Source organism: Lolium perenne, chromosome 5 (assembly GCF_019359855.2).
Source record: "Lolium perenne isolate Kyuss_39 chromosome 5, Kyuss_2.0, whole genome shotgun sequence".
NCBI classification, from domain to species: Eukaryota; Viridiplantae; Streptophyta; class Magnoliopsida; order Poales; family Poaceae; genus Lolium; species Lolium perenne.
The window spans coordinates 243,115,336-243,187,424 of record NC_067248.2 but is presented as its reverse complement, the minus strand read 5'-3'; the positions used below and the strand labels follow the sequence as shown (position 1 = coordinate 243,187,424).

The following is a 72,089-nucleotide window of genomic DNA, read 5'->3' as shown; positions in this document are numbered from 1 at the left end:
ATCAGTAGCCCCCGAGTTTATAGGGAAGTTGAAGACTTGCGTAGAAACTCCAAGCATAACCATCTCCGAAGTCGAAAAAATACAAAGCGAGGTCCATGTCGTAGATCATGTGTGGCATAGACGATGTCGACGATTCTCGAAGTTATTTTTCTATCGGGTGCGCGACAGCGCTCCCGATGGGAGTAGCCCCCGAGTCTATGGGCAAGTGTTTGCACTTGGGCATAGACTCAAGTTGTACTACTCCATGAAGAACTTAACTATATTTCTGGAGGACTTGATTGTAATGTCCCAGGTTTAGAGACGATTGAGGGGTAGATTTTAGAAAGGGATGTGCATTGCATGGTAAATTACGGGGAAATTTCGCGTTTTTAAAACAAAACTGCATCGAAGAGGGACAGGTTTTTCTCTCGACATCCTACAGGGTTAGGGTTTCGAGAGTGCGATGAACTTGTTCCTACTTGTCTAAATTAGGGTTTTGAGAAGAGAGAAGTGGAATTGCATTGAAATTATAGTTGCATGATTGAATTATAAGTTAAGTTGTTTGAATGAATTCAAACCAAATTTGAATTTGAATTTCAAATTCAAACATCAAATGATTATCAAATAATTCAAATTTGAAGATAATTTAACACACAATTATCATTAAGCAAGAATATAAGTAATACAATAATTGCATTAAGCTCATTAAGGAAAACTTGAGCTTTATTGATAATCACACACATGATACATTGTCTTTACAATATTTAGAACAGAATTATGAATTACAACATATTACAAGAATGGACAAAATTAGAAAAAGAAAAGAAAAAGGAAATTACAATGCGGCGCGGGGGAGTGAGTAATTTCTCGCCGGAGCAGGATGGAGGAGGCAGCGGCGCACGACGGAGCTAGGGTTGCGAGTGAGGGGTTAACCCCTCACTCGCACCTGCGCCCAGTATAAGTAGGGGGCGGTGGGGCCGATTTCCTGGGCCCCGTATTCCGCCGAAACGGGGTGGCCCGAATACGGGGCCTGCTAGACGGCCCAAACCACGCCTACCCCGTATCTCGCCGGAATTTTACGGGGTGGGCGGGTTATAAGGGGCCTGTTAGACATGCTCTTAGAGCATCTCCACTCGCCATCCCCGAAGCGTACCCCAAAGCGATTTGGGACCCTGATACGTCCATTTTACATCACTATTTTATATCATAATTTGCTGTTATTCATTGATATATTTCATATTTGGAGATGATACTTATGTTATTTCATCTATTTTGCATGTTTCATGATTATTGGAGGATCGCGCACCGGAGCCAGGATTCTGCTGGAAAAAGCGTCGTCAGAAGGCAATATTTCGAAAGATCAACAATTGCCAGAAATTATCTGAAAACCCCTATTTTTCCAGAAGACGAAGGGAGCCAGAAGGGGGAGCCGAGGAGGGCTGCCATGGGCCCACCTCATAGGCTAGCGCGGCCCAAGGCCTGGCCGCGCCGCCCTGTGAGGAGGGGGGCCACAGCCCCCTCTGGCCCGCTCTCCTTCGCGTACATCTTCGTCCCGAAAACCTAAGACCTGGGGGATAGTCGCGAAGAGTCACAGCCGCCTCTGCGGGGCGGAAAAACACCAGAGAGAAAAGAGCTCTCCGGCAGGCTGAAATCTGCTGGGGAAATTCCCTCCCGGTGGGGGAAATCGACACCATCGTCACCGACATCGAGCTGGACATCATCTCCATCACCATCGTCATCATCTCCAACATCATCACCGCCATCTCCACCGCTGCACCTCGTCACCGCTGTAACAATTAGGGTTGAATCTTGATTGTTTGATAGGGGAAACTCTTCCGGTATTGATCTCTACTTGTTATTGATGCTATTGAGCGAAACCATTGAACCAAGGTTTATGTTCAGATTGTTATTCATCATCATATCACCTCTGATCATGTTCCATATGATGTCTTGTGAGTAGTTCGTTTAGTTCTTGAGGACATGGGTGAAGTCTAAATGTTAGTAGTGAATTATGGTTGAGTAATATTCAATGTTATGATATTTAAGTTGTGGTGTTATTCTTCTAGTGGTGTCATGTGAACGTCGACTACATGATACTTCACCTTTATGGGCCTAGGGGAATACATCTTGTACTCGTTTGCTAATTGCGGGGTTGCCGGAGTGACAGAAACCTAAACCCCCGTTGGTATATCGATGCAGGAGGGATAGCAGGATCTCAGAGTTTAAGGCTATGGTTAGATTTATCTTAATTACTTTCTTGTAGTTGCGGATGCTTGCAAGGGGTATAATCACAAGTATGTATTAGTCCTAGGAAGGGCGGTGCATTAGCATAGGTTCACCCACACAACACTTATCAAAACAATGAAGATTAATCAGCTATATGAAGCGAAAGCACTAGACTAAATCCCCGTGTATCCTCAAGAACGTTTGGTCATTATAAGTAAACAAACCGGCTTGTCCTTTGTGCTAAAAAGGACTGGGCCACTCGCTGCAATTATTACTCTCGCATTTTACTTACTCGTACTTTATTCAACTGCTGCATCAAAACCCCCTGAATACTTGTCTGTGAGCATCTACAGTGAATCCTTCACCGAAACTGCTTGTCAACACCTTCTGCTCCTCGTTGGGATCGACATTCTTACTTATCGAAAATACTACAATACACCCCCTATACTTGTGGGTCATCAAGACTATTTTCTGGCGCCGTTGCCGGGGAGTGAAGCGCTATTGGTAAGTGGAATTGGTAAGGGAAACTTTTACTGTTAGTGCTGATTTTATTTCTGCCTGCTGCTATAATTCATTATGGAGAGATCTTCTCTCGAATGCTTATTTGGAAAATCTACTACTACTGCAAAGGTAGTGGATGAGGCGCCAGGTGAGAAAGAGGTTCCATACAAAATACCAATGAAAATTATTGAACGTGTTGTGGATAACAGTTATACAGGGGATGGAACTGTCCATCCTGGAGAACATTTACTGTTCTTACATGAATTATGCGGTTTATTCAAGTGTGCAGGTATTGCTATGGATGAAGTGAGGAAGAAACTATTCTCTATATCGCTGTCTGGTAAAGCGGCGCATTGGTATAAATTACTGGATGATGGGGATTCTCTTGAATGGAATGATATTGTGCCCCGATTTTATTCTAAGTTCTATCCTCCAAGTGAAATTCACAAAGACCGGAACCGCATATATAATTTTTGGCCTCATGATGGAGAGAGTATTGCCCAAGCGTGGGGGAGATTGAAGTCTTTAATGCTCAAATGCCCCATTCATGAGCTTCCTGGTAATATTATTATTGATAATTTCTATGCAAGACTTTCTTTTCAAGACAAGACCTTGCTGGATACTTCTTGTTCTGGATCATTTACACGCAACAAAGAAGAGTTTAAAAGGGACCTTCTTAATCGGATCCAGGAGAATACTGAAGGATGGGAGAACGACAAGGATAGAGAATCAGCTATAAATTATGATTATAAATGCATTGAAGCTTTTATGGATACTGATAAATTTTGTAATATGAGTGCTACTTATGGTCTTGATTCTCAAGTTGCTGCAAATCTTTATAAAGCTTTTGCCTCTCATTATGAATTGCCTAAGAAGAATTTTGATAAGTTTCATGAACCGTATAAAGATAAAATTGATTCATCTATAAATAAATGTGTTGTAGTTGAAACTGTGGATCATGTTATTCCTGAAGCTTATATTGAAAAAACTCCTTTTCCTGCTAAAATGAAGGAGTACTCTGTTATAAATAGTGCGGTTAATAAAAGTGAAAAGAAAACTATAGAACCTGAAGAGCAAATAAAAGTTCAACCTGCTATTGCAATAGTTAAAGATCTTGTGACTGAAAATGTGGAAGATGGTCATATTATTTTCTGTGAAGATGCTTCTAATATTGTTTCACATCCTAAATAAGTCTAGGAAAGCTAGTGTTCCTATGCTATCAGCTAGAATTGGTGATCATTGTTATTATGGTTTATGCGATATTGGTGCAAGTATTAGTGCTATTCCTTATGAGCTTTACACGGAGATTATGCACGAAATTGGTTCTTGTGAACTTGAAGATATTGATGTGGTTATTCGGCTGGCTAATAGAGAAACTATCTCTCCAATTGGTATTGTTCGAGATGTGGAAGTTCTCTGTGGTAAGATTAAATATCCTGCTGACTTTTTGGTACTTGGTTCTGCTGCTAGTAAGTATTGTCCTATCATTTTTGGTAGACCTTTTCTAAATACTTGTGGAGCTGTTATAGATTGCAAGAAAGAGAAAATTTTGACTAAATTTGCTGGTGAATCTTATGAGTTTAATTTCTCTAAATTTGCCAAAACCCCTTATAAAGCTGATTCACCTAATAATGATTTTAGAGTTGAACAGTGTGCATCTATTGCTCTTGCTCCTAATAATCCTTTGCAGCAACATTTGGAGAATAGTGAGAGTGAAGTTTTTAGGGAAGAAAGAAATGAGCTTGATGAAATTTTCCTTCGTCAACCTATACTTAAACATGATTTACCGGTAGAAGATCTAGGTATAACATTGCCACCAAAAGTAGGTCCTGTTTTTGATTTAAAACCATTGCCTGATGATCTTAAATATGCTCATATTGATGATAAGAAAATATATCCTGTTATTATTAGTTCTAAACTTTCAGAGATTGAGGAAGAAAGGTTATTGGAAATATTGAAGAAACACCGAGGAGCTATTGGCTACACTCTTGATGACTTGAAGGGGATTTCTCCCTCTATTTGCCAACATGCTATTAATATGGAAGATGATGCAAAGCCTGTTGTTGAACATCAACGTCGTCTAATTCCTAAGATGAAGGATGTGGTAAGGAATGAGGTATTAAAACTTCTTGAAGCTGGTATTATATATCCTATTGCTGATAGTAGATGGGTAAGTCCTGTGCATTGCGTTCCTAAGAAAGGAGGAATGACTGTTGTGCCTAATGATAATGATGAGCTCATACCTCAAAGAGTAGTTGTAGGGTATAGAACGTGCATTGATTATCGAAAAGTTAATAAGGTTACTAAGAAAGATCATTACCCTTTACCTTTTATTGATCAAATGTTAGAAAGGTTGTCTAAAAATACTCATTTTTGCTTTCTTGATGGTTATTCTGGCTTTTCACAAATTGCTGTTAAAACTAAGGATCAAGAGAAAACCACTTTCACTTGTCCCTATGGAACTTATGCTTATAGACGTATGCCTTTTGGTTTATGTAATGCTCCTGCTACTTTTCAAAGATGCATGTCTGCTATTTTTCATGGTTTTTGCGAGAGTATTGTAGAGGTATTCATGGATGATTTCTCTGTCTATGGGAATTCTTTTGATAATTGCTTGCGGAACCTTGATAAAGTTTTGCGGAGATGTGAAGAAACTAACCTTGTTCTTAATTGGGAGAAATGCCACTTTATGGTTAATGAAGGAATTGTATTGGGACATAAAATTTCTGAGAGAGGTATTGAAGTTGATAGAGCTAAAGTTGAAACAATTGAGAAGATGCCCTATCCTAGGGATGTTAAAGGTATTCGTAGTGTTCTTGGTCATGTTGGATTGTATAGGAGATTTATTAAAGACTTCTCCAAGATTTCAAAACCTCTTACTAATCTTCTTCAAAAAGATGTACCTTTTGTTTTTGATGATGATTGTAAGGAGGCTTTTGAAACTCTAAAGAAAGCCTTAACAACTGCTCCTATAGTTGAACCTCCTGATTGGAACTTACCTTTTGAAATTATGTGTGATGCTAGTGATTTTGCTGTAGGTGCTGTTCTTGGACAGCGAGTAGATAAAAAATTGAATGTTATTCATTATGCTAGTAAAACTCTTGATGCTGCTCAAAGAAATTATGCTACAACTGAAAAAGAATTGTTAGCGGTAGTCTTTGCTTGTGACAAGTTTAGATCCTATATTGTTGATTCAAAAGTTACCATTCATACTGATCATGCTGCAATTAGATACCTAATGCAAAAGAAAGATGCTAAGCCAAGGCTTATTAGATGGGTGCTTCTGTTGCAAGAATTTGATTTGCATATTATAGATAGGAAAGGTGCTGATAATCCTGTTGCTGATAATTTATCTAGATTGGAAAATATTGCTTATGATCATGTTCCTGTTAATGATAGTTTTCCAAATGAACAATTGGCTGTAATAAAGGTGAGCTCGCGAGATAGCCCTTGGTATGCTGATTATGCTAACTTTATTGTTTCCAAGTACTTGCCTCCAACCTTTTCAGCTCAGCAAAGGAGGAAATTCTTTTATGATTTGAGGCATTATTTTTGGGATGACCCACACTTATATAAAGAAGGAGTGGATGGTATTCTGCGAAGATGTGTTCCCGAATATGAACAAAAAGAGATATTGAGTAAATGTCATGGTAGTGTTTATGGAGGACATCACGCCGGAGATAGAACCGCGCAAAAGGTTCTACAATCAGGTTTTTATTGGCCAACTCTCTTCAAAGATGCAAGGAAGTTTATTTTATCTTGTGATGAATGTCAAAGGGTTGGTAATATCTCCAGACGCAATGAAATGCCTATGAATTATACTCTTGTTATTGAACCATTCGATTGTTGGGGATTTGACTTCATGGGACCTTTCCCCTCTTCAGAAGGTAACACTCATATACTTGTTGCTGTTGATTATGTTACTAAATGGGTGGAAGCCATATCCACAAAAAGTGCTGATGGTGAGACTTCTTTAAGAATGCTTTTAGATATTATTTTTCCCAGATTTGGAGTTCCTAGATATCTTATGACTGATGGAGGTTCTCATTTTATTCATGGTGGTTTTAAAAAAACTCTTGCTAAATATGGTATTAATCATAGGATTGCTTCCGCTTATCATCCTCAAACTAGTGGGCAAGTAGAACTATCAAATAGAGAGATTAAATCTATCTTGCAAAAGACTGTTAATAAATCTAGAAAGAATTGGGCTAGTAAATTGAAGGAAGCATTGTGGGCTTATAGAACTGCTTATAAAAATCCCATGGGTATGTCACCGTATAAAATGGTCTATGGGAAAGCTTGTCATTTACCTTTAGAACTAGAGCACAAAGCTTATTGGGCGGTAAGAGAACTAAATAAAGATCCTAAACTTGCCGGTAATAAGAGATTGCTACAACTGAGTTCTTGATACGTCTCAAACGTATCTATAATTTCTTATGTTCCATGCTACTTTTATGATGATACTCACATGTTTTATACACATTATATGTCATTATTATGCATTTTCCGGCACTAACCTATTAACGAGATGCCGAAGAGCCAGTTGCTGTTTTCTACTGTTTTTGGTTTCAGAAATCCTAGTAAGGAAATATTCTCGGAATTGGACGAAATCAACGCCCACGGTCCTATTTTTGCACGAAGCTTCCAGAAGACCGAGGGGGAAAGGAAGTGGGGCCACGAGGTGGCCACACACTAGGGCGGCGCGGCCCAGGCCCTGGCCGCGCCGGCCTGTGGTGTGGGCCCCTCGTGACGCCCTTTGACCTGCCCTTCCGCCTACAAATAGCCTTCGTCGCGAAACCCCCAGTACCGAGAGCCACGATACGAGAAAACATACTGAGACGCCGCCGCCGCCAATCCCATCTCGAGGGATTCAAGAGACCACCTCCGGCACCCTGCCGGAGAGGGGAATCATCTCCTGGAGAACTCTACACCGCCATGGTCGCCTCCGGATTGATGTGTGAGTAGTTCACCCCTGGACTATGGGTCCATAGCAGTAGCTAGATGGTTGTCTTCTCCCCATTGTGCTATCATTGTCTGATCTTGTGAGCTGCCTATCATGATCAAGATCATCTATCTGTAATGCTACATGTGTGTTTGTTGGGATCCGATGAATAGAGAATACTATGTTATGTTGATTATCAATCTATGTGTTGTTTATGATCTTGCATGCTCTCCGTTACTAGTAGATGCTTTGGCCAAGTTGATGCTTGTAACTCCAAGAGGGAGTATTTATGCTCGATAGTGGGTTCATGTCTCCGTGAATCTGGAGGAGTGACAAGAACCTCTAAGGTTATGGATGTGCTGTTGCCACTAGAGATAAAACATTGATGCTATGTCCGAGGATGTAGTTATTGATTACATTACGCACCATACTTAATGCAACTGTCTGTTGCTTGCAGCTTAATACCGGAAGGGGTTCGGATGATAACCTGAAAGTGGACTTTTTAGGCATAGATGCATGCTGGATAGCGGTCTATGTACTTTGTCGTAATGCCCAATTAAATCTCACAATACTCATCATGTCATGTATGTGCATTGTCATGCCCTCTCTATTTGTCAATTGCCCAACTGTAATTTGTTTACCCAATATGCTATTTCTTATGGGAGAGACACCTCTAGTGAACTGTGGACCCCGGTCCATTCTTTTACATTGAATACAATCTACTGCAATATTGTTTCTACTGTTTTCTGCAAACAATCATCATCCACACTATACATTTAATCCTTTGTTACAGCAAGCCGGTGAGATTGACAACCTCACTGTTTCGTTGGGGCAAAGTACTTTGGTTGTGTTGTGCAGGTTCCACGTTGGCGCCGGAATCCCTGGTGTTGCGCCGCACTACATCTCGCCGCCATCAACCTTCAACGTGCTTCTTGGCTCCTACTGGTTCGATAAACCTTGGTTTCATACTGAGGGAAACTTGCTGCTGTACGCATCACACCTTCCACTTGGGGTTCCCAACGGACGCGTGTTGTACGCGTATCAAGCTAAATTTCTGGCGCCGTTGCCGGGGAGATCAAGACACGCTGCAAGGGGAGTCTTCACAATCCAATCTCTTTACTTTGTTTTTGTCTTGCTTTATTTTATTTACTACTTTGTTTGCTGCATTATATCAAAATACAAAAAAAAATAGTTGCTAGTTTTACTTTATTTACTGTCTTGCACTCTATATCAAAAACACAAAAAAAATTAGTTACTTGCACTTACTTTACTTATTTCATCATGTTTCCTTTTAATTTTACCGTTAAAGACATGCCGGTAGGGCGCAGGTCTATAATTGGGAGAAATAATATAGAAGAATTTTTCAACCATGTTAGTACCGTTGATGATTTTGAAGATAGACACTTGGTAGACCTTGCTCCTACTTATGAAATTGCCGCTGCTGCTTTAGTTCGTATGATGGAAACTAAATTTGTTAATCTCAATCCTATAATCCAACACATGTTTCTTACACTCGGTGATATGGAAGAAGGGGAAAAGAAAGATTTTGTTTTAGAAACCCTTCTTAGAGAATTTGGTGGTATAGCAAGAGAGGCTAGAAAGGTCTTTGCTAAATATGATATGCTTGGTTCTTATACCAATTTTGTTAGTCTCCTTGAAAAAATGGATATGGATAGAATAAGGTATACTAATAATATTAATGATGGTGGGGAGATCAAAGCACCAATACCATGTAAGCTCCTAGCAATGCATGAAGCACTAGAAAATAACTATGCTTGGCTTGTTCCTGAAAATTTGTTCGATGAGAGTAGTAAGCCCAAGACTAATGAAAAGGGAGACGCTAAAACTTATGTATCCAATATACTATGCATGGTTGAGAAAACTCCGCATCCCGCTGTAGATGCACCATCCTTCGATAATACTTGATACACACTTTCTGCGCCTAGCTGAAAGGCGTTAAAGAAAAGCGCTTATGGGAGACAACCCATGTTTTTACTACAGTAATTTTGTTTTATATTTGAGTCTTGGAAGTTGTTTACTACTGTAGCAACCTCTCCTTATCTTAGTTTTATTGCATTGTTGTGCCAAGTAAAGTCTCTAATAAAAGTATGTTACTAGATTTGGATTACTGCGCAGAAACAGTTTTCTTTGCTGTTACGAATTTGGGTCTAATTCTCTGTAGGTAACTCAGAAAATTATGCCAATTTACGTGAGTGATCCTCAGATATGTTCTCAACTTTCATTAGTTTTAAGTTTTTTCATCTGAGCAAATCTGGTGCCTGTTAAAAATTCGTCTTTACGAACTGTTCTGTTTTGACAGATTCTGCCTTTTATTTTGCATTGCCTGTTTTGCTATGTTAGATGGATTTGTTTGTTCCATTGACTTTCAGTAGCTTTGTGCAATGTCCAGAAGTATAAAGAATGATTGTGTCACCTCTGAATATGTGAATTTTAATTGTGCGCTAACCCTCTAATGAGTTGCTTTGAGTTTGGTGTGGAGGAAGTTTTCAAGGATCAAGAGAGGAGGATGATATACACTATGATCAAGGAGAGTGAAAGCTCTAAGCTTGGGGATGCCCCGGTGGTTCACCCCTGCATATATCAAGAAGACTCAAGCGTCTAAGCTTGGGGATGCCCAAGGCATCCCCTTCTTCATCGACAACATTATCAGGTTCCTCCCCTGAAACTATATTTTTATTCCATCACATCTTATGTACTTTACTTGGAGCGTATGTTTGTTTTCGTTTTTGTTTTGTTTGAATAAAATGGATCCTAGCATTAATTGTATGGGAGAGAGACACGCTCCGCTGTTGCATATGGACAAATATGTCCTTAGGCTTTACTCATAGTATTCATGGCGAAAGTTTCTTCTTCGTTAAATTGTTATATGGTTGGAATTGGAAAATGATATATGTGGTAATTGGTATAACATCTTGGATAATGTGATACTTGGCAATTGTTGTGCTCATGTTTAAGCTCGTGCATCATATACTTTGCACCTATTAATGAAGAAATACATAGAGCATGATAAAATCTGATTTGCATGTTTGGTCTCTCTAAGGTCTAGATAATTTCTAGTATTGAGTTTGAACAACAAGGAAGACGGTATAGAGTCTTATAATGTTTACAATATGTCTTTTATGTGAGTTTTGTTGTACCGCTTCATCCTTGTGTTTGTTTCAAATAAACCTTGCTAGCCTAAACCTTGTATCGAGAGGGAATACTTCTCATGCATCCAAAATCCTTGAGCCAACCACTATGCCATTTGTGTCCACCATACCTACCTACCACATGGTATTTCTCCGCCATTCCAAAGTAAATTGCTTGAGTGCTACCTTTAAAATTTCCATTCTTTACCTTTACAATATATAGCTCATGGGACAAATAGCTTAAAAACTATTGTGGTATTGAATATGTACTTGTGCACTTTATCTCTTATTAAGTTGCTTGTTGTGCGATAACCATGTTTCTGGGGACGCCATCAACTACTCTTTTGTTGAATATCATGTGGGTTGCTATGCATGTCCGTCTTGTCTGAAGTAAGAGAGATCTACCACTTTTATGGTTAGAGCATGCATATTGTTAGAGAAGAACATTGGGCCGCTAACTAAAGCCATGAATCATGGTGGAAGTTTCAGTTTTGGACATATATCCTCAATCTCATATGAGAACACTAATTGTTGCTACATGCTTATGCATTTAAGAGGAGTCCATTATCTGTTGTCCATGTTGTCCCGGTATGAATGTCTAAGTTGAGAATAATCAAAAGCGAGAAATCCAAAATGCGAGCTTTCTCCTTAGACCTTTGTACAGGCAGCATGGAGGTACCCCATTGTGACACTTGGTTAAAACATATGTATTGCGATGATCCGGTAGTCCAAGCTAATTAGGACAAGGTGCGGGCACTATTAGTATACTATGCATGAGGCTTGCAACTTGTAAGATATAATTTACATAACTCATATGCTTTATTACTACTGTTGACAAAATTGTTTCTTGTTTTCAAAATAAAAGCTCTAGCACAAATATAGCAATCGATGCTTTCCTCTTTGAAGGACCATTCTTTTACTTTTATGTTGAGTTAGTTCACCTATTTCTCTCTACCTTAAGAAGCAAACACTTGTGTGAACTGTGCATTGATTCTTACATACTTGCATATTGCACTTGTCATATTACTCTATGTTGACAATATCCATGAGATATACATGTTACAAGTTGAAAGCAACCGCTGAAACTTCATCTTCCTTTGTGTTGCTTCAATACCTTTACTTTGAATTATTGCTTTATGAGTTAACTCTTATGCAAGACTTATTGATGCTTGTCTTTAAGTACTATTCATGAAAAGTCTTTGCTTTATGATTCAGTTGTTTACTCATGTCATTACCATTGTTTTGATCGCTGCATTCATTACATGTGCTTACAATAGTATGATCAAGATTATGTTGGTAGCATTGTCACTTAAGAAATTATCTTTGTTATCGTTTACCTACTCGGGACGAGTAGGAACTAAGCTTGGGGATGCTTGATACATCTCAAACGTATCTATAATTTCTTATGTTCCATGCTACTTTTATGATGATACTCACATGTTTTATACACATTATATGTCATTATTATGCATTTTCCGGCACTAACCTATTAACGAGATGCCGAAGAGCCAGTTTCTGTTTTCTGCTGTTTTTGGTTTCAGAAATCCTAGTAAGGAAATATTCTCGGCGCCCAGGGTCCTATTTTTGCACGAAGCTTCCAGAAGACCGAGGGGGAAAGGAAGTGGGGCCACGAGGTGGCCACACACCAGGGCGGCGCGGCCCAGGCCCTGGCCGTGCCGGCCTGTGGTGTGGGCCCCTCGTGACGCCCTTTGACCCGCCCTTCCGCCTACAAATAGCCTCCGTCGCGAAACCCCCAGTACCGAGAGCCACGATACGAGAAAACATACTGAGACGCCGCCGCCGCCAATCCCATCTCGGGGGATTCTGGAGATCACCTTCGGCACCCTGCCGGAGAGGGGATTCATCTCCCGGAGGACTCTACACCGCCATGGTCGCCTCCGGATTGATGTGTGAGTAGTTCACCCCTGGACTATGGGTCCATAGCAGTAGCTAGATGGTTGTCTTCTCCCCATTGTGCTATCATTGTCTGATCTTGTGAGCTGCCTATCATGATCAAGATCATCTATCTGTAATGCTACATGTGTGTTTGTTGGGATCCGATGAATAGAGAATACTATGTTATGTTGATTATCAATCTATGTGTTGTTTATGATCTTGCATGCTCTCCGTTACTAGTAGATGCTTTGGCCAAGTTGATGCTTGTAACTCCAAGAGGGAATATTTATGCTCGATAGTGGGTTCATGTCTCCGTGAATCTGGAGGAGTGACAAGAACCTCTAAGGTTATGGATGTGCTGTTGCCACTAGGGATAAAACATTGATGCTATGTCCGAGCATGTAGTTATTGATTACATTACGCACCATACTTCATGCAATTGTCTGTTGCTTGCAACTTAATACCGGAAGGGGATCGGATGATAACCTGAAAGTGGCCTTTTTAGGCATAGATGCATGCTGGATAGCGGTCTATGTACTTTGTCGTAATGCCCAATTAAATCTCACAATACTCATCATGTCATGTATGTGCATTGTCATGCCCTCTCTATTTGTCAATTGCCCAACTGTAATTTGTTTACCCAATATGCTATTTCTTATGGGAGAGACACCTCTAGTGAACTGTGGACCCCGGTCCATTCTTTTACATTGAATACAATCTACTGCAATACTGTTTCTACTGTTTTCTGCAAACAATCATCATCCACACTATACATTTAATCCTTTGTTATAGCAAGCCGGTGAGATTGACAACCTCACTGTTTCGTTGGGGCAAAGTACTTTGGTTGTGTTGTGCAGGTTCCACGTTGGCGCCGGAATCCCTGGTGTTGCGCCGCACTACATCTCGCCGCCATCAACCTTCAACGTGCTTCTTGGCTCCTACTGGTTCGATAAACCTTGGTTTCATACTGAGGGAAACTTGCTGCTGTACGCATCACACCTTCCACTTGGGGTTCCCAACGGACGCGTGTTGTACGCGTATCGGTTCTCTAGATGAATGGAGAAGTGAAGCTTATGAGAATGCTAAACTCTTTAAAGAGAAAGTTAAGAAATGGCATGATAGAAGAATTATCAAAAGAGAACTTAATATTGGGGATAAAGTCCTATTGTATCGGTCTCGTCTCAGATTCTTTGCAGGAAAGTTACTCTCAAAATGGGAAGGACCATATGTGGTTGAAGAGGTGTATCGATCAGGAGCAATTAAAATTAGCTCTCTCCAAGGCAATGCCACACAAGTAGTGAATGGACAAAGACTCAAGCATTATATCTCAGGTGATTCTTATAACGAAGATGTTGATGTTATTCGAGTGGTAACTCCGGAAGCATCAAAGGTCAAATTGACAGTTCTGCAGAGTTCGACTTTGAATAGGTAACAGTACTGGTAATAAAAAGTCCGCGTTTTACTTTCCGAACAATGTTTTTGCTGTTTTTGGTAAATATGAGAAATTACGAGATCGAAACGGAGTGGAGGAGACGCACGAGGAGGTGCCCCCATAGGCCGGCGCGGGCCCCAGCCTGGCCACGCCGCCCTATGAGGAGGCCACCTCGTCGCCCCTCTCCGACTCTGGTTCGACCTGGTACTTTCCTTTTGTTGTAAAAATTCCTGCTATATAATTCCCCGGACCCCTGGAGGTCCGTATATCGTTTTCTCGACGTGTTTTGTTTCTAGCTGTTTCTGCCAGGATATTCTTCGGATCTAGAGCCATCATGTCTTCGTCGGGAACTCCCAAGGACAGCTTCTTTGAGGACGTCTTCAACCCGTACATGAACGAGTTGAAGATGCACCCCAAGGAACTGCTGCTCGTTGATGGAGAGTTGCAGGTCAAAGATGTCCGGGGTCCTAAAGGAGAATGAAGCCTTGAAGACAGGATGGAGAAGCTAGAACAAGAGGTCTTCAACTACAAGAAGATGGCTGAGCGTGAAGTGGACATCTTCCACAAGATTGTGTCTGAACTTATTGATGGGCACAAGAAGGAGACTGCAAGGCTGTGGGACGACATTCTTTCGCTTCACGACACCACCAACCAACTCCAAGCTCAGCTCTATGACGTTCGGAATCAAAACTGTGAGTATGAAAACAGGTTTGAACGCATAAGCTATGCTGCTAGTTTCAGGATTCCGGAGACCAAGATGTCGTTTGTTGATGGAGAACCTCTTCCTTGGAAGTCTGATGAGGGGAAGAATTCATCACCACCGCCGAAGGAGTAATTCATCATCGGTATTGGCATCCCCTTGGTTTGTTCCAAGCTTGGGGGAGTGCCGCGGTATCACATCATCACTATCTTTTACTTTTTACTATCAAGTAGTGTCATATCATGAGTAGGGAAGTTATCATATAAGATGGGTTGCAGTGTGGAAGTATCTCTCTAGTTGGTTGTCTATGTATCCCTTGGTGTGAGTTATCGTTATGGAATATTAATGAGAAGTCTTATCATTTACATATTGCACATCTTATTTTAGTTCGCAATCTTTATTATATGATTGATTTTGTTATTAGTATTGGTATCACTTTGGGAGCATTGAGTTAATCTATTTGGTTTTGGCAAACTTAGCATTGCTCAATAGCAACAACACTTTGAGATTTTAGTAGAAAAGAGAAATACATGTAGATATGTTGTTTCATTGTCTTTCTTTCTTGTTAGCTCCTTAGCTTATTATTCTGAAGTTAAAATTGTTTGTGCTTACAAGGAAGATGCATGATTGTTTCTATCACATGTATATTTGTTTGTTTCCCTCAACTCTTATGCTTGCTAATTAACCTTGCTAGCCAAAAACCTGTACCGAGAGGAAATGCTTCTCGTGCATCCAAACTTTAACCCAAACCTATGCCATTTGTGTCCACCATAACTACCTACTACATGGTATTTCCTGCCATTCCAAGTAAATACTTCATGTGCTACCTTTAAACAATTCAAAATTTACTATCTCTTATTTGTGTCAATGTTTTATAGCTCATGAGGAAGTATGTGGTGTTTTATCTTTCAATCTTGTTGGGCAACTTTCACTAATGGACTAGTGGCTTCATCCACTTATCCAATAATTTTGCACAAAGAGCTGGCAATGGGATTCCCAGTCCCAAGTTAATTAACTTTCATAATTTTACAAATAGACACTCCTCCATGGTATGTGATTGTTGGAAGGCACCCGAGGATTCGGTTAGCCATGGCTTGAGAAAGCAAAGGTGGGGAGGAGTGTTAACTAAATAAAACTAAGATAAAAAGGAACTCCTTCATGGTATGAGATTGTTGGCAGGCACCCGAGGATTCGGTTAGCCATGGCTTGTGTAAGCAAAGGTTGGAAGGAGTGCCGACCAAAAATAAAACTTTATGGGAGCCGCTCTTCGAGAGTTTGTCTGGCAAGGGGGTTAGAGAACCCGCTACCATTCGTTGACAATAACAAACACCTCTCAAAACTGTACTTTTATACTCTCTATATGATTTCAAAAACTGAAAAAGCTCTAGCACATGATTTAATCCCTGCTTCCCTCTGCGAAGGGCTTGTCTTTTACTTTATGTTGAGTCGGTAAACCTATTTCCCTCCATCTTAAGCAAGCATTTGAGTTGTTGTGATCAAACCATCTATATTGTGATTTACTTCATCATGTCTTTTATTCTTCCTTGTTTAGTACAAGTTTTATCTGAATGAATATAGCTTTAAAGTTAGCAATGATTATGAGGAGATTATTATGATTGAGTATGCAAGTTGTGCCATATAAGCTTTAACATAAGAGCGCTGCTCGATGGATAAGTACAATCTGTTAATTGTTCTCTGACCAGGAACGAAGTTTGCCATCACCAATTATGATTTCTTATGCACCTTTATTTGTGATTACCCTCTACTGGTTTCAAGTTTAATTATATGAGGAAGTTGTTCACTAGAATGTCTTGTGTGAATCAATATGATGCTTCTTGTCCGTATTTTACTTATTGACTCTTCACTCCATAAACATGTGGTCCTGTTTACTGAGTTCAGTTTCGCTTGGGGACAAGCGAAGTCTAAGCTTGGGGGGAGTTGATACGTCCATTTTGCATCACTATTTTATATCATAATTTGCTGTTATTCATTGATATATTTCATATTTGGAGATGATACTTATGTTATTTCATCTATTTTGTATGTTTCATGATTATTGGAGGATCGCGCACCGGAGCTAGGATTCTGCTGGAAAAAGCGTCGCCAGAAGGCAATATTTCGGAAGATCAACAATTGCCAGAAATTATCTGAAAAACCCTATTTTTCCAGAAGACGAAGGGAGCCAGAAGGGGGAGCCGAGGAGGGCCGCCATGGGCCCACCTCATAGGCTAGCGCGGCCCAAGGCCTGGCTGCGCCGCCCTGTGAGGAGGGGGGCCACAACCCCCTCTGGCCCCCTCTCCTTCGCGTACATCTTCGTCCCAAAAACCTAAGACCTGGGGGATAGTCGCGAAGAGTCACAGCCGCCTCTGCGGGGCGGAAAAACACCAGAGAGAAAAGAGCTCTCCGGCAGGCTGAAATCTGCCGGGGAAATTCCCTCCCGGAGGGGGAAATCGACGCCATCGTCACCGACATCGAGCTGGACATCATCTCCATCACCATCGTCATCATCTCCATCATCATCACCGCCATCTCCACCGCTGCACCTCATCACCGCTGTAACAATTAGGGTTGAATCTTGATTGTTTGATAGGGGAAACTCTTCCGGTATTGATCTCTACTTGTTATTGATGCTATTGAGCGAAACCTAAACCCCCGTTGGTATATCGATGCAGGAGGGATAGCAGGATCTCAGAGTTTAAGGCTATGGTTAGATTTATCTTAATTACTTTCTTGTAGTTGCGGATGCTTGCAAGGGGTATAATCACAAGTATGTATTAGTCCTAGGAAGGGCGGTGCATTAGCATAGGTTCACCCACACAACACTTATCAAAACAATGAAGATTAATCAGCTATATGAAGCGAAAGCACTAGACTAAATCCCCGTGTGTCCTCAAGAACGTTTGGTCATTATAAGTAAACAAACCGGCTTGTCCTTTGTGCTAAAAAGGATTGGGCCACTCGCTGCAATTATTACTCTCGCATTTTACTTACTCGTAATTTATTCAACTGCTGCATCAAAACCCCCTGAATACTTGTCTGTGAGCATCTACAGTGAATCTTTCACCGAAACTGCTTGTCAACACCTTCTGCTCCTCGTTGGGATCGACATTCTTACTTATCAAAAATACTACGATACACCACCTATACTTGTGGGTCATCAGACCCGTCGAAAAAAATGTTCCCAGCTGCATCCCCTAAAGCCGTTTTTTGTCCGGCGCGCTCCGATACGGTATCCGGCGTCCCGAGCGTATCCTCGTCCCACAGGGGACGCACCGAGGACGCCGGACGCACCGAAAAGCGAGGCGGGGAGTGGTGGGGCCGACCCGTCAGCGGCACAATTGAATTTTAGCCTAACCAGCGCCTACCTCGCGATGGAAGTTATTGGCGCGCAGCGACGGTGCAATTCTCGTAGAAGTGCAGCGAAGCGTCTCGTCGCCGCCTAGCTCTGCGTGCCAGCGTTAATGAGCGCCATCACTCCCCCGCCTCCCTCCGGTCTTGTTGACTGTCAAAACCCACCGGCGGGCAGCGACGGTCAACACGGTAGAGCCGGGAAGAGCCTAGAGCTGCGGCTGGCTGAGACCCCTCCGAGCGACGGCCCGCAATGCTCTTCTGGTCACACGTCCGATGCGAAGTGCAAGGGCGTGCCACCTGACCTATACCTGGTCAGGAAGGTGATGGGGATGCCTCGCTTAGTTTCCTGCATGGCATACACGTAAACATTAAATACGAGCCTCGATCGGCTCTCAGGTTATCCTGTGAATCGGCTCAAAGAGCCGATTCACCCATGATTCGTACGGGGTGCACGAATATATGGTGATCCTGCTTGATCAAGATAAAGCTAATGAGATCTACGACGATTTAGGGTTTTCACCGCATAATCGGATCATCCTACTCCAGGTTGGGCCTCGCGGCCACGCACGGTGATCGTAAGCCGACCCTAAACAAGGCCTAAAAACCAACATGAAGTTGATCCTCGGAACATCCTGTTTAGGACTTGCGAACGCCACCCTACGTGCCGCTGGATCCTCCACCCCTTTGTAAGGCCTAACTATTGCAGATGTTAAACTAATCCTTGCAGAACAAGGTGCAATCGTAACGGATCAGATCTACTAAATAAAGACCAAGCAGGGTGCCGCCCCCACACCTGAGATAGATGTGAGGGCGGCTAGACATGCAAGGGTTGCACTACGTAAGCATATTATACGAAGAACTATGCTAACCCTAACACATCTATGATAACTACGTTGCTCGCCATCAAAGACGCTTCAGTACGAGCAACGCATGAACAACGTGGGGCTTGTGCTGCCTAGATCGCAAGATGCGATCTAGGCAGCATGTCGCTTACCTGGTAGAAACCCTCGAGACGAAGGAGTTGGCGATGCGCCGAGATTGGTTTGTTTTGGGTTGAACGTGAGTTGTTGTCTATTCCATAAACCCTAGATACATATTTATAGTCCGTAGACTTTCTAACGTGGGAATAGTCCCAACCGGGCACGGGCCCAACTCTAACTAACCGACACGTATCCTACTATGTTACAGATACACGGGCAAACTAGCCCAAACTTGATACACAAGGCCGATTCACGTATATTCTTCAATGTATAATCTTCAAGCCCATCTTGATCGCGGCCCACCTTCCGACTTGGTCAAATTCTGGTGATAACACATGCCCCCCTGGTTTTGGAATTGATAATTCCAAAATCACTCTGTCCTTCCTTCTTCGGGTCATGTCGTAGCAGAGCAGAACCATCGCAGTATCCTTCATCATGATGCCTTGCCTCTCACCTTCTCCGTGTGACTTGGCAGTTTTATTTTTCTTTGGATACTATCTCCTCGGGAACTGCTGTGGCATTGAATCTCTACCATATCCCCTTTACTTAACCGCACTGAGAGAATCATCTCAAATGCCATGGGTCCTAGCTTAGGAATGATCTGTTGACCTGCTCAATGAGCCGATGATAACGCACCGGTCGCTCACAATCCATCCTTCATCCTCCCAACTGACGACTTTGAGATCTGATGTACAAAGGGTCAATGATGATGGATCCCCTTTTAGGTTCCTTCCAGCAGCTCTGATGGTCTTCTCCTGTAACAATCCGCCGCCTTTGAAGAAGGTTATGATGCCGGGCCAGCCGATGACCTTCCAATTGGCTTCCAAAACAGAGTGTCTACCAGATTAGCTGCCCCCCGAGCCTCAGTCAAGGCGAGGATAAAGATAAAGACGTTCAGATCGTCCACCATGCCGAGCCAGCTAAACTTGCCCCCATCGATCGTCTCTTCTTCCGTCAAAAGCCGATGTCATAGACGAATAACTGACGGCTTGATGAGCAAAGACCAACAGGCTTCTGACAGTACTGCTGGACTGGCGACCTTGCCAAAGGGTGTCGGAAATCCTCGAAGAGAAGGTTTGGGCACCAAGATCGGCTCATCGAAGAGATGGAAGCAGAAGGCCTTGAAGCTGAACTGAAGACCCAGGTAGACCCTGCTGTGTAATCTGTGCTAGAGTCGATGACTGTGCATCGGCTGTGTATCATGAATTTTTTTTTATGGGCCGATTTTCTATCGGCCCCCAATATGTTACTGCGCATGTATCGCACATGTTCATCTGATTAGGTGCCCCCCGAGCCGAATCTGCCAGGTTACTGCGGATATCGGCTCTGTAGTTAGCCAAGGCACTGTCTTTGAACGTCGGCTCCATTAGGACTAAAGTTTACTCTCATCAGCCGACGTAAACCGCTGCCCATTAGATCAATGTTGACCACATGCCGAACGTATGTTGAGGATAATTTTGGCCGATTGCTGGAATCGGCCTCCACGTTGATTGAAGCGCTCAATGAAGGCTTGCAATGTTCCTCCATAGCTCCTTGGGGCCGATCCCAAAAATCGGCCTCGCCACGTTTATTCATAGGCTTGCTCTTGCTATACCGTCAGGCCGGTGGCTAAAACCAGCCTAACCCCGTCCTTCGTGACGTCGATGCGCACGCAGTCGTGTTGAAGCAATTCAGTTAACAACTGAGCGATAAAAGAACTTTCACGAACACATTTGCTCATATGATGTATATATTCTCATGCTATGGCTAATACTTAGGCAGTTCATAATGAGATGCATGCAAATAAGATCATCTAACAGCTATGTCAATCATGGAGAGGTACCAACAATCAATAATAAGCATCATGAATCATGTATATAAGCAGGATTGCAATGTTCATCAGAGAGTATGATAAAGTGGTATCTCGCTTGCCCGTATTTGAATAGCAAAACATAAATGCTCAGGCACCTCTGAGGTTCATAGAAAGACTAGAAATAGAGATTGACAAAGATAAAAGCATCAAAGTTATACCACAATCAATAATATTTTGAGACAAGCATATTATACTAAGAAAGACAGTTGTGCTCTCAAGAAAGTGCTCAAAGAAAGGATGGAGACACAACATAAAAATAAAAGATTGACCCTTCGCAGAGGGAAGTTGGATTAACATGCGCTAGAGCTTTTCATTTTTTTTAAACAAGAGTAAAATTATTTTGAGAGGTGTTTGTTGTTGTCGACGAATGGTAATGGGTACACTAACTACCTCGCCAACCGGACTCCCAAGAGCGGCTCCCATGAATTATTTGCATATTTATGTGGCACTCCTTCCAGCCTTTCTTACACAAACCATGGCTAACCGAATCCTCGGGTGCCTGCCAACAATCACATACCATGAAGGAGTGCCTTTTATTTTAGTTTTATTATGATGATGACACTCCCCCCAACCTTTGCTTACACAATCCATGGCTAACCGAATCCTTCGGGTGCCGTCCATCAATCACAAACCATGGAGGAGTGTCTATTTAAGTTAATTAATTCGGGACTGGGAATCCCATTGCCAGCTCTTTTTGCAAAATTATTGGATAAGCGGATGTGCCACTAGTCCATATGAGAGTCCGTCAAAAGTAAATGACAAGGTTGGAAGCTAAACACCACATACTTCCTCGTGAGCTATGAAACATAAACACAAATTGAGAAGCATTTTGAAGGTTTTAAAGGTAGCGCATGAGAATTTACTTGAAATGGTTTGAAATGCCATGCATAGGTATTTATGGTGGACACTTTTGGAACAACTTGGTTTTCAGGTATTTGGAAGCACGAGCAGCGTTCCCGCTCAGTACAAGTGAAGGCTAGCAATAGACTGGGGAGCGACAAATCAAGAGAGCAGTAACTGTCATAATCATGCTTGCGGCAAAATAAATTAACGGAGGCATAAAAGTGATACAAGAACTCTGAAGTAAATTAAATCATCGAGGTTTAGTTGACTTTTGTTCAGTCACATGCATGCGTGAGCATGTGCCAAGTCGATATAAATGAATTATTCAGAGGAGGATACCACAATGCCATACCTACTTATGAATTAAACAATGCAAGCAAACATCCATGACATGCTACTCATATTAATAGATTGGAGCTAAACATGAGAGATCATGAACTACTAGACTTTCTTTAAATGACATATACCTCACATGAACCAACTAAGCATGCTCACATGGATGAGTATATGTACAAAAATGAAAACAAATAGAGTTCATACCAGCCTCTCACCACAGTCGAATTGTCGAATCGTCCCACCGGGCGTGCCAGAATGTGTTGACTGTCAAAACCCACCGGCGGGCAGCGACGGTCAACACGGTAGAGCCGGGAAGAGCCTAGAGCTGCGGCTGGCTGAGACCCCTCCGAGCGACGGCCCGCAATGCTCTTCTGGTCACACGTCCGATGCGAAGTGCAAGGGCGTGCCACCTGACCTATACCTGGTCAGGAAGGTGATGGGGATGCCTCGCTTAGTTTCCTGCATGGCATACACGTAAACATTAAATACGAGCCTCGATCGGCTCTCAGGTTATCCTGTGAATCGGCTCAAAGAGCCGATTCACCCATGATTCGTACGGGGTGCACGAATATATGGTGATCCTGCTTGATCAAGATAAAGCTAATGAGATCTACGACGATTTAGGGTTTTCACCGCATAATCGGATCATCCTACTCCAGGTTGGGCCTCGCGGCCACGCACGGTGATCGTAAGCCGACCCTAAACAAGGCCTAAAAACCAACATGAAGTTGATCCTCGGAACATCCTATTTAGGACTTGCGAACGCCACCCTACGTGCCGCTGGATCCTCCACCCCTTTGTAAGGCCTAACTATTGCGGATGTTAAACTAATCCTTGCAGAACAAGGAGCAATCGTAACGGATCAGATCTACTAAATAAAGACCAAGCAGGGTGCCGCCCCCACACCTGAGACAGATGTGAGGGCGGCTAGACATGCAAGGGTTGCACTACGTAAGCATATTATACGAAGAACTATGCTAACCCTAACACATCTATGATAACTACGTTGCTCGCCATCAAAGACGCTTCAGTACGAGCAACGCATGAACAACGTGGGGCTTGTGCTGCCTAGATCGCAAGATGCGATCTAGGCAGCATGTCGCTTACCTGGTAGAAACCCTCGAGACGAAGGAGTTGGCGATGCGCCGAGATTGGTTTGTTTTGGGTTGAACGTGAGTTGTTGTCTATTCCATAAACCCTAGATACATATTTATAGTCCGTAGACTTTCTAACGTGGGAATAGTCCCAACCGGGCACGGGCCCAACTCTAACTAACCGACACGTATCCTACTATGTTACAGATACACGGGCAAACTAGCCCAAACTTGATACACAAGGCCGATTCACGTATATTCTTCAATGTATAATCTTCAAGCCCATCTTGATCGCGGCCCACCTTCCGACTTGGTCAAATTCTGGTGATAACAGGTCTATAAAAAGGGCCGCCTCTCATCGTCCGTCTCACACACAAACCCTAGCGTCTCTCTCCCCAACCCTAGCCACCACCATCTCAAGAGTTGACGCCATGGCTGGTAGAGACGGAGGCCGAGCTCGCGGCCGTGGTCGTGGTCGTGGCAGCGGACGCGGCAGAGCTGCACGCTCGCCGCCGCCTGCGACATCGTCGTCGTCCTCATCGTCGGACATGCAGGACGAGGAAGGGCCCGTGCTGTTCGAGTTCATCGTCCTCATCAAGTGCGACCCACACGGCATCCAGAGGCTGCCGGATGACTTCGTCGCCGACGAGCGTCCGGGCTCGCTGCATCTACGCGAGGATGGCTGCCACTGCTGCCGGTGGATCGTCGTCGTGATCTACGACGCGTGCGGCAAGATGTACCTCCACATCGGCTGGGAGAAGTTCGCGCACTACCACCGCCTCGAAGCCGGCTTCATGCTCGTGTTCTCCTACTTCGGCGACACAGACGTGAGCTTCAAGGTGTTCGACGAGACGCGTTGCCGCCGGAAGTACCACGGCGATAGCGCCGAGGAGGACGACGACTGAAGAGTGTTGTTTCTTCGCAGCAAAAAAATGGATGAAGGTTTCTGGTTTGTTCTTCTCGGTAGAACCAACAGGGGCACCCTCACCGAGCTGGATTTTCCAGTTTCGGTGACTGGGTGTGCCCTCGAGTGTTCTTTCTTGGCAGCGAACACACGAAACCTTCGATGTCCGGCCTAGTTAGGTTTAGTTTTTTTGCAATCTTTTATATTTGTGTCGACCACGGTTCAAACTATGTATTAGTTTATGGAAAACCATGTTCCAAACTATATCTTCATGTAAAACGCGTTCCAAATTATGTATTAGTTTGTGAAATATTTCTTCTCTTTATTGAAATAAAAATATAAAAACATAAAAAAAGTATTTTAATGTTTGGAGACGGCGTTTGGGGGACGCGGCTTGGGGACGAGTCGGTCATCGGTCGCCGTGGTGGGTCGGCACCAGATCGCCGGAAGTGCAAGCTGAGGCAGCGAATGGAGGGCTACTGTATGCTCTACGTCGACTACTTCGCCGATGATCCATTGCACGGTGAGACTGTTTTTAGACGTCGTTTCAGGATGAGCCGGAAGTGTAGGACTGCTCTACGATAAGGTGTCTTGCGTGTGGAGCTCATCCGGATGTATAACACGACTATCTGCGATCCGTCGTGAAACATGTTGCGGCATAAAAACCACAGCCGGCCAAGTCGGCGGTCACTGGTTGGTGTTGTGAAGTGTATATGTGGATTGCCTAGCCCTTTCCATCAGTTCGGACTTTTGGTTCAAGTGGCTAGTGCATGAAGCTTAACATGGTATCAGAGTCCCAGGTCTCGAGTTCAAATCCTGGTTTTCACATGGTTTTCGCAATTAAGCCTAAAAATTGCTGTTGTTCATGGTTTTCGCAATTAAGCCTAAAAATTGTTGTTGCCCCCCTCTTTAGCCACCGCTGTTTCGGTGTGCTCTTCTTCTTTCACGTGTTGACTTTCTCTTCTCCCGTCACACGCGAGTGAGGGTGTTGTGAAGTGTATATGTGGATTGCCTAGCCCTTTCCATCAGTTCCCTTTCCATCAGTTCGGACTTTTGGTTCAAGTGGCTAGTGCATGAAGCTTAACATGGTATCAACAACCGATGCTCTCTAACTCCTTGCCCCGATAGACTGGGTACGAGGGCCAGACTGGTCGGCTTCTGAGCTTGGCCAGCCCGACTTCAAGTCCGACATATAACAATTGCTTCTGCTAAGAACATGTTCCATCTAGCCACTGCCTGAGACTTTCGGTTGTTCGTGGCTAGAGTGTATGCCCGGTTGGGCCGGAAAGTACCATGTGCACATGAGCATAAGTGTTCCTTGGACTTTTGGATTTTTTAATTTTTTTAAAATCTCGCACTTTTATGTTTTCAAAAATTATGACATTAAATATGTAGATAGATTTAGACACGAGGAGTGTAGTCAAAAAAGTCCCATTAAAAAATACTTTGTATTTTGGAAAATACAAAAAAGACAAATTTCTGACAGTACACTGACAAAATATACGTACTATTCTTCAAAAATATAACGTATTTTTTGACGAGATTTTTTTGATTCCAGTCCTTGTATACACATCTATCTACATATTTAATGTCATAATTCTTGAAAGCAGAGAAATATGAGAATCTGAAATTTTCAAAAATCCAAAAGTGAAGGGAGCACTGACTCCCATGTGCACAAAATCCTTGTCCTAAAACTATACACTATTATCTGGTGAGTAATTGCTTATGTTCTCAATAGCCCGGACCAGTCTGGGGAAGCCAGATTGTCTGACGATCCATCGCGCCGCCGCAACGTCCTTCCTACTCGTCGACAAGTCGTTGTTCTTGCATGTCGCTGCTCACCGGTGGCAACTACCGCTCGTTGTGCCTCGTGGCTGGCACACCACCGCGTTGCCGTGCCTACCGCCCGCCGGCCATGAACGCTATCGCCTGGAAAAGCCTTCGTCCATGAGGCGACAACATTTTCATGATTTGCTATGTATGTAACACACACGTACAATTTAGTTGGGCCATACAGGTTTTATACAAGGCTTCGTATATTCGTTTTGTTTTAATGACGAAGAGGTATCAAGTGATCTCGACCGTCCTTGTGTTTAGAGGTGGTTGTACTAGAGCAAGCGCCTTTGAACTACTACAGTTGTTGGGTGAGCCACTGCTACGTCAACCACGAATGCGGTGAATCCACACTCGGACCTTGTTTAATTTCTCGTATTTTTACTCCCAAATGAACTGGGATGGGAGACCCAATTCCATCCCATCCCCTCAAATACTCTTTTAGAAAATACACTAGTTTTACAAAGAGTTTTTAATCTAGGGATTCGTGGGGATATATCGATATTATCTCGTTCCAACCCAAATGAGCAAATTTTTCGTGATTCAAGATAATCTTCTTCGATCCACTGCGTGTGTTTGGTTGGTGACTCAAAGAGGGATGGGATGGGATAGTCCCTCTTTTGCTAATGTTTGGTTGTAACTGATATGGATGGTACCATCCAATGGTAGGGAATATTCCCTTTAAAAGGTGGATCAACTGATCCGGCAAAATCGGCCGAACCTCCTCATCCACGTTTTGCTATTCCATGGACCACCGACTAATCTTCCCTGTCACCGGCACCACCACATCTTCCCGCCGACCACCGGCCCCAGCATCTGCGCTCCCCTCCTCAAGCTTCCCATCCGCGCTCGCCTTGATCCCGGCCGGCGGCTCGAGTAAGTCGAGAGCAGCGAGCTCACTCGCCGGATTCCCCATGGCCACGCGGACATGTGCTTTCTCCAAGACCCGCGGCAACCACCAGTCCAAGATCTCGTCGGGCCCTTGGTCATCATGGCTGCATCCGACGGGAGTGGAGTGCGGGGCGCAGATGCCGGCGCAGCCAAGGCCTGCGTCATGCTAGCCAGGGTTCGCGTCCTCGTGATGCCGCGGGCTCTTCCCAGCGGCACCTGCCCCCAACGCTCTGTTAATTGTTGTTTTTTCTTACTTAATCAATTACCATTAAAGATTATATGTTAAACACATCCCATCACATCCCTCGGATTCTACCAACCAAGCAAAATGTGGGATCAGCATAATGTGAGCCATCCCATCCACAAAATGTAGACCATCCCATCCCATCCACGTTAGTCCATCAACCAAACGCATGCTTAAATACACTAGTGGCCAAGTGCGAGAAATGAAAGGGTATAAGCTCTAAAGGTATAACTGAGTAAATAAGTTTATCAAAGCTCACTCATTGCAGCCAGCGTGACAGGCAGCAAAGAGAGAGAAAAAAACATTACATCTAGGCGTAGCATCTTGCCCTCTTGGCCATAGGATTGAGGAAGGGATCCGGCAAAGAGCGACACACATCAGCATCAGATCGCCGTGTTAGCTCGCGTGGCTACAAGGACTTTGAGGAAAACCGGGAGAAGACCCTGGATGGGTTCTTCTAGGCCACACCATCTGGATTAGCGTACTTGGACCACCTCTCTCTGATTACCCAGCTTAATTGATCTTCCTAGTAAGAGCATTCCAGCCGTCTTCCCGACGAGGCATCTAAGACGTCTTTTTTTCATCCGGATGGACGAATGCTCAGTCGCGCCTCCAGTTTCTCGTTTTCGTCCAGATTTAGGCCTAAATTCGTCCGGACTCCCCAGGCCACGTGCTTTGGCCCGCGTGTCAGTGAAGATTCCACGGTCTGATCCGCGCAAATTTCCGGAACGGCTGGAAAATCATTGCTCCCCATACCAAAAATAGATCCAATCCGGAGCGAATTTTCATCCGGTTTGTGCACCTGGGACCTCCAACGGTTGGAGATGCTCTAAGAGCATCTCTAACAGAGCCCGTAAATCCCGCCGGAACTGAACTTTTCCGACGGATTTACGGGTTCGGACCGAAACGCGCGCAGATCAGCGCCCGAATACATGGGCCGGCCCGTAAACGAAGTTCAGGGGCCCGAGAAATCGAGCGGACGCCCCGTATTAAAAGAGTTCGCGGAGGGGAGTTCGGTTCGCAAACCCTACTCCCCTCCTCCGTTCCTCTCCCTCCGCCGCCGCTAGTCGCCAGCTCCGACGAGCAATCCACATACAACGAGCAACCGACCCGAAGCCCGCCGCCCCGCGATGGCTTCCCGTGGAGGATCCGGCGGCCGTGCCGCGGGATTGGGCGGCGGCGACTCACCGCCGCATCCGCCTGTCTCCCGCATCGACGCGGAGCGGCGGAAGTGGAACAAGAGCGAGGGTGCTCGGAAGAGGAGCGCTCGCCGGTGGACGAACTGGGGGATCACGCCCCCAGGGAAGCTCGCTCGCTACGGCCCGCCGGCGAGGGCTCCTCCTCCGGCCAGTCGAGCCGCGCACCGCGGCTGCCCGTGGCGGAGAGCGAGGAGGAGGATGACCTCGTCCCCGCGCGCTCGCCGACCATCTCCGCCGGGGACTACGTCCACGGCAGCGACGAGGAGGAGTCTGTCCTCGCTCAGGCGAAGGCGATCAGCGATGCGGAGGCTCGACAGCGCTTCCGCCGGGAGGAAGCCGGCGCCGTCCGCCAGGTCAGGGAGTACGAGGCGGCCCGCCGGGAAGCCCACGTCCGCCGCGTCAAGCTCGAAATAGTCGAGCTTGACAAGGACGACGCGTGAAGATCTTCCACGCCGCCGACCATCTCCGCCAGCACCGGCACCGCCGCGCGCCATAGGTCATATAGGCCGCATTTTGCTTAGCTAGGTTGCGCTTGCCGGTGTACCAGTAATTACGTTTTCAATTTCAAGAACTATGTACGTATGTATGCTCAATCGAAGCATCTATGTCATCTAGAACTATGATCATCGCTAAATTTTACCCGCGCCATTTCGAATTCCTAAGTTCAATTCCATTATACGGTTTTCTATTCTGCGCCACTGCGAATTTCGACAGAACTCGTGTTTTTGGTGCACTGAACTCGGTGTTTTCAGTTTGCGTTTTTTCGGACTCTGTTAGAGATGCTCTATGGTTACCGGTTATAGTCACCACACATGAAGTTTTAGTATCCTTCTCTGGAAGGTAGTCCCTTCTTGCAGTCTTTCTGAACAATGACACCGTTGACCTTCAGACAACACTCAGCAGCAGCGATGCTTTTCATGCATGTTTTGTTTATTCCTCTTCCTTTTTCAAAAATGGGCACTTTATTACTTGCACAATAGACCTGGCCTCTGCATAACTAAGATGCACATAGCCGCTCACAAATTTGTTACAAAACCACAAGGTGTTCAAAGAAAAAACTAAGTGCGAAAGCAGGACAAAGTCTAGCTAGGAGGATCCAGCCGAAGGTCACGCTGCCACCCATGTTGGGAGAAAATATCCCTCGCCGTATCTTCCAACCGTAAAGACACCTCCGTAAATAGGTCCCGGTGCTTCACGCGCTGCAACGGTATCCATGAACGAAGCAAAGCTGTGCACCGGTATATGACCTGCAAAAAGGAAGAAGAAATATTATTAAAAATCTTGTCATTTCTACATAGCCACAGCGACCAAATAATTACAATCGCTGCCATCCTAATAAGATGTTTATTCCTCTTCCTACCACTGGCATATACGGATTAGAACCGAATTTAGCCTGAAATCATGAAATGTCCGTAGGATTTTGTGAGTTTAATCAAATGGGTTTCTCAGATTTTAATTTGCTGACCGGGAGCAGGTTTAATTCGTTCCAGACATACTATTGTGTCAAAACGGGGTCGGGTGTTTCAGTTTCAGCTCCAGAGCGCGGCGCAATCAGCTCCGCCATTCCAACACGCCTCGGTGGATTCGCGCGGCGGCGGTGGCTCGAGGAGCATCCCCTCCGCGAAGTCGCCGTAGTACGAGCCCAGGTCCATCTCCCCGGACATGTCGAGCTTGAAGTCGTACATGTCGCTGCCCAGTACAGCAGCCGCCGACAGCTCGAACAGTTCATCCTGTGCAGAAGGCACGGACGTCGCCGACGAGCCGGCGCTGTCAGCAGACGACGGCGCGGACGCGCTGCAGGTGTCAATCTCGTCCACGGCGTAATAGGCAGCCTCCCGGCGCTGGAAGTCCGCGACAGCGTTGAGCGCCGCGACCCGGACAACCACGAGGTCGGCGAGCCCAGCCAGCACGGCGAGAAGACGGGCGGAGTCGGCGAAGTTGAGACCTCTAGGGTTCCAGATTAGAGCTAGTACTATTTTTAAAGATCAATTTCCTTCTCCCCTTTTTTCTACTATGGACTAATGTCCAAGGCTCATCATCATCAGGCACATCACTAATGTGATCCTCCTGATCAGATAGAACCTCTTCCCTAACCTCCATATATACTCTAAATTCCTCCATAGATAGACTAATGTCACTAGGAAGAAAACTAGCACAGTTGGACTTACGAAAATCAACAAGCCTTTTTAATTCAGCTTTATGCCCCAGGCTAATGCCAGCATGTTTTGCATTATCAAGTAAAATAGAATTCTCAAGGGGAGCAAAAGAGTTTGAGAAACCATGGATCTTATTACCTTTAGGTACTTTCAGGTTTTTTGTCTTCTTAAGCTCTTGAGCTTTCTTAATAGCAGTCTTGCCATCCCTTGGAATTCTGGAGCTCATTCTAGTAGCTTGCACATGACCCCATTGCTTCTTCTCCTTCCATCCCATGGAAGGCATGGCAGGAGCAGGCTTGTTAGACAGTAGCTCATCATCTCTCTGTGCAAGATCTTCAGCTTCTTCCTCACTTTCAGCATCGAAGTGTTGAAGGAGATTCTTTCCAATATTATCTTCAGCACTCCTTAGGACTAGAGCATTGTTAACATGGGCACATGGCTCCTTGCCAAACACTTTTTCCTGGACACTTGTCTCTAGATTTTGCTGAGCAACAGACTTACAGAGCCACTTCTTCCACCGGGAGGGATGGAAGGATGTGTTTCCATTTTACTGTTGTTCCCACCAGGCTTGCCCTTGTCCAAGGTCTTTAAGTCCTCCCCAAGTTTAGTGCCGTCATCAATAGCATCCCCTTCATTACCTTGTCCAGGATCCTCATCATCATCTTCATCAACATCAATGGCTTCACCTTCACTTTCCACAAGGATATCAATAAGGAAGAAGCATTGTTCCATTTCAAAGAGTTTGTTTGATGGGATCTTTGATTTATCCCTCACAGCCACTTTAACCCTGACTTCCTTGTAGAAACTCCTGAAAATGCCTTGCCAGTCAATGTTGACAAGTACACCAAGGGTAGTTGAGACTTGGCAGATAGTTTTTCAAGTCAACCACTTGGCAGGGATACCAAAGATTTTAACCCAAACTTCCTGGAATTCCTCAAAAGGCTCTGCCTCACCCTCCTAGTTCACAAAGTAGATGACCACTCCATCCTTCTTTGGATTAATGGAGGGGTACTCCACTAACTCTTTGATTCTTTTGCTAGGAGGGAACCTTACCAAGAATTTCTTAGGAGTAATCTGTCTGATCTGCCAGAACCAATTCACCTTCCAAATGTCATTGAAGCACTTTTCAAGCTCATCAGCAGAGATATCTCCTTCTTTAACCACCACTACACCTACATTGTCCATATTCAACCATTGCACTGCCTCTGGCCCCTCCACCTCAACATGAAAAAACCCCAAACCAGGATTGGCACTTCCCCAGTATTGGGCAGTTGGCAGGAGAGAATACCACATAAGGCAGTTATCCATGTGGTGTCCAGTTTTACTACATATGAAGCACCTTTTGATCCTAGTGCAGAGACCAACATAGTGTCCCAATTCCCAACAATTATAGCAGGTCACATTTCTGAATTTTGGATCCAAGACAGGTCTAGGCCCACTAGCCACTGATAATTGCAGATTAGCTCCAACCCTGTCACCACTGTTCGTTGACCCATCAGAAAACGACCCTTTTTTATTTTTCTTCTTCTTCCTAGCACTAGAGACCTGCTGTTGCTGTGAAGGAACCAAGCTAGCACTACTACCTTGAATGTTGGATTGAGGAAGGCTAGGAGGAATCCCCTGAGGTAGCATCATCAAAGGATTGAAACCAGGGGGGAATCTGCTGATTGCCGAAGAATTGAGACCACTGATTCATCGACATGTTCCACATATTTGGTTGTAGCATTGGGAACATACCTCGCCCAGACCCCATCCGCTGCATCATTTGTTGGGGAAACTCGGACTTGACAGCCGGATCAGGAGCAGCACCAAGCGAGGTTGCCGCCGAAGTAGCTGCAGCTGCCCCTGATGGAGCACGGCCGCCACCAGGACCACGGCCGCCCCTAGTGCCACCAAATCTGCCAGCACCACGGCCCCCTCCCGCCATCTTGATGACCTCAACAAAAGATTTCTTCCCCTTTTCAACACCCCACAGATCTGAGAACTTAATCACTACAGGCTTGGGAAGAAAACCATGTCTAGCAGGAAAGCAATCAGCAGGAGTGAAGGATCTAGCCTTGACCAAATCTCTCCTGATCCAGACCAGTGTCAGAGACCCAGGCGTAACCCTAGATCCGACCAGGGGTTTGTTCACGGAAACAAACGGCGCAGCCCCAGATATATCCAAAGCTGACGACGTATTCTGGAAAGCCGCTACCCCTGAGATCTCACGGATGGCCCGATTACGACCAGGGGGATCTAATCGACGGCCACCCACAGCCGCCACCAGCGAGCAACTGCGTAGTGGGGCCTGCCCCTGGCACTCCCAGATTTTCCCCATCCTCTATGGCGAGGAGCTCCTCGTCGGGGATGGGTTCCCCTTCCTGATCCTCTCCATCCGCCGCCGATCTGCAGAGCTTCGCGGACCAGAAGAGCCCTCAGACCGCAAACCCTCACCGCCAACCAGCAGCGGAGAAGGTCTCAACGGCGAGGCCCGATACAAGGTCTTCATGGCGTCCATTTTTCCAAGTCCACCAGCCGTTGCTCCGCCATTAGCCTCATCGGGTCCTCGGGATCCTTTAATTTGATCATCGCCAGCGCCGCCGCCACCTACTCCTCGAGCCCTTGCCCTGAGATATGCGGCCGCCACCCCTTCGCCATCTGCTCGATCGCCCACTCCGATGCTAGGCTGATCTGAAGGATTAGTAATTTCCGCCGCAACAGCGCCTGCTTCCTCTCCTCCGCCATCGCCGCTTCCTTCTCCCTCTGCGCCCTCTCCTCTCCCAACCTCCTTTCCTCGGCAAACGACGGGAAACCCGCCATCCACTTTGGAATGGACATGATATTCCGCGCGCACCGGCGAATACCAGCGACGGCGATCTGTTGGGGTGGGGAGGGAAACAGCGGCGGCGACGCGAGATCGCCAGAGAATCAACAGATTCGCCGGAGCGTGGGTGAACGTGGGTGTACTTCAATTATTAAGGCACTCCATGAACCCAAATAAAAAAAAATTCAAGGCACGGAAGCGACAAACACGTCACTGTTGGATGGCACCTTGTGTACTCCAAGTGACTTTGACGCCTTGCATTATTTTATCCTTTTTTGCTATGTCTTAGTCAGAATATTTTATGTCCCAGTTATACCTAAAAGGAGTGCAACTCATTTTCATTTGCTACTTTCTGCCACAATAGTGTGACCCCATTTTTCTTTAAACTATGGTTGTACTTTTTCAGGCGACCAAGACTTAAGAACACATTAGTTAAATATTTTAAAAATTGTGTACCACTTACAAATGGGGAAGAAATATAGCATCTGAACACTCAAATCAACAGCGTAAATTATTCATTTTAGAATAGGCTGGAAATTTGGGCGATGGAGGATAACCACATCTTTAAAAAAACATCTCTCATTTGTCCATCTCCTAAATTGTTGAAGTTCGATTTCCATTCACAATAAGATTTCATCAATTACTTACTAAAAATGTCAGTTTGAACACAAATATAGGAGTGAAATGGGACCGCACTAATCCAAATTACCAAAATCATCAAATTCAAATTATCCTAAAATCCTTAAGAGAGATGTTGCATGATGTGTTATTTCTCATTTCTGTTATTCAAGCATCACATATTTCCTTAAAAAAGGCGATTTGGAAGATAAAAATGGAGCACATGTAAATATAACAAAAATTAAACAATTGTATGTACAAGGAAGACCCAAATAACATCACTACATAGCAGGTTACACACAATCATCAAAGTACACGTATCAACCATCAATTCCATCGAAGCATGTCTACATAAATTAGATAATCAATATAAGCACATATACTAGCATGCTCTTAATACATGTTTTAATCATCAATCCATCTAAGAAAAAATAGCAAAAAATATATAGAAAGAATGAAGGATACGCAGACTGCATCCGAAAAATGTCCGCATCGGAAGGATGACAAAACCATCGACTACTTCTCAAACTTTAGCAGGCTCCAATACGATCATGCGTGGAAAGTATCCGTGTTCTTCCAATAGGGAAGAAAGAGAGCAAGCATAAGGGATTTTGGGTAAAGATAATACTTCCTCTGTTTCAATGAATAAGTCTTATATTATTTAAAAAAATCAAATCATTAAATACCAAATCAATAACATCATCAAATATATTTTCATACGATCTCTATAGAATATCATATTTTTGATGAGTTTGTCTATAAGTTCAGTTCAACTTTGCTTGGCTTGACTTTTTTTTTAAAAAAAAATATAAGCCTTATTTATTGAAACAGAGATAGTATTGGAGTATTGCTTGGAGTATTCGTACAGTACTTGACTGCGCTGAGAATGACATCCGAAACACGAACGTCACTGTTGGTTGAGAACCTGTGAAAATGATAGGTTTGGACGGCTTGCAAATAAGTGATAACAAATCCGTTATTAAGACAGAAAGTGTCATGGAAGACCAACAGCTGGCGCAAGATCATTAGCCCAAAGAACATCTAGGCTTGCCCTGTTGGCCATAGAAATAGGAATATAGGTTTCAGGAAGGAGCCACCAAAGAGCGAGACACCAAACACGTCAGAGTCAGATCGCCTCGTCAGCTCGCGTGGCTACAAGGACTTCGATGAGGAAACCGGGAAAAGACTCCAGGATTCGGTAGCTTCAACCGGCTGGCCTGGATGGGTTCTTCTAGGCCACATCTTGTTGATTAGCGTGCTTGGACCACATCTGTCTGATTATATCCAGCTTAATTGATCTTCCTCGTCCGGTTACCAGTTATAGTCACCACACATGAACTGTTTAGTACCCTTTTCTGGAAGTAGTCTTTTCGCAATCTGTCTGAACTCTGAAACCGTTGACCTTCAGCCAACAGCCAGCACTCAACAGCAGTGTCTTTTCACTCGTGTTTCTTTTCCTTTTCGCAGTCTGCACCACGCATGTTTCTTTACCTTGTTCCTCTTGCTATCAGTGGAGTTCGCCTGATGTGTCCGTAGGATTTTGTGAGTTTCTCAGATTTTAATTTTCTGACCTGGAGCAGGTTCAATTCGTTCCAGAGATACTATTGTGTCAAAACGGGGTCGGGCGTTTCAGTTTCAGTAGTGGCTCCAGAGCGCGGCGTAATCAGCTCCGCCATCCGAGCAAGCCTCGGTGGATTCGTGCGGCGGCGGATCAAGTAGCATCCCCTCCGCGAAGTCCGCGTAGTAGGATCCCAGGTCCATCTCCCCGGACATGTCCAGCTCGAAGTCGTACATGTCGCTGCCCAGCACTGCCGCCGCCGGCAGCTCGAACAGTTCATCCAGCGCAGAAGGCAGCGACGTCGCCGACGAGCCGGCGTTGTCCGCAGACGACGGCGCGGACGCGCTGGAGGTGTCGATCTCGTCCGCGGCGCAATAGGCGGCCTCCCGGCGCTGGAAGTCCGCGACGGCCGCGAGCGCCGCGCGCCGGACGGCCGCGAGGTCAGCGAGCCCGGACGGGACGGCGAGAAGCCGCGCGGAGTCGGCGAAGTTGAGGCACAGGGCGGAGCGTCCTCCCAGCGCGAGCATGGCGGCGTCGTGCCCGCGCGCAGCGGCCTCGGCGGTGACGTAGGTCCCGAGCCAGAGCCGCTCGCCGCGCTTGCCGGGGACGCGCACCTCGCAGACCCACCGGCCGGCGCTGCCCCTGCGCCGCACGCCGCGGTACACCGGGTGCCGCGTCTCCTTGAACTTGGTGCGCCCTGCTGGGCGCTTCCGCTGCGAAGACGGGGAGGAAGGGGAGCTCCATTGCTCGGCGCCGCCCATGCTATCCATTGCTGGCTTATGGCTTGCTGCTGGACTGTCGACTTGATGGATCAGGGTGTGGTGGCACCGTGGCAGGCTGGATTGTCGAGCTTGAGCTCGAGCTCAGAGTGGCGGGTAACTCAACGTGCTGTGTGGAGGGCAGTCTTATATAGTTTTTGCGTGACGCGTTGAAAATATGCGTGGGGGCGGGTGCCGACTGCCACGTTGGAACGGAACAGCCGGTGCCAAGCCGACGCGTGGCGTTCAAAAAGGCAGCTTCGTGAGTTAACGAGTGGTGGTGATCGACTAATCGGGCTCCACGCAGCCCATTGGTGGCCCAAATAGTTGGATATATTATGTATCTTCACCGCGTCATTGCTCTGTAAAATATATTTGGAGGGCTCGCTGCTCCAGTCGTCTGGTTTCATTAGTCAGCAAAACAGCTAGCAAAACCACCATCGGTAGCCAGAGGGGTAATGTGTATCCCATACTTAGGGGGTTAAGTGCTTCAATCCAAACTTAGGGGGGTCTATTGCAGTATTGCCCCAAACACAATACTTGGGGGGGGGGGGGGGGGGGGTGATGTGGACTTCTTTCAGTTTTAATTTGTACTTCTGCGAGCTAGAGACAGAATGGTGGAGCTCATGCGACACGCCCGCGCATCCCCGCACGCCTCTGCGTCCTCGGCCCAGGTAGGCTCGGCCTCGTCCTCCTCCTCGTTGCATCTCCCCCAGGCTTCGACTCCCCGACAGGTTTCCCGGAGGATTTCTGGTTCGGGAGCCTCCAGATCTCCGCGACGAGGCGCCCTTCCACGTCCTCGTCCTCATCAATGGTTCCGGAAACGCCGGATCTGCAGCGCCCTAATGGCTCTGTGGCGCCATCATCTCACCCTGACATGGGCATTCAAGACGGAGCTCTTCATGACGATGGGGTGGCGCTGCCCTCCTCCTCCTCGCGTGGAGATCCCACTACAAGAAAAACCTTCCATAGAGACATTTTACTAGAGACACTTCCTACTTTGCCTCATTAAAAATCACATTAAGACATATTGCATATTGTAGTGGCACTTTTTGAGACACTTCAGAAATAGTCTCAAATGTAGGGACATTAGTTGAGACATTTCTGTAAGGTACTGCAATTTTCATTCTATAGACAACTTATGAGACACTCCAAAAGTGTCACAGATAAGTTATCAAGAGGCAATCCATGAGACACTTGATTGTATGTCTTTACTTTTCCTCTAGAGGCAATGTTTGAGGCATTTTGCTTGTTTACTAGAGACATTTGTTATATGTTTGGGCCATGGTGGGCAATACTAATTAGAAATTTGTTCCAAGTATCAACATATACTTGTGAAAGGGTGAGATGGTTAATGGATTAAGTCTTAATCATTAAGGTCATGAGTTCGAGTATTGCTTTTCACATGGTTTCTTCACATTTAATTACACTAGAGACACAATATAATGCCTATTTTATGTCTTCTAAAATGTAAAGACATTATTACTATTGTCCCTAGCACGTAGAGACACCGCCCGTAGTGACACTTTTGAGACAATATGTAAAGTGCCTCTATAACTACGTAAGAGCAATTTAAGTGTCTCTATTGGACCAAAATAGTGTCTCTACATGCCAATTCTCTTGTAGTGTCCTTTCCAGCTGGATCCCATCCGCGGCCACGGTTGACCAGCAACCTCACTTGCCTCTTGAGATCTCTTTTCCTCTTCCTTTATGCTTTAGTTTCTCCATCCAGAACTTTCCCAGAGCGGTTGCATTTGAAAGTATACCTAGTCACTTTATTATTCTTTCTGCAATGATAGTTTCCTGCTATTTTAGCTGAAAACCCAATTATCTCTGAATAAGTGTTGTAGAACTCAAAAGCAGGCTCATGTGTATCAAAAACCTGATCAATATGTGGTACATGGTGACTACGCACCTCCTGACTGCATGTTTGAGCGGTCTTTAGACTTTCATTCTCAAGATATATTTTGATATCTTGGTGAGACAATTCTTGTACAATATCTTCTTCCATTGACCTTACTTCTCCATCACTTTCTTCTCCTGCTAAATCAACTGTGCTAGCAACATTTGGATCCTCGCGATTATCAGGAATGTCAGGTTGAGAGCATTCTTGTTCCGCACCATCACTGTTGTCCGAATTCTGTCCTGACTGCGGGGGATTAACCCATGTATCATTGTATTTGTATGCGCTATCTCCATGAGCATCTAAATACTCATCTGGTTGGGAATTTCTCCCGCATGTGTCACTCAAACTGCAGGCATTATCTCCATGAGCATAATCTTCATCACTATTATTCTGCCAGTTATCATGAACATTTGGTTCTGGAATTTCACAATTAAGTACAATTAGAGAAATATAATATGTGTTAAACATGAAGCATTTTTGTAGGTGTTGTCGAAATTTTTAGACATTTTATTACATCATTACCCATTGGTCCAGTACGAAAATCCAGGAAACTTCCTTCACCTTGGTAAAAAAAAAACATTAGTTCAATCCCTTTTTGCATTATTTTTTTCAACAATGGTAGAACATTTAAAACTTTTGTTGTGCATTAACCTGAGAAAATTGTATCGATTCCATGCTCTGCATCATTTGAGAGTATGTCAAGCCACTCCCTTGTGATAGGTTCAGCTGCATTTTTCAGGTTACAATCAGATATATACATTCAGAGCTGTACTATTTTCATTTCTTTAAAATTTAGGTTCTATACTCACTACAATTTCTTGCATGTCTATGCTTGCAGGCTGTAGGTCTAAGTGAGAGGGCGGAGGAACCTGTACAAAGGAAAAACATTCGACATTCAAAATGTCAACTATAGCAAAAGAAGATAAGTTAATTGTTTTCTACTTACTATGGTCATATAAAGTGAAAGTTTATTCATTACTGCTTGTTGTTCACCATTTAAGTGGAAATCATGTTTGTTTTCCTTTTGTGTTTATAGTGCATATACCTGTGTACACTCTATGTGTTGTGGATCTTCAAAGAATTCAACCTGAATAAACGAAAAACATATTGTAATGTTAATGAATTTTTCAACATGTAGTACTGATAAGGTAAGAGATTCAGAAAAATAGATTCAAGATTGTACAAGTGTGACTGAAATCAAAATATTTGTTTTCTCCAGTCAGCAATACATGCTTATAATGGTGCGGAACTTCTGAGTACAACAAGAATCGACTTATCTTGTTACCTGTGAACCAGATAAAGATGATATAATCGGATAGCTAAAGACAAGGTGCTCTGAATATCTTGATGATTTTTCAAAATTTCGAGGTTGCCCATGCACAGGTGTGTAAGATGAAACCTGCATTTTGTTGATCATTTTACTTGTCAATTTGTTTCTACTGAATGTTTATAGCCAAATGCAAGTTCTGCCTTATGTCAACAAAGGATCACCTGAGTTTTTCCCCTAAGGAATGAACCATATGATGCATATATACTTGCCTCTTCAAGTGATGTTGCATTTCCTACGAATTTTGTCACAATTTGTTATTTTTTCGTGTTGAATATAGTCATGAACTACAACTGAACTGGAAGCAACTTAACACAGGAATCATCAATTGAGAAGAGGACATGATGCTCAACAAACTACTTTCTGACGCACAAGATATACTACGGAACTGGGAGAAGCTTTTCAACACAAATTGAGAAGACAAATTTTCCAAGATTGAGGATTTGTTTGGATTATGGCCAGCGGTTACCCTACCAATATTTTGGCGTTGACCATTACCATGGGCTGGCGTTTGGATTGGAGCCCAGCGAAGCGAGCCAAACCAAAATATTGGTCGCTATGTCTGATTTTACGCCCATGCGCTGGCGTAACATGGGCGAGCGATTCCTCAGCCAAAATATTGGCGCACCCTTGTTTTTGCATGGCAAGAGTGGGCATGAACCAAACGGCCCCCGAGAGCAGATCATACCACGGTAAGATCCTGATCCATGCTCCATGGATTTTTCGTGGTGCAGAACAGAGCTTATCTACTTCAGATCCTTTTCCGCCTTGAGGTTTTGGGGTGAATTTTGTTAGAGTTTAGTCTGATCTCTTCTCCCCATGACCGCCAAGGTGCGGACGGGAGTTGGAGACGATGGGCAGTTTTTTTACTAATACGAATTATTTATTTAATTCTAGGAATAGCACGCGATTTCAAATTTTTTGAAAAGTGTGACCTGGTCGGATAGCATTCGACCGACCGGACAGCTGCGGGCCGATCGGCCAACTACCGTCCGACTGCAGGCTTTGGCGGAGGTTGGGTCAGGCGCCAGACCCTGTCGGCCAGCTACTGATCGATCGGTCGGCTAGGGCCCGACCGTGCACGTCATCTTCTGGCGCTCCCCGCCGCTGCGCTTTCTTTCTCTTCCTCCTTTCTTCTTCCTTTCTCTAGCCTTGTTCGTCGGCTCCACGAAGAACAGCTCGAAAAACTCTCCGTTTTTCGCAGATCCCCACTGATTTAGCCAATAAAACTTCACTAGTTTGCTGGTATTAGTTGAGGGAAGCCCGATCTACAGATGGGTTAGGGTTTGGAGGCGTTTGGTGGTGTTGTTTAGTAGCAATGGTGATGAAGTGGTGGAGGTTGGTGGTGTAAGGGGCTGAGCTGCTGCTGTGGATTGGTGCTGGTGCTGAGCTGCTGCGTGATGTTCGTGCTGTTGCAGTTCGAGAGGCTGCTCATGCTACAAGGGTAAACCCTAATCTTTGCATATTAGTGTTAATTGTGTAGGTTTATGTGGGCTGGTGTTCGTGTTAGTGTATTTATGTGATGTGTAGTAGTTATGTTTGTTGACGCTAACATAATTTTTTAGGTGAGTAAAGATAGATGTAGTGAAGATAGTATTTTACTATGGTATGGGTAGTGTCCGATCAAATGAAATGGGAGTTGATCTGAGTGAGTTCAAATCTGTAGAGATGAATTTGACTGCTCCTAGAACCTAGACAATTGAGCAGGTGAAGGACTGGTTGACATAATGTTTTGGGCTTAATCCTGAAGTGCACACAGTGGGTGTGCATGCATTATGGACTAAGTCGTTATCAAACATTGTGTGGTATCTGAGGCCTGTAGATGATACCTCTAAGTGGGTGAGCTGGTTAAAAGGGTTTGAAAGGAGAGGAACTAACCCTGTGGCATTAGTTCTTCCGGTGGAGAAAGAGGTACCGCCTCCTGAAGACGGTTACAGTGGAGGAGGTGGTTAGGAATCAGGCCAGAGCAGTCAAGCACCCAGCGGTGGCGGTGGTTACGAGCCTGGACAGAGCAGCCATACGGAAGATGTTTATAGTGGTCAGAGTGATGGTTACACAGGAGAAGACGGTGAGGTTGATGTGACGAAGAAAATGGATACATGCAGAATCAGATAGAAGAGGAAGATACAGAAGGTGAAAGTGATGCTGATGATTTCAATGAGTCTGATGATGGGGAGGAGGTGCCTATTCCTGGAAGATGAAATCAGAACCTTTTGTCTGCAATGACAATCAACGATGGCCTTAATTCTAACTGGGAGTATCACCATAACAATGTCGCGGTAGGGGCCATGTTTCCGTCGAAGCGACATATGCAGGATGCAATAATTAAGTGGGCAATGGCGACCCAGAGGCAGCTCAGAACAAGCGTGTCATCTAGAAAATACCTGACGATGGAATGCCTGGACATCAATTGTCCCAGAAGGGTGCATGGGTATGGTCCTAAGTATGACACAACATGGCGTGTGAGCGACTTTGTTGTGCACACTTGTGAGCTTGCAAGTATCCGCAATGATCATTGCAACCTATCGTCTAATCTCATAGCTCGGCTGCATGTTGTTGTACACTGAAATAGTGGAAGGGCAAGCCATGAGAGTAAACGCCATACAGAAGAATGTTAAGAAGCATCATTTGTACACCATTTCTTATGGCAAGGCTTGGAGGGCTAAGCAGAGGGTGCTGGAGATGAGGTTTGGTTCGTTTCGAGACGCATACGACGATGTATTTCGTTTGCTGCAGACGATGTAGGCGGGGAATCCAGACATATACGTAAACATCCAGCACTTGTTTTCGCCCGGAGTTCCCATCTTACAGGGTTCTGCATAGAGTGTATTTCTCGTTCGGTGTATGCATCGAATTTTTCAGAAACTGTCGACCCGTGTTATGTGTGGATGACACGTTTCTCACCGGTCAGTACAAGGGTCAAATCTTGACCGCCATTGGAATGGACAGAATCAATCAAATCGTGCCACTCACTTTTGCTTTTCGTGGAGAGTGAGAACACCGAAAGCTAGTTATGGTTTTTTACGCAGGTGAAGATTTCAATTGTAAAGGACAATCCGAATGTTTGCATCCTTCATGACATGCATGCAGGTATACTGAAAGCTATTAAGACACTCAAAGAGCCTGGGCAAGAAATGCCATCGATTGACATTCAGAGCCGTTGGTGCATGCGCCACCTTTGGGCCAATTTTTACACGCAATTCAGGAACAAGAACCTTATGAATATCTTCAAGAAGCTATGCATCTAGAACCAGCAATGGAAGTATACTTTTTTGTGTACCAAACTGCAGTAGCTCATGAAGCAACAAGTTGTGTAGAGGAAAGCAGCTCGAGATGCAAACATAGCAGCACATATGCAGGCAGTTGCAGCACAAACAGCAGCGGTAGAAGCACCAGTTTACGAGGCACCCCAAGGTCTGTGCGACCTGCCCGGATTTGACCCGCCCGGAACAAGGAGAAGGCAGGTTAAAAACTTTGAGCAGTGGATAGAGCATGAGCCTACGGAGAGATGGTCCTTGTTGCACGACACACATGAAGCTAGATACGGCGTCATAACAACCAACCTCGCAGAGTCGTATAACTTTGTGCTGAGAGGCAACACGATTTGCCACTTACAACTATAGTAGATAGTATTTTCATGGGCACAGTTAAATATTACAGAGAGAGACGTGAGAAGGCTCAGATGCATATGGTGACAACCCAACCACACCATATTGTTCGAAGATTATGGAGTACATGCATAAGAAGAAGGAGAAAGCTAGGCATCTCGTTGTTGTTCAAATTGGGAATGTGGAAAGAAGGTTCGAAGTCCGCTTACCTACAGATAGGTTCGGGTGTGGGAATCCGCAGAGGACGCATGATGTGAAAATTGGCAATAAAGAATGGCCAACTTGCGAGTGCACATGCAACAAACCAAATTTGCTTCATCTTCCTTGCTCACATGTGTTAGCTGTTTGTGGTGTCCTTGGGATGTCGGAAATCTCGTTCATCTCTCTGTATTACCTTAAGGACGCCGTGCTCAACACCTGGACTGGTGAGCTGGAAGGATTTCGGTCAATGGGAAATTTCAACACTGTAAACCCTGGTGAAAGGCGATATATCCCAGACCCGACGCTACTGAGGACAGGCATCGGTAGACGGCCATCGCAACGCATCTAGAATGATATGGATGAATCTGGAGCTCGAGGGCCAACGAGACAATGTTTCCTATGCAATCAATTTGGCCATTGGGACACTAATTGTCCAACCTTCGGCACTGGCCCAGCAGGAAGGGGGCAGCGAGGCACAAGGGGACATCGCAGGAGGGGAAGAAACTAGGCGGCGAGGCGCCACTTCAGAACTTCTTTGCAATTTTATGTACTGAACAACGGATTTGTAATAAGTACGGAACTACTTTGCAATTTCAAATGTGAAACTATGTTACTGTAATTTTATGTAGTGAACAATGAATTAGTAATAAGTATGAAACTACTTTGAATTTTATTGTGGTCATCTATGTTACTTAAATTTATATTCGTATTATGTCCTATCAATTTTGCAAATATGTTTTGTTGTTTACAGAAATGGCAGGAAGATCGTTGCTCAGTAGGGACCTTGAGAAGGCGCACCGCGCGGCGAAGCTAGAGGCAAGCCCTAATAGCCTCCCCACACTAGTGACAGGCGGGGCTAATCAGAATTGGCAGATACACCTTGGTTGGGTTGAGAAGTATGTGGGATTTATTTGATATATTCAATTTGAATTACTGGCACATACTAATTGGATTCTTATATGAATTTGTAGGTTGAAGTGGGCTGGACTTCTACCTTTCGCTCGGTTGCTTGAGGCCACTATGTCGGAGGTCATCGGTTAGTGAGTAGGCACGCCGATCAAGCGCCTTCAGTACGACCACTCCCTGCTGACCAGCCTGGTGGATCGGTGGAGGCCCGAGACACACACGTTCCACTTTCATTGGGGAGAGATGGCCCCTACTCTCCAGGACGTTTCTTACTTACTGGGCCTACCATTGGCGGGTCGAGCCATTGGCCCGCTGGCACAGTGGAGTGAGATGAACAAATGCCTGCATGTTTTCAGGGAAATCATGTGGGTCAGCCTGATTTTCCTTGTGAGGACCATGGTCCAAAGTGTGACTGGTTACTCAACTTCGAGGTAAGCATTGTTATAACAAATTTATTTATTGTTAATGCGTTGTTATAGCCAATCCGGCTACTCCAGAAACGATCTACATAGGGGCGGTTGAGACTGCAACACTAACGGTAACATTAAACCACATTCATAAATAAATTTATGCCTAAATAAAATTATGTCAAAACATACTGGCGGCCTGGTGGACGACGAAGCTGAACTTCGGGGTGGATCATGCTCATAGTTCGCACACATGAAAAATTTCATGCCGTACGAATCAAAGAAATCCTCCACCTGCTTAACCTTAGCAAGACAGCTGCACCAACACCGCTCGGCAGTCACACCCGGGGGCAAACTTGCAGCCTTAGCCTTCACCGGCCTAAACTCCTGGTCAGAGCAGGTCACGCTCATGGTAGCTAAGTGTGAGACGGCAGGAAAAAGAGGGGTAGAAGCACATGTGCATCAAAATATGTTGATACCTGCTTTTTATAGGCAAAAAATCCGAGAGCGCGGTGGGAAAATATGGCGGGAGAGCGGTGGCGGGAGAGAGGGAAAATATGGCGGGAAAGCGATGGCAGGAAAAGAACGACGAAGAAGTATCATTCGTACTAACCTAAACTAAATCCATGCAAATCATTGTTAGATGGCCAATTGGTCAGCTATCGACCAACTACTTTGACTCGGATTTCTAAATACCGATCGGTCAGCTAGTGACCGACTGGGTCACACTTTTCAAAAAATTTAAAATCGCGTGCTATACCTGGAATTAAATAAATAATTTGTATTACTAAAAAGAATCACGAGACCATGGTATGATCTGATCTGTGTCTTTTCTTTCTTGCACAAGGGGTTTCGGCTGGCGAGTTGGTCATCAGTCCACAGTCCACAGGAGCCCAACATTAATTATGTCAGAACAAGCCCACATAAAGACACAACGGTAGGAGCTCAGCATTAAATATGGGCCAGACGATAGAGACAGAAAGGAAGAGTGGGCAAAGATAGAAGATAGCGACAGATGAAATCGATGGCAGAGGGCGTCGACTGATACTTAAGGGCATCTCTAACGCGGCGCCCGCCCGCGCGTCCGGATGGGTCAAAACGGACAAAAACATTGCCTAACGCAGTCACACATCGCAAATAATGATGCCCGCGGTGTCCGAGACGACCCAAACCTGGCCCAAATCTGGGCCAGGTTTGCGTGGCCACAGATGGCACACGACATCCTCGCGCGTCGCCTGGTCCGCGTGTCTGGCCCATCTGTCGGTGCCCCAGTTCTATTAAATGTGGACTAGGGAGGGGGACTGTCCCTATGTAGTCCCCACTTTCCCACTCCACTCCGGCCGCACGAGCTCGGGCTCGAGCTTCTGCGCCGCCATGGCCCTGAAGCGTGAGTCGAGCCGTCCGGCAACGACCACGAGGCCGACACCAGCCAGTGGGCCGTGCCGACGGCTTTCGACATGGGGCCGCTGGCTCCCATCCGCGATCGGATCTACGTCACCATAGCGGTGGCGTAGATGTTCTGGGAGGCCGGCGTCCCAATGTCGTGGGGCGACGTGCACCTCCCCCACGGCTGGCACCTGAGGCTAGATCGGGTTTCGGTGCCGCCGATCCCGGGCTACGACCGCGCCCGCGTCACAAAATCCAGCGGTAGCGCGCGCAGCTGCCGACGGACCTCCACGAGGACCCCACCTACAGCGACGCAAGTCCCAAGGTTCGAGGTGGAGCATGATGCGCGCCGGCACACGTGCTTCACCTAGGCGACGGCGAGGCCTCGCGCACGCCTGCTAGGAGGGCTGGCCGCCGCCCCGGTGGCCTCTACATCGACGAGCCCGCGGCTACTCCACCGCAGGCCGCGCCAGCGCAAGCATCACAAGCCTAGCCCGAGGAGGACGACGACCCCGAGCTGCAGGCTGCGCTGGTGGTGTCCCGCGAGGTCAACGACCTCGAGGAGGTGGCCAAATGGTCGCACCTCGCCAAGGCGCTGCGCGCCTCCGCGCTGGAGGAGGAGGCCAGGAAGGCCAAGGAGGACACCGACGCGTGGGCGTTCCTCGCCATGGCGCGCCGGAAGGAGGAGGCCACGCGCCAGGCCACGCTCCGGGAGGAGGAGGATCGCCTAGCTGCGTTCCGGCACGAGGTGGAACTGCAGGCCGCTACGGCGGAGCAGCGGCAGAAGGAGGCGGCACGACTGGCACGCATGCGTAGGCCGGCGAGCCCCCCGGATCCACAATCTGCATGGGAAAGGGCGCAGTGGTCGCCCTGGACGGAGTCCCCGGCGCCCTCCGGGCGTGTCCAGCCAGAACAACGCGTCGCCACCGGGGGGCATCGTCCTCATCGAAGGCGACGACGATGAGTACTACTGGGAGTAGGTGAAAGTGCATGGAGCCCCCATGTGTGGTTTTGGTAATTAATGACAATCCCTATGGACTAATGTTTGCATTGAGTTATATTTGTAGGAGTTGTCCATAGACAATTCTTGAACCATATGTTGGCTTCAAGGTTGCAATAAGAAGAATTTGATGAAGGATATCAAGTGTCAAGTATGTCTTGAAGATGAAGATGAAGTGAGCCCTCAAGTTACTTCAAGACATCAATATGATGAAGAATGAAGAATGAAGTGCAAGTTCAAGATGAGCCAACTCGAAGAGTTCATAAGCTTGAAGCTTGCCATGGAGAAATGAAGTGCAAGTTCAAGATGAGCCATCTCGAAGAGATCCTTTGCTTGAGTCTTGCCATCCATATGGTGATCATGGTTATGTGAAGATGCGCCGAAGAAGAAGCTCTCCCATGGTGGATTATGGGGGAGCAATCCACAAGACTTCGTCAAGCAAGCAGAAGCAAGAAAGGCGTTCCATCTTGTTGAGGTCAAGATCGTCGTCATCAAGCTCAAGTGGAATGCGCAAGTATAAGGTTTTCTCCTGATAGGGTTTCTTTCTCACCGGTCTCATAGTGTAGTTGGAGACCGGTTTATAGTTTAGTTGCCGTACTATCAAGAGGGCTCTCGAGTGAGTAACTCGACCTATCGTTCGGAGAGAGCTCAAACCTTTGCATCCATGTGATGTTTTAGAGCTTGTGCTTATTCTCATGACAAGTTCTAGTACATCGAAAACGGATTTTGCATAGATCACTTGTTGTGTTTTCGAGTTTGATTCATCATCTTTCTTGGTTGTTATTTGGATCTTATCCATGTGATGATTTAGAACTTCTGCTTATTCTCATGACAAGCTCTAGTTCATAAAGAATGGTTTTTGCACGGGCAACTTGTTGCATTTTCGAGATTGGAGGTTTTACCGGTATGTCTTTTTTAGATAGGTCAAACCTTTCATCATTTGTTTCTATCCTCCCTTGTTGGACTATGATGGTTTCCTACATGATCTTGTAGAGCTTGTTCCTAGCTTCAAAACAAGCCAAAGATCATCAAAATCGGAGTCCGGATGCTAAAGTTATGCCCGTTTTAGTTTTGGTGTTTCTGCAGTTTGCCAGACCGGATTTTCCGGGCCGGATTTTCCGGGCCGGATATTTCGGAAATATCCGGCCCCCTAGAAATCGGCTAAGGACCAGAAGAAAGCTCTGGACAGGGGCCGGACTTTTGGCCGGATTTTTACCAGGTTTTGTCCCTGAGGCCGGATAATCCGCCCCCGGATAATCCGGCCCTTACTTAGGCCGGATTATCCGGCCCTGGTTTTGCCCAACGGCTCGATTTTCTTGGGGGGTATAAATACCCCCCTTCTTCCTCCTTGGGTTGTGGTTTCTCTCACTCTCTCTCTCCTCCATTGTTGAACTAGAGAAGCTTGCACTATCTCTCAATCCCTCCATGATTCTTGCCCCCATTTGAGGGAAAAGAGAGAGGAGATCTAGATCTACATTTCTACCAATCAAATCCATCTCTTTGTGAGTGGAACTCTCTAGATCTTGATCTTGGTGTTCTTTGTGAATTCCTTTGTTCCTCCTCTCTTATTCCCCCAATATCTTTTGTAGCTTTGTTGGAATTTGAGAGAGAAGGACTTGAGCATCTTTGTGGTGTTCTTGCCATTGCATTTGGTGCATAGGTTTGAGTTCTCCACGGTGATTCGTGGTGGTGAAAGTAAGAAGGTTGTTACTCTTGGGTTCTTGGAACCTTAGACGGATTCTAGGCCTTTGTGGCAGTTTGTTGGGAGCCTCCAATTAAGTTGTGGATGTGTGCCCCAATCTTTGTGTAAGGCCCGGTTTCCGCCTCGAAGGAAATACCTTAGTGGAACTGCTGGCGTGCAGTTGACGTGGGAGATAGAAATATCTGTGGTGTAATTTCCTTCACATCCCCGGCAACGGCGCCAGAAAAAAAGCTTGATACGTGTACAGCACGCGTCCGTTGGGAACCCCAAGAGGAAGGTGTGATGCGTACAGCGGCAAGTTTTCCCTCAGTATGAAACCAAGGTTTATCGAACCAGTAGGAGCCAAGAAGCACGTTGAAGGTTGATGGCGGCGAGATGTAGTGCGGCGCAACACCAGGGATTCCGGCGCCAACGTGGAACCTGCACAACACAACCAAAGTACTTTGCCCCAACGAAACAGTGAGGTTGTCAATCTCACCGGCTTGCTGTAACAAAGGATTAGATGTATAGTGTGGATGATGATTGTTTGCAGAGAACAGTAGAACAAGTATTGCAGTAGATTGTATCGATGTAAAAGAATAGGACCGGGGTCCACAGTTCACTAGAGGTGTCTCTCCCATAAGATAAATAGCATGTTGGGTGAACAAATTACAGTTGGGCAATTGACAAATAGAGAGGGCATGACCATGCACATACATGATATGATGAGTATTGTGAGATTTAATTGGGCGTTACGACAAAGTACATAGACCGCTATCCAGCATGCATCTATGCCTAAAAAGTCCACCTTCAGGTTATCATCCGAACCCCTTCCAGTATTAAGTTGCTAACAACAGACAATTGCATTAAGTATGGTGCGTAATGTAATCAATAACTACATCCTCGGACATAGCATCAATGTTTTATCCCTAGTGGCAACAGTACATCCATAACCTTAGAGGTTTCTGTCACTCCCCCAGATTCACGGAGACATGAACCCACTATCGAGCATAAATACCCCCTCTTGGAGTTAAGAGTAAAAACTTGGCCAGAGCCTCTACTAATAACGGAGAGCATGCAAGATCATAAACAACACATAGATATAAATTGATGTAAAACAATGATTTGTGGGAACGCTCAACTCCCTTAGGGTTGGCTTTGGTATTATATATATAGTGTACAGAGTTACAATCATACACGTACAAATACAGAGACTACCATATATACAATGTCTAACACCCTCCCTCAATCTTAACCGTGTCACTGAACATCTAGCAGGTTAAGATTGCGCCGACAGCCTTGAAACAAAGGCAAGGGCAGTGGCTTCGTGAAGATGTCTGCAAGTTGATCTTTAGAAGAGATGAACTTGATCCGAAGCAGTCTCTGTGCTACACGTTCCCTCACAAAGTGATAATCAACTTCGATGTGCTTGGTCCGGGCATGAAATACTGGATTAGACGACAGATATGTAGCCCCTATGTTATCACACCAAAGAACAGGAGACTGAGGCTGCGGAACCCGCAGCTCTCATAACAGAGACTGTACCCATATCAGCTCAGCAGTGGCATTGCCCACTGCTTTGTACTCAGCTTCAGTACTACTCCGAGACACCGTAGGCTGCTTTCGAGCACTCCAGGCGATCAGATTAGGACCAAAGAACACTGCATATCCCCCCGTGGATCGCCGATCATCAGGATTGCCAGCCCAATCCGCATCCGAGAAGGCAGACAACAAGGTGGAGGAAGAGGCACACAGTCGCAGGCCATAGGACACCGTATGGCGAATGTACCGCAAAATGCACTTCACAACAGTCATATGTGCATCACGGGGAGAATGAAGATATTGACAGACCCGGTTGACAGCATAGGATATATCCGGTCGAGTGATGGTGAGGTACTGTAATCCGCCAACAAGGCTGCGATATTCTGTTGCGTCCTCAGAAGATAAGAGGGTACCATCAACAGAAGTGAGCTGCTCAGAAGAAGACATAGGAGTAGTGGTAGTCTTGCACAGAAGCATACCAGCACGTCGCAGAAGATCATGAGAGTACTTCTTCTGAGTGAGTGATAGACCAGTATCATCATGAGTCACCTCAAGACCAAGGAAGTAATGCAGCTTTCCAAGATCCTTCACAGCAAACGCCACACTGAGCGAGGAGACCAGACGATCAGCAGCAGTAACAGACGAGCTAACGAGGATGATATCATCCACATAGACCAGAACATACATAGTAACCTCTGGGCGCTGAAGCAGAAACAAAGAAGTATCCGCTGTCGATGGAATAAAGCCATGAGCACGAAGAGCGGCTCCAAGACGTGCATGCCACGCACGAGGGGCCTGCTTAAGACCATACAAGGCCTTCACCAATCGGCACAGATGGTCAGGACGATTGATACGTCTCCGACGTATCGACAATTTCTTATGTTCCATGCCACATTATTGATGTTATCTACATGTTTTATGCACACTTTATGCCATATTCGTGCATTTTCTGGAACTAACCTATTAACAAGATGCCGAAGTGCCGCTTCTTTGTTTCTGCTGTTTTTGGTTTCAGAAATCCTAGTAAGGAAATATTCTCGGAATTGGACGAAATCAAAGCCCAGGGGCCTATTTTTCCACGAAGCTTCCAGAAGTCCGAAGGAGAGACGAAGAGGGGCCACGAGGGGGCCACACCCTAGGGCGGCGTGGCCCCCCCCCCTTGGCCGCGCGGCCCTATGGTGTGGGGCCCCCGTGCCGCCTCTTGACCTGCCCTTCCGCCTACAAATAGCCTCCGTGACGAAACCCCCAGTACCGAGAGCCACGATACGGAAAACCTTCCAGAGACGCCGCCAACGCCGATCCCATCTCGGGGGATCCAGGAGATCGCCTCCGGCACCCTGCCGGAGAGGGGAATTATCTCCCGGAGGACTCTACGCCGCCATGGTCGCCTCCGGTGTGATGTGTGAGTAGTCTACCCCTGGACTATGGGTCCATAGCAGTAGCTAGATGGTTGTCTTCTCCCCATTGTGCTATCATTGTCGGATCTTGTGAGCTGCCTAACATGATCAAGATCATCTATCTGTAATTCTATATGTTGCGTTTGTTGGGATCCGATGAATAGAGAATACTTGTTATGTTGATTATCAAAGTTATATCCATGTGTTGTTTATGATCTTGCATGCTCTCCGTTATTAGTAGATGCTCTGGCCAAGTTGATGCTAGTAACTCCAAGAGGGAGTATTTATGCTCGATAGTGGGTTCATGTCTCCGTGAATCTGGAGGGGTGACAAGAACCTCTAAGGTTATGGATGTGCTGTTGCCACTAGGGGTAAAACATTGGTGCTATGTTCAAGGATGTAGTCACTAGTTACATTACGCGCAATACTTAATGCAATTGTCTGTTGTTAGCAACTTAATACTGGAGGGGGTTCGGATGATAACCTGAAGGTGGACTTTTTAGGCATAGATGCATGCTGGATGGCGGTCTATGTACTTTGTCGTAATGCCCAATTAAATCTCACTATACTCATCATGATATGTATGTGCATGGTCATGCTCTCTTTATTTGTCAATTGCCCAACTGTAATTTGTTCACCCAACATGCTGTTCGTCTTATGGGAGAGACACCTCTAGTGAACTGTGGACCCCGGTCCAATTCTCTTTACTGAAATACAATCTACTGCAATACTTGTTCTACTGTTTTCTGCAAACAATCATCTTCCACACAATACGGTTAATCCTTTGTTACAGCAAGCCGGTGAGATTGACAACCTCACTGTTTCGTTGGGGCAAAGTACTTTGGTTGTGTTGTGCAGGTTCCACGTTGGCGCCGGAATCCCTGGTGTTGCGCCGCACTACATCCCGCCGCCATCAACCTTCAACGTGCTTCTTAACTCCTACTGGTCCGATTAAACCTTGGTTTCTTACTGGGGGAAACTTGCCGCTGTGCGCATCACACCTTCCTCTTGGGGTTCCTAACGGACGTGCCAACCACACGCATCAAGCAAATTTCTGGCGCCGTTGCCGGGGAGATCAAGACACGCTGCAAGGGGAGTCTCCACTTCTCAATCTCTTTACTTTGTTTTTGTCTTGCTTAGTTTTATTTACTACTTTGTTTGCTGCACTAAATCAAAATACAAAAAAATTAGTTGCTAGTTTTACTTTATTTGCTATCTTGTTTGCTATATCAAAAACACAAAAAAATTAGTTACTTGCATTTACTTTATCTAGTTTGCTTTATTTACTGTTGCTAAAATGGCCAACGCTGAAAATACTAAGTTGTGTGACTTCACAACCACAAATAATAATGATTTCTTATGCACACCTATTGCTCCACCTGCTACTACAGCAGAATTCTTTGAAATTAAACCTGCTTTACTGAATCTTGTTATGCGAGAGCAATTTTCTGGTGTTAGTTCTGATGATGCTGCTGCCCATCTTAATAATTTTGTTGAACTATGTGAAATGCAAAAATATAAAGATGTAGATGGTGATATTATTAAACTAAAATTGTTCCCTTTCTCATTAAGAGGAAGAGCTAAAGATTGGTTGCTATCTCTGCCTAAGAATAGTATTGATTCATGGACTAAATGCAAGGATGCTTTTATTGGTAGATATTATCCCCCTGCTAAAATTATATCTTTGAGGAGTAGCATAATGAATTTTAAACAATTAGATACTGAACATGTTGCTCAAGCTTGGGAAAGAATGAAATCTCTGGTTAAAAATTGCCCAACCCATGGACTGACTACTTGGATGATCATCCAAACTTTCTATGCGGGACTAAATTTTTCTTCACGGAATTTATTGGATTCAGCTGCTGGAGGTACCTTTATGTCCATCACTCTTGGTGAAGCAACAAAGCTTCTTGATAATATGATGATCAACTACTCTGAATGGCATACGGAAAGAGCTCCACAAGGTAAGAAGGTAAATTCTGTCGAAGAAACCTCTTCCTTGAGTGATACGATTGATGCTATTATGTCTATGCTTGTGAATGGTAGGCCTAATGTTAATTCTAATAATGTTCCGTTAGCGTCATTAGTTGCTCAAAAAGAATATGTTGATGTGAATTTCATTAAAAATAACAATCACAATGATTCTAGGCCATACCCTGCTAATGGTAATTCTTATGGTAGATATGCTTCATCTAATGAAGAAAAGATGCTAGAAATTGAAAGATCCACTAAGAGCTTTATGCAATCACAATATGAGAAAAATAAATTGTTTACTAAAACTATGAATGAGCAATCTACCTTGTTGAAGAATATAGGGAATCAACTTGAAAATTTGAATAGGGAGATCTCGGGGTTGCAAACTAAACTTGCTAATGCTGAAACCCGAATCTCATATATGTCTGCATCACAATCTTCTTTAATTAATAAAATGGCTGCTAAACCTGAGGATTTAGATGATAAAATTACTACTACAGCAAATGCCATCCAAGTTAGAATTAATGAGAATATAAGATTAATGGCTGAACTGCGTGCTAGGTGGGATAGAGAAGAAAATGAAAACTAGCTAAAGAGAAGAATGTAGCTAAAGTTTGGACTATTACCACCACTAGTAATGCTAATGCTACACATGTTTCTGCACCTCCTACTAATACTAATAAAAGAATTGGTGTTAGCAATGTTTCCACTTCTAATGCAAAGCGCGAAAACTGCCTCGAAATCGCTAAAACTGCTGAAACTGCCTGTGATAAAGCTGCTGAAATTTTTTTCAACATTGGGGATGATGATCCCATTGCTTTAGATTATAATGGTTTGAATTTTGATGATTGCCACATCTCTGAAGTTATAAAGTTCTTGCAAAAACTTGCTAAAAGTCCTAATGCTAGTGCTATAAATTTGGCTTTCACACATCATATTACAAATGCTCTCATAAAAGCTAGAGAAGAGAAACTAGAGCGTAAAGCCTCTATTCCTAAAAAGCTAGAGGATGGTTGGGAGCCCATCATTAAGATGAAGGTTAAAGATTTTGATTGTAATGCTTTATGTGATCTTGGTGCAAGTATTTCTGTTATGCCTAAGAAAATTTATAATATGCTTGACTTGCCACCGCTGAAAAATTGTTATTTGGATGTTAATCTTGCTGATCATTCTACAAAGAAACTTTTGGGGAAAGTTGATAATGTTCGCATTACCGTTAACAATAACCTTGTCCCCGTTGATTTTGTTGTCTTGGATATTGAATGCAATGCATCTTGTCTCATTATATTGGGAAGACCTTTTCTTCGAACTGTTGGTGCTATTATTGATATGAAGGAAGGTAATATAAAATATCAATTTCCTCTCAAGAAAGGTATGGAACACTTCCCTAGAAAGAGAATGAAGGTACCTTTTGATTCTATTATGAGAACAAATTATGATGTTGACACTTCGTCTCTTGATAATACTTGATACACACTTTCTGTGCCTAGCTGAAAGGCGTTAAAAAAAGCGCTTATGGGAGACAACCCATGTTTTTACCTACAGTACTTTGTTTTTATTTTGTGTCTTGGAAGTTGTTTACTACTGTAGCAACCTCTCCTTATCTTAGTTTTGTGTTTTGTTGTGCCAAGTTAAGCCGTTGATAGAAAAGTAAGTACTAGATTTGGATTACTGCACAGTTCCAGATTTCTTTGCTGTGACGAATCTGGGTCTACCTCCCTGTAGGTAGCTCAGAAAATTAAGCCAATTTACGTGCATGATCCTCAGATATGTACGCAACTTTCATTAAATTTGAGCATTTTCATTTGAGCAAGTCTGGTGCCATTTTAAAATTCGTCAATACGAACTGTTCTGTTTTGATAGATTCTGCCTTTTATTTCGCATTGCCTCTTTTGCTATGTTGGATGAATTTCTTTGATCCACTAATGTCCAGTAGCATTATGAAATGTCCAGAAGTGTTAAGAATGATTGTGTCACCTCTGAATATGTCAATTTATATTGTGCACTAACCCTCTAATGAGTTGTTTCGAGTTTGGTGTGGAGGAAGTTTTCAAGGATCAAGAGAGGAGTATGATGCAACATGATCAAGGAGAGTGAAAGCTCTAAGCTTGGGGATGCCCCGGTGGTTCACCCCTGCATATATCAAGAAGACTCAAGCGTCTAAGCTTGGGGATGCCCAAGGCATCCCCTTCTTCATCGACAACATTATCAGGTTCCTCCCCTGAAACTATATTTTTATTCCATCACATCTTATGTGCTTTTTCTTGGAGCGTCGGTTAGTTTTTGTTTTTTGTTTTGTTTGAATAAAATGGATCCTAGCATTCACTTTATGGGAGAGAGACACGCTCCGCTGTAGCATATGGACAAGTATGTCCTTGGTTTCTACTCATAGTATTCATGGCGAAGTTTCTCCTTCGTTAAATTGTTATATGGTTGGAATTGGAAAATGATACATGTAGTAATTGCTATAAATGTCCTGGGTAATGTGATACTTGGCAATTGTTGTGCTCATGATTAAGCTCTTGCATCATATGATTTGCACCCATTAATGAAGAAATACATAGAGCATGCTAAAATTTGGTTTGCATATTTGGTTTCTCTAAGGTCTAGATAATTTCTAGTATTGAGTTTGAACAACAAGGAAGACGGTGTAGAGTCTTATAATGTTTTCAATATGTCTTTTATGTGAGTTTTGCTGCACCGGTTCATCCTTGTGTTTGTTTCAAATAACCTTGCTAGCCTAAACCTTGTATCGAGAGGGAATACTTCTCATGCATCCAAAATACTTGAGCCAACCACTATGCCATTTGTGTCCACCATACCTACCTACTACATGGTATTTTCCGCCATTCCAAAGTAAATTGCTTGAGTGCTACCTTTAAAATTCCATCATTCACCTTTGCAATATATAGCTCATGGGACAAATAGCTTAAAAACTATTGTGGTATTGAATATGTAATTATGCACTTTATCTCTTATTAAGTTGCTTGTTGTGCGATAACCATGTTTACTGGGGACGCCATCAACTATTCATTGTTGAATTTCATGTGAGTTGCTATGCATGTCCGTCTTGTCTGAAGTAAGAGAGATCTACCACCTTATGATTAAGCATGCATATGTTAGAGAAGAACATTGGGCCGCTAACTAAAGCCATGATCCATGGTGGAAGTTTCAGTTTTGGACAACAATCCTCAAATCTCAAATGAGAAAATTATTAATTGTTGTTATATGCTTATGCATAAAAGAGGAGTCCATTATCTGTTGTCTATGTTGTCCCGGTATGGATGTCTAAGTTGAAGAATAATCAATAGCGAGAAATCCAATGCGAGCTTTCTCCTTAGACCTTTGTACAAAGCATAGAGGTACCCCTTTGTTACCCTTGGTCAAATCAAGTGCATTGTGATGATCCGGTAGTCCAAGCTAATTAGGACAAGGTGCGGGCACTATTAGTACACTATGCATGAGGCTTGCAACTTATAAGATATAATTTACATGATGCATATGCTTTATTACTACCGTTGACAAAATTGTTTCATGTTTTCAAAATCAAAGCTCTAGCACAAATATAGCAATCGATGCTTTTCCTCTATGGAGGACCATTCTTTTACTTTCAATGTTGAGTCAGTTCACCTATTTCTCTCCACCTCAAGAAGCAAACACTTGTGTGAACTGTGCATTGATTCCTACATACTTGCTTATTGCACTTATTATATTACTCTATGTTGACAATATCCATGAGATATACATGTTACAAGTTGAAAGCAACCGCTGAAACTTAATCTTCTTTTGTGTTGCTTCAATGCCTTTACTTTGAATTATTGCTTTATGAGTTAACTCTTATGCAAGACTTAATTGATGCTTGTCTTGAAGTGCTATTCATGAAAAGTCTTTGCTTTATGGTTCACTTGTTTACTCATGTCATATACATTGTTTTGATCGCTGCATTCACTACATATGCTTTACAAATAGTATGATCAAGGTTATGATGGCATGTCACTCCCGAACTTATCGGTGTTATCGGTGTACCGGCTCGGGACGAGCAGAACTAAGCTTGGGGATGCTGATACGTCTCCGACGTATCGATAATTTCTTATGTTCCATGCCACATTATTGATGTTATCTACATGTTTTATGCACACTTTATGCCATATTCGTGCATTTTCTGGAACTAACCTATTAACAAGATGCCGAAGTGTCGCTTGTCGTTTGCTGCTGTTTTTGGTTTCAGAAATCCTAGTAAGGAAATATTCTCGGAATTGGACGAAATCAAAGCCCAGGGGCCTATTTTTCCACGAAGCTTCCAGAAGTCCGAAGGAGAGACGAAGAGGGGCCACGAGGGGGCCACACCCTAGGGCGGCGCGGCCCCCCCCTTGGCCGCGCGGCCCTATGGTGTGGGGCCCCCGTGCCGCCTCTTGACCTGCCCTTCCGTCTACAAATAGCCTCCGTGACGAAACCCCCAGTACCGAGAGCCACGATACGGAAAACCTTCCAGAGACGCCGCCAACGCCGATCCCATCTCTGGGATCCAGAGATCGCCTCCGGCACCCCGCCGGAGAGGGGAATCATCTCCGGAGGACTCTACGCCGCCATGGTCGCCTCCGGTGTGATGTGTGAGTAGTCTACCCCTGGACTATGGGTCCATAGCAGTAGCTAGATGGTTGTCTTCTCCCCATTGTGCTATCATTGTCGGATCTTGTGAGCTGCCTAACATGATCAAGATCATCTATCTGTAATTCTATATGTTGCGTTTGTTGGGATCCGATGAATAGAGAATACTTGTTATGTTGATTATCAAAGTTATATCCATGTGTTGTTTATGATCTTGCATGCTCTCCGTTATTAGTAGATGCTCTGGCCAAGTTGATGCTAGTAACTCCAAGAGGGAGTATTTATGCTCGATAGTGGGTTCATGTCTCCGTGAATCTGGAGGGGTGACAAGAACCTCTAAGGTTATGGATGTGCTGTTGCCACTAGGGGTAAAACATTGGTGCTATGTTCAAGGATGTAGTCACTAGTTACATTACGCGCAATACTTAATGCAATTGTCTGTTGTTAGCAACTTAATACTGGAGGGGGTTCGGATGATAACCTGAAGGTGGACTTTTTAGGCATAGATGCATGCTGGATGGCGGTCTATGTACTTTGTCGTAATGCCCAATTAAATCTCACTATACTCATCATGATATGTATGTGCATGGTCATGCTCTCTTTATTTGTCAATTGCCCAACTGTAATTTGTTCACCCAACCTGCTGTTCGTCTTATGGGAGAGACACCTCTAGTGAACTGTGGACCCCGGTCCAATTCTCTTTACTGAAATACAATCTACTGCAATACTTGTTCTACTGTTTTCTGCAAACAATCATCTTCCACACAATACGGTTAATCCTTTGTTACAGCAAGCCGGTGAGATTGACAACCTCACTGTTTCGTTGGGGCAAAGTACTTTGGTTGTGTTGTGCAGGTTCCACGTTGGCGCCGGAATCCCTGGTGTTGCGCCGCACTACATCCCGCCGCCATCAACCTTCAACGTGCTTCTTGACTCCTACTGGTCCGATTAAACCTTGGTTTCTTACTGAGGGAAACTTGCCGCTGTGCGCATCACACCTTCCTCTTGGGGTTCCCAACGGACGTGCCAACCACACGCATCAACGATCCGGGTCCGAAAAACCAGGAGGCTGACGCATATATACTTCCTCCTCAAGAACACCGTGAAGGAAGGCATTCTGGACATCCAGTTGACGAAGAGACCAACCACGCGTAACAGCCAGAGAGAGCAAAACGCGGATAGTCGTGGGCTTGACCACAGGACTGAAGGTATCCTCGTAGTCAAGGCCATATCGTTGCTTGAACCCCTTAGCAACCAAGCGTGCCTTGTACCGCTCAATAGAACCATCAGCATGTGTCTTCACCTTGAAAACCCATTTGCAGTCAATGATATTAACACCAGACCGGGGGGGTACAAGAGTCCACGTACCATTCTTCATGAGAGCCTGATACTCAAGCTCCATAGCACGGCGCCAATGTGGAATCTCCATGGCAGCTGTATAATGACGGGGTTCAGCAGAAGGATCAGCAATGGCCTGAGACAAGCATGCAGCAAGCCAAGCAACCGTGCCATCAGTGCGCTGACGAGGGCGAGCAATGCCACTCTGGCTGCGCGTGTGAGGGCGAGAGGCCACAGGAGCAGTCACAGTCGAGGACGGAGGGGTCGTCGAGGCCGGTGCAGGCGAGCTGGCAACCAGCGGCACAGGTGATGTCGAGGCCGATGTAACAGTAGGAGACTGCACCTCCGGCGTGGCAGAGGCAGACGGACCACGCGGCGAGGTGGGCGGTGAAGAGGGCGGGGACGCCAGCGGCGTCGGCCCAGTAGCAGGCGACGGAGCGGCCGGAGACGGCCCAGCAGTAGGCGACGGCGGGGCGGAGGGCAGCGGCCCAGGAGGTGCCGTCGCGGGAGCGGCGCGTGGCCCTGCATGGGGCATGCAGGGGGCGGCGTGATCGTCGTGGTCGACGTCACCGCCAGCAGCGACGGGGTCAGGAGCATCCTGGCTGTCCAGCAACTCAAGGCGAGCACCTCGTCCAACACCTGCACCATGGTTATGCAACAAAGCGGGCGAATATGCAACATCCTCAAATTGACCAGGCAAAGCAGGAGAAGAAACTGGAGACGGTATATGTGGTTCGGCTATGGGAAGCGATGCAAAGGGAAACGAGTGTTCATCAAAGACAACATCGCGAGAAATGTATACACGGTTAGAAGGTACATGGAGACACTTGTATCCTTTATGGAGAGAACTGTAGCCAAGAAACACACATTTTTTAGACCGAAACTCTAGTTTGCGACTGTTATAGGGACGTAGGTGTGGCCAACACGCGCACCCAAAAACCTTGAGGAAGGTATAATCGGGTGGCTCATGGAACAGAATCTCGACAGGAGTTTTCATATGAAGGAGACGTGTGGGTAGGCGATTTATGAGGAAGCAAGCAGTGGTAAACGCATCACTCCAGAACCTAAACGGAACAGAAGCATGTGCAAGTAAGGTAAGGCCAGTTTCAACTATGTGACGGTGTTTGCGTTCAGCGGCACCGTTTTGTTGATGTGTATGTGGACAAGCAACACGATGTACAATCCCTTGTTTCTGAAAAAAGGTGTTCAGATTACGGTATTCACCCCCCCAATCAGACTGAAGGTGAATAATTTTGTGTTGGAGAATGCGCTCAACGTGTGCTTGGAACTGAATAAAAACATCAAACACATCAGACTTGCGTTTAAGTAGATACAGCCATGTAAAACGACTATAGGAATCAATGAAACTGACATAATAATTATGACCACTGACAGAAGTTTGGGTGTGACCCCACACATCCGAGTACACAAGTTCAAGAGGAGCCTTAACAATATGAGTAGACTCAGAAAACGGTAACTGATGACTTTTGCCTTGTTGACAGGCATCACAAACTGCTAAGTCTTTATTACTAGAGGCAAACGGTAACTCATGGCGACGAAGAACATGACGGACAACTGGGGTGGCTGGGTGACCAAGACGAGCGTGCCACTGAGAGGGAGCAACACGAACGCCAGTGAACACCTGGGAGACTTGGGCGACAGTGGGTGTGGCAGGGGCATCAAGAACATAAAGACCATGGCGACTCTGACCTCTAAGAAGAACGTCCCTTGTGACCCGATCCTTAACAAAAAAGTGAAACGGGTGAAACTCAACAAAGACATCATTATCAAGAGTAAGTTTCTTAACAGATAACTGATTACGAGTGACAGACGGGACACGGAGAACATTAAGCAGATTAATGCGTTTAGAGGTGAGAGAAAGGAGAGATGCCTGGCCAACATGGGAGATGCGCATACCTGATCCGTCAGTAGTGCGAACCTGGTCAGGGCCGATGTAGGACTCCCGTGAGTGTAGCTTGGAAAGCTCATGAGTCAGATGGTCCGTCGCCCCAGTGTCCATGTACCAGGTAGGATCAACGGGATATGTCGAGGTAGACCCGTGTGTCGCCCCATAAGTCGCAAGTGCAGCTTGCTTCTCATTACCCCGGCCATCATTACCAATGCCGAGGAAGTCCGCTTTGAAGCGGCGGTGGCAGCGAGAGGCAAGGTGCCCTTCAATACCGCACAACTGACAGGGGGCCTTGGCACCGCAGACAGTGCACACCCACGCGCGGCCGCGCCTGCCCGAGGTGGGACGAGGTGCCTGCGAGGGCTGTGGAGGAGGAGCGCCACTACCAGGGGGACGAGGCGCGGGAGAAGGACCACGGCCGCCACCGCCACCCCCACCACCACGGTAGGCAGCATTGGCCGAGGAATCAGGGCCATCAGGGCGGCGAGCACCAAGTTGTTGCTCCGTGTTGAGGAGCCTGGCATACAGATCATGAGGCTTGATCGGGTTGTCATGGTCGCGCCCTTCAATGTTTTCAACGAGAGAGTCAAACTCTTCACCGAGACCCTTGAGGAGATAGCCAATGAATTCGAAATCACTGAGAGGCTGTCCAATGGAGGAAAGCGTATCCGCCAGTTCCTTAGCCTGGTTGTAGTACACAGTCACAGATTTATCCAGTTTGTGGAGGTCCGCGAGTTTGTTGCGGATAGCATTGGAGCGCGCCATGGTTTGCGAAGAAAAACTGGAGTCAAGAGTAGTCCAGGCATCACGCGACGTGGCGGCAAAGAGCACCATGCCCGCGACAGACGGCGTCAAGGAAGACTGGATGGCGCTGAGGATCGCCTGATCTTGGGCCGTCCATTGACGATAGGCCGGATTGGCAACCGGCAGGGGCGCGCCGTCGGTGGTGGTCAGGTGAACCACAGCAGAGGGGCACGGAATCGATCCGTCCACATAGCCGTCGAAGTGATAGCTGCGGAGGAGCGGGAGAACTTGGGCACGCCAAAGGAGATAGTTGTCCGGGGTCAACTTCACCGTGAGGAGATGTGCGAGATGAACCGGCGGGAGATCACGAGAGACCGAGGCATCGCGGGCGGCGGGTGTAACCGACACAGGGGCAGGAGGCACCGCGGGTGGAGGCACTGCCGAGGGAGCGGGCGACAAGGAGGGCTGCCCGTACGCCATTGCAGGTGCACCGTAGAACAAGGGATGGCCATGGGGGCCAGCTCCATAGTGTGGCGGCGCGGGGTGAGGGACAATATCACCATGTCCTGGAGGCGGTACCTCGGCGGTGATGCGGGAGACGGGAGCGGGGTACGTCGACGCGGCAGAGAGCCAGGGCAGGGCCGTGGCGATCGGGCTGGCGCCCGAGACAGAGGAGCCCGCCGCAACCGTGGCGATCGGCGAGGGCACGAGCAGCGGCGGCGGCTGCCCGGCGAGAAGGGCCGCAAGAAACGGCGAGACCAGCGGGCGGTCCATGGCAGAGGACGGCGCTGGTGGTGCAGAGGTGGTCGAGGAGAGGGAGATCGACGCGCCGGCGACAGAGGAGCTCGCGGCGGCGGCGTCCGAGTTGGCAGCGGAAGACATGACCTAGATCGGTTTAGTCTGATACCATGTAAAACAATGATTTGTGGGAACGCTCAACTCCCTTAGGGTTGGCTTTGGTATTATATATATAGTGTACAGAGTTACAATCATACACGTACAAATACAGAGACTACCATATATACAATGTCTAACAATCAACATAACATAGTATTCTCTATCCATCGGATCCCAACAAACACAACATATAGCATTACAGATAGATGATCTTGATCATGTTCGGCAGCTCACAAGATCCGACAATGAAGCACATAAGGAGAAGACAACCATCTAGCTACTGCTATGGACCCATAGTCCAGGGGTAGACTACTCACTCATCACTCCGGAGGCGACCATGGCGGTGTAGAGTCCTCCGGGAGATGAATCCCCTCTCCGGCAGGGTGCCGGAGGCGTTATCCTGTTTGCCCCGAGATGGGATTGGCGGCGGCGGCGTCTCTGGAAGGTTTTCCGTATCGTGGCTCTCGGTACTGGGGGTTTCGCGACGAAGGCTATTTGTAGGCGGAAAGGCAGGTCAAGGGGCGTCACGAGGGGCCCAGATGACAGGCCGGCGCGGCCAAGGGCTAGGCCGCGCCGCCCTATCGTCTGGCCACCTCGTGGCCCCACTTCGTTAGCTCTCCGGTCTTCTGGAAGCTTCGTGTGAAAATAGGCCCCTAGGCGTTGATTTCGTCCAATTCCGATAATATTTCCTTACTAGGATTTCTGAAACCAAAAACAGCAGAAAACAGCAACTGGCTCTTCGGCATCTCGTTAATAGGTTAGTTCCAGAAAATGCATAAATATGATATAAAGTATGCATAAAACATGTAGGTATCATCAATAATGTGGCATGGAACATAAGAAATTATCGATACGTCGGAGACGTATCAGCATCCCCAAGCTTAGTTTCTGCTCGTCCCGAGCAGGTAAACGATAACAAAGATAATTTCTGGAGTGACATGCCATCATAACCTTGATCATACTATTGTAAGCATATGTAATGAATGCAGCGATCCAAACAATGTAAATGACATGAGTAAACAACTGAATCATAAAGCAAAGACTTTTCATGAATAGTACTTCAAGACAAGCATCAATAAGTCTTGCATAAGAGTTAACTCATAAAGCAATAATTCATAGTAGAGGTATTGAAGCAACACAAAGGAAGATGAAGTTTCAGCGGTTGCTTTCAACTTATAACATGTATATCTCATGGATAATTGTCAATGCAAAGTAATATAACAAGTGCAATATGCAAGTATGTAGGAATCAATGCACAGTTCACACAAGTGTTTGCTTCTTGAGGTGGAGAGAGATAGGTGAACTGACTCAACAATAAAAGTAAAAGAAAGGTCCTTCAAAGAGGAAAGCATCGATTGCTATATTTGTGCTAGAGCTTTGGTTTTGAAAACAAGAAACAATTTTGTCAACGGTAGTAATAAAGCATATGTGTCATGTAAATTATATCTTACAAGTTGCAAGCCTCATGCATAGTATACTAATAGTGCCCGCACCTTGTCCTAATTAGCTCGGATTACCTAGATTATCATCGCAATGCACATGTTTTAACCAAGTGTCGTAAAGGTACCTCTATGCCGCCTGTACAAAGGTCTAAGGAGAAAGCTCGCATCGGATTTCTCGCTATTGATTATTCTCAACTTAGACATCCATACCGGGACAACATAGACAACAGATAATAGACTCCTCTTTAATGCATAAGCATGTAGCAACAATTAATTTTCTCATATGAGATTGAGGATATTTGTCCAAAACTGAAACTTCCACCATGGATCATGGCTTTAGTTAGCGGCCCAATGTTCTTCTCTAACATTATGCAATGCTCTAACCATTTTGGTGGTAAATCTCCCTTACTTCAGACAAGACGAACATGCATAGCAACTCACATGATATTCAACAAAGAGTAGTTGATGGCGTCCCCAGGAACATGGTTATCGCACAACAAGCAACTTAATAAGAGATAAAGTGCATAAGTACATATTCAATACCACAATAGTTTTTAAGCTATTTGTCCCATGAGCTATATATTGTAAAGGTAGAGGATAGAAATTTAAAGGTAGCACTCAAGCAATTTACTTTGGAATGGCGGAGAAATACCATGTAGTAGGTAGGTATGGTGGACACAAATGGCATAGTGGTTGGCTCAAGTATTTTGGATGCATGAGAAGTATTCCCTCTCGATACAAGGTTTAGGCTAGCAAGGTTATTTGAAACAAACACAAGGATGAAGCGGTGCAGCAAAACTCACATAAAAGACATATTGTAAACATTATAAGACTCTACACCGTCTTCCTTGTTGTTCAAACTCAATACTAGAAATTATCTAGACTTTAGAGAGACCAAATATGCAAACCAAATTTTAGCATGCTCTATGTATTTCTTCATTAATAGGTGCAAAGTATATGATGCAAGAGCTTAAACATGAGCACAACAATTGCCAAGTATCACATTATCCAAGACATTTTAGCAATTACTACATGTATCATTTTCCAATTCCAACCATATAACAATTTAACGAAGAAGAAACTTCGCCATGAATACTATGAGTAAAGACTAAGGACATATTTGTCCATATGCAACAGCGGAGCGTGTCTCTCTCCCACACAATGAATGCTAGGATCCATTTTATTCAAACAAAACAAAAACAAACCGACGCTCCAAGCAAAGCACATAAGATGTGATGGAATAAAAATATAGTTTCAGGGGAGGAACCTGATAATGTTGTCGATGAAGAAGGGGATGCCTTGGGCATCCCCAAGCTTAGACGCTTGAGTCTTCTTGATATATGCAGGGGTGAATCACCGGGGCATCCCCAAGCTTAGAGCTTTCACTCTCCTTGATCATGTTGTATCATCTCCCTCTCTTGATCCTTGAAAACTTCCTCCACACCAAACTCAAAACAACTCATTAGAGAGTTAGTGCACAATCAAAATATACATGTTCAGAGGTGATATAATCATTCTTAACACTTCTGGACATTGCACAAAGCTACTGAAAGTTAATGAAATCGAAATATCCATCGAACATAGCAAAAGAAGCAATGCGAAATAAAAGGCAGAATCTGTCAAAACAGAACAGTTCGTAAAGACGAATTTTATTGAGGCACCAGACTTGCTCAAATGAAAATTCTCAAATTGAATGAAAGTTGCGTACATATCTGAGGATCACTCACGTAAATTGGCATAATTTTCTGAGTTACCTACAGAGAATTTTGCCCAGATTCGTGACAGCAAAGAAATCTGTTTCTGCGCAGTAATCCAAATCTAGTATGAACCTTACTATCAACGACTTTACTTGGCACAACAATGCACAAAACTAAGATAAGGAGAGGTTGCTACAGTAGTAAACAACTTCCATACACAAAATAAAAATAAAAGTACTGTAGTAAAAACATGGGTTGTCTCCCATAAGCGCTTTTCTTTAACGCCTTTCAGCTAGGCGCAGAAAGTGTGTATCAAGTATTATCAAGAGACGAAGTGTCAACATCATAATTTGTTCTAATAATAGAATCAAAAGGTAACTTCATTCTATTTCTAGGGAAGTGTTCCATACCTTTCTTGAGAGGAAATTGATATTTAATATTACCTTCCTTCATAACAATGATAGCACCAACATTTCGAAGAAAAGGTCTTCCCAATATGATGGGACAAGATGCATTGCATTCAATATCCAAGACAACAAAATCAACGGGGACAAGGTTATTATTAACGGTAATGCGAACATTATCAACTTTCCCCAAAGGTTTCTTTGTAGAATGATCAGCAATATTAACATCCAAATAACAATTTTTCAATGGTGGCAAGTCAAGCATATTATAAATCTTCTTAGGCATAACAGAAATACTTGCACCAAGATCACATAAAGCATTAAAATCAAAGTCATTGACCTTCATCTTAATGATGGGCTCCCAACCATCCTCTAGCTTCCTAGGGATAGAAGCTTCGCGTTCTAGTTTCTCTTCTCTAGCTTTTATGAGAGCATTTGTAATATGTTTCGTGAAAGCCAAATTTATAGCACTAGCATTAGGACTCTTAGCAAGTTTTTGTAAGAACTTTATAACTTCAGAGATGTGGCAATCATCAAAATTTAAACCATTATAATCTAAAGCAATGGGATCATCATCCCCAATGTTGGAAAAAATTTCAGCAGTTTTATCACAGGCAGTTTCAGCAGTTTTAGCAGTTTCGGGTAGTTTTTCGCGCTTTGCATTAGAAGTGGAAACATTGCTAACACCAATTCTTTTACCATTATTAGTAGGAGGTGCAGCAACATGTGTAGCATTAGCATTACTAGTGGTGGTAATAGTCCAAACTTTAGCTATATTATCTTCTTTTTCATTTTCTTCTCTTTCCCACCTAGCACGCAATTCGGCCATCAATCTTATATTCTCATTAATTCTAACTTGGATGGCATTTGCTGTAGTAACAATTTTGTGATTATGATTTTCATGAGGCATAACCTTTGATTTCAAAAGATCAACATCAGCAGCAAGACTATCGACTTTAGAAGCAAGTATATCAATTTTCCCAAGCTTTTCTTCAACAGATTTGTTAAAAGCAGTTTGTGTACTAATAAATTCTTTAAGCATAGTTTCAAGTCCAGGGGGTGTGTTCCTATTATTGTTGTAAGAATTCCCATAAGAATTACCATAGCTGTTGCCATTATTATAAGGATATGTCCTATAGTTGTTACTAGAATTGTTCCGGTAAGCATTGTTGTTGAAATTATTATTTTTAATGTAGTTTACATCAACATGTTCTTCTTGAGCAACCAATGAAGCTAACGGAACGTTATTAGGGTCAACATTAGTCCTATCATTCACAAGCATAGACATAATAGCATCAATCTTATCACTCAAGGAAGAGGTTTCTTCGACAGAATTTACCTTCTTACCTTGTGGAGCTCTTTCCGTGTGCCATTCAGAGTAATTAATCATCATATTATCAAGAAGCTTTGTTGCTTCACCAAGAGTGATGGACATAAAGGTACCTCCAGCAGCTGAATCCAATAGGTTCCGCGAAGAAAAATTCAGTCCTGCATAAAAGGTTTGGATGATCATCCAAGTAGTCAGTCCATGGGTTGGGCAATTTTTAACCAAAGATTTGATTCTTTCCCATGCTTGTGCAATATGCTCATTATCCAATTGTTTAAAATTCATTATGCTACTCCTCAAAGATATAATTTTAGCAGGGGGATAATATCTACCAATAAAAGCATCCTTGCATTTAGTCCATGAATCAATACTATTCTTAGGCAGAGATAGCAACCAATCTTTAGCTCTTCCTCTTAATGAGAAAGGAAACAATTTTAATTTTATAATGTCACCATCTACATCCTTATACTTTTGCATTTCACATAGTTCAACAAAATTATTGAGATGGGCAGCAGCATCATTAGAACTAACACCAGAAAATTGCTCTCGCATAACAAGATTCAGTAAAGCAGGTTTAATTTCAAAGAATTCTGCTGTAGTAGCAGGTGAAGCAATAGGTGTGCATAAGAAATCATTATTATTAGTGGTTGTGAAGTCACACAACTTAGTATTTTCAGGAGTACCCATTTTAGCAGTAGTAAATAAAGCAAACTAGATAAAGTAAATGCTAGTAACTAATTTTTTTGTGTTTTTGATATAGAGTGCAAGACAGTAAATAAAGTAAAACTAGTGATACGTCTCCGACGTATCGATAATTTCTTATGTTCCATGCCACATTATTGATGTTATCTACATGTTTTATGCACACTTTATGTCATATTCGTGCATTTTCTGGAACTAACCTATTAACAAGATGCCGAAGTGCCAGTTCCTGTTTTCTGCTGTTTTTGGTTTCAGAAAGGCTGTTCGGGCAATATTCTCGGAATTGGACGAAATCAACGCCAAACCTCCTATTTTTCCCGGAAGGCTCCAGAACACTGAAGAAGAGTCGGAGAGGGGCCAGGGGGCCACCACACCACATGGCGGTGCGGGCCAGACCCTGGCCGCGCCGGCCTAGGGTGTGGCGCCCTGTGTGCCCCCTCGCGCCGCCTCTTCGCCTATAAAATCCCTTTCGACCTAAAAACGCAGTACCAATTGACGAAACTCCAGAAAGACTCCAGGGGCGCCGCCGCCATCGCGAAACTCCAATTCGGGGGACAGAACTCTGTTTCGGCACCCTGCCGAGACGGGGAATTGCCCCCGGAGCCATCTCCACCGCCGTCTTCACCGCCATCTTCACCGCCATCGCTGCCTCCATGATGAGGAGGGAGTAATCCACCCCCGAGGCTGAGGGCTCCGCTGTAGCTATGTGGTTCATCTCTCTCCCATGTACCTCAATACAATAATCTCATGAGCTGCTTTACATGATTGAGATTCATATGAGTTTTGTATCACAATTCATCTATGTGCTACTCTAGTGATGTTATTAAAGTATTCTATTCCTCCTGCATGGTGTAAAGGTGACTAGTGTGTGCACCATGTGGTTCTTGTCGTAGGCTATGATCATGATCTCTTGTGGATTGTGAAGTTAACTATTACTATGATGGTATTGATGTGATCTATTTGGTTATGTTGATCTATCTTACACTATAAGGTTACTAAAATATGAACATTAATTGTGGAGCTTGTTAACTCCGGCATTGAGGGTTCGTGTAATCCTACGCAATGTGTTCATCATCCAACAAAAGTGTAGAGTATGCATTTATCTATTCTGTTATGTGATCAATGTTGAGAGTGTCCACTAGTGAAAGTGTAATCCCTAGGCCTTGTTCCTAAATACTGCTATCGCTGCTTGTTTACTGTTCTACTACGTTACTACTGCTGCAATACTACCACCATCAACTACACGCCAGCAAGCTATTTTTTGGCACCGTTGCTACTGCTCATACTTATTCATACCACCTGTATTTCACTATCTCTTCGCCGAACTAGTACACCTATTAGGTGTGTTGGGGACACAAGAGACTTCTTGCTTTGTGGTTGCAGGGTTGCATGAGAGGGATATCTTTGACCTCTTCCTCCCTGAGTTCGATAAACCTTGGGTGATCCACTTAAGGGAAAACTTGCTGCTGTTCTACAAACCTCTGCTCTTGGAGGCCCAACACTGTCTACAGGAAAAGGAGGGGGAAGTAGACATCAAGCTATTTTCTGGCGCCGTTGCCGGGGAGGAAAGGTAAAAGGTACTCACACTCCGGACCTCGGCTACCAAGCTATTTTCCGCCGTTGTAAGTACTCGAAGCTATTTCCTTTAGATCCTGCAATTGCATCTTTTTGTTTCTTGTTTTACACTAGTTAGGCATAATGGAAAACAACAAAAAAATTGGTGAGCTTTTTAGTCTTTTTCCTGATTTAGAATTGTTTGATGCGAAAATTAAAAAACCTATGGAACCTTATTTGCATGCTAGTAGCGATGTTATTAGTATGAATGCAATTACTGCTAATACTATGGATAAGTCTAAGCTTGGGGAAGCTAGTTTATATAAAAATAATCTTTTTTGCTCCTCAGCTTTGGAAGAAATATTTTGCTCTGATAATGCTTTATCTCCCATATGCGATAACTCTAATGATGCTTCTGATATTTTAAATCCACGTGCTGAAAGTATTCCATATAAAATACCTATGAAAATTATTGAACGTGTTATGGACAACCACTATAAAGGGGATGGAACTGTCCATCCTAGAGATCATTTACTGTTTTTGCACGAATTATGCGGGTTATTCAAGTGTGCAGGTATCTCTATGGATGAAGTGAGGAAGAAGCTATTCTCTGTTTCATTGTCCGGTAAAGCGGCGCATTGGTATAAATTGTTGGAGAATAGACATTCTCTTGGTTGGGAGGAAATTGCATCTCTTTTATTCTAAATTTTATCCTCCTCATGAAGTGCATATTGATAGGAATTATATTTATAACTTTTATCCTCGTGATGGAGAGAGTATTTCTCAAGCGTGGGGGAGACTGAAGTCACTAATGCTCAAATGTCCCATTCATGAGCTCCCCCGTAATGTTATTGTTAACAATTTTTATGCGAGGCTTTCAGGACAACACAAGGACTATCTGGACGCGTGTTCGGAGGGATCTTTCACAAGCAAGGAGGTTGAAGCTAGGTGGGATCTTCTTGATCGGATTAAGGAGAACGCTGAAGGATGGGAGAACAATGAAGGTAAAGAGTCAGGTATAAATTATGATTATGAATGCATCGAAGCTTTTATGGATACCGATAAATTTCGAAATATGAGTGCTACTTATGGTCTTGACTCTCAAGTTGCTGCAAATCTTTATAAATCCTTTGCTTCTCATTTTGAATTGCCTAAGAAGAATTTTGATAAGTATCATGAACCTTTTAAAGAGGCTTGCATGAAGAATGAAATTGTTGTTAATTATTGCAATAAGCATGCTCAAACTCCTAAGAATGCTATTTCCTATAAGCATGTTAATTTTTGTGGAATGCATAGACCTTGTGGAATTAATCAAATCGAAGATGAATATTGTATCCATCATACTAATGAAAAAACTAGAAAGTGGTCTAGGGCGCTAGATGATCTTGGTAAAAAAGTTTGTGTCCTCTATCCTTTTATTTGTGAAGTTTGCCATGAAGTGGGTCATTTTAATTTTCAATGCTCCTCCAATGATAATTTGAACCCAATGAGTGCTGCAAATTTGTATTGTGATGGTGAAATTACTCCTAATCAGCATGATGAACTTACTTTATTTTTGGGGTGTGAAGAACTGCCGAGAAAAATCTCTTTGTTACATATGAGTGATCTTGATATTGATGATGTCCTGCATGGGTGTTTTTCTTATTGCATTGATAATAGCCATACAAATACTTACATACAAATTATTTTAGAAGATGACACCTTGCCAAAATATGATAGGACCGCTGTGTGTTTTCAACTAATTAATGAAAAGGAGGGATCCTCCCAAGTTTCTTCTATTGTTTCTGAAAGTAAATCAGGTTATGCGGACAAGCTACCCTTCAAGCCTCTTCCTCCTAAAGAAGGGAACGAGGAGAAGGAAGAGAAGAAGAAGAAGAAGAAGAA

At 44.7% G+C, this 72,089-nt stretch overlaps 2 protein-coding genes across 2 annotated transcripts; both read right to left on the bottom strand.

Moving 5' to 3' along the window:
* Positions 1-34,890: 34,890 nt before the first annotated feature.
* Positions 34,891-36,359, bottom strand: LOC127298320 (dehydration-responsive element-binding protein 1H-like). The gene has a single exon (XM_051328208.1). It carries the CDS (start codon positions 36,258-36,260, stop codon positions 35,568-35,570), a length of 693 nt encoding a protein of 230 aa, XP_051184168.1. The 5' UTR covers positions 36,261-36,359; the 3' UTR covers positions 34,891-35,567.
* A 13,838-nt stretch (positions 36,360-50,197) lies between these two features.
* LOC139831781 (uncharacterized mitochondrial protein AtMg00810-like) lies at positions 50,198-59,620 on the bottom strand. Its single transcript, XM_071821113.1, has 2 exons — positions 59,276-59,620; positions 50,198-50,914 (listed from the first exon to the last, which is right to left on the bottom strand). Exons 1-2 carry the CDS (start codon positions 59,618-59,620, stop codon positions 50,198-50,200), a joined length of 1,062 nt encoding a protein of 353 aa, XP_071677214.1.
* Between the last annotated feature and the right edge of the window lie 12,469 nt (positions 59,621-72,089).

Excerpts from the sequence above, each read along its gene's own strand:
- LOC127298320 (XM_051328208.1), bottom strand. The coding sequence starts at position 36,260 with ATGGATAGCATGGGCGGCGCCGAGCAATGGAGCTCCCCTTCCTCCCCG.
- LOC139831781 (XM_071821113.1), bottom strand. The coding sequence starts at position 59,620 with ATGGAGATTCCACATTGGCGCCGTGCTATGGAGCTTGAGTATCAGGCT. Across the intron at positions 50,915-59,275 it reads ACGGTGTTCTTGAGGAGGAA|CGCCCAGAGGTTACTATGTA; the intron begins GTATATATGCGT and ends TTTCTGCTTCAG.